This window comes from Melozone crissalis, unplaced genomic scaffold, assembly GCF_028551555.1.
Source record: "Melozone crissalis strain CALT ecotype California unplaced genomic scaffold, PUWL_Pcris_2 ptg000046l_1, whole genome shotgun sequence".
Taxonomy (NCBI): Eukaryota; Metazoa; Chordata; class Aves; order Passeriformes; family Passerellidae; genus Melozone; species Melozone crissalis.
The window spans coordinates 13,770,505-13,841,520 of record NW_026535824.1 but is presented as its reverse complement, the minus strand read 5'-3'; the positions used below and the strand labels follow the sequence as shown (position 1 = coordinate 13,841,520).

The window sequence follows — 71,016 nt, the reverse complement described above, 5'->3', positions numbered from 1 at the left end:
TTATCTTCTCCTCTCCTCTGCTCTGACATGCTACACCATCTGTCTCTGCTAATTTCCTCTCCATCGTGTGCAGTTGATATGCTGCTTTCCCTCGCTCTTGTTTTCTAATATTTTCTCTCTCACCTTCCCTCCCTATTTTCTTTCTCCTCCAATTCAAACCTGCTCCCTGAATAACTGCTGTCATATTTGCTCTTCTCCTATCCCTCCCCTCGCCTGCTTTGCCCGTGTACTTTACTCAAGAGCTCTTTTGATCTTTGGTTTTTCTTCTGTGGTGATTTCAGTGGACTGAAGTGAGGTAGAAGCTGCTGCCTTGCAGCATACACTGCTCCCCAGAGAGGTTAATACCTTCAAGTTGTTAAGTTTGGGGATTTTGTTAGTTTTAGAACTGGAGCTCTCACAACAGACTCTGGTTAAAAAAGATAAACACATCTTCAGAATAAGCTTTACAGCACAACAGCACAATTTACATTCTGCTGTTGTCGTGTCTCACTGACGCTGGGGCAGCACAAAGGACTCTGGTGCTGCTGAGGTTACAGCAGGGGATGGTTTTACTACTCCAGCTGCTGGATGCAAATTCCTGCCTGTCCATATATTCCCTCTCATGCAGAAGTCGATGTCTGATTCTAGCACTAAACCAGTTTTTACAGAGGCTGAGCAATAAAAGGACCCACTGGCAGATGAAATTGGGTTGCTGCATAGATTTCGTTGTAGATAAAGATGGGTCTGCAGAAAAGTGAGAGCTCTGGCAGGCCTGGTTTATAGGGACAGTTAAAAGAACAGCATCTGAAAGGATACAAAAGCTGCTGCAAATCCTGAATCAGCCCCAGCAGACCTGCAGAGAGCAGTTTTGCAGAGGGACAGGTGGGTATTGTCCCACTGGGGAGCAGAGATGAGCTGGAGCTCCCCAGGTCCTGCTTTGGTTGGTAACGACAGACCTGTAGGACACAAAGCTTCTTCTCCTGGGTACCTGAAATATCTGACTTAGGGCCAATTTTGATGAAGGTACATGGTTGAGATACAAATAACACTGAGCATGAAGTCATTGACTAGAAGAGGGTCCCACATGCCCTGCATGGCTTGTGGTCCTGTTCCACCTCATCAGGGGGTTGGCTTGCCCTGCTGATAACTCATTTTTATATTCTGTTTGCATCAGTCAACGATTGCTGTTGTGTCCCTGTCTTTCAGAGAGATATGTTGAATTTCTAAACCTGATTTTTCTGTGCAGGCAGAAACTGATTTTTCTGTGCAGGCAGTTCTGAGCATTCATCAGATCCTCTTTTAAACTGAAAAAAAAATCATTGAATACCAAAATGCATTGATTTGACTTTGGACTGAATTTTGTACTTGAAGTAGTTTGTGCTGTTTCTCTAAATTTTGTCTGTGAGCACTCAGAGCCTTTTCTGATCTCCTCTCAAAGAGCAGATGCCCGCTGGGACTGTGCCTGGCTAGCCCCTGATCCACTTAGAGCCAGAGGCTGATGAATTCCCACTAATGCGCAAAGTTTTCCCTACTGGCAGTTAATCCATTATTGTTTGCTTAGAAAAGTCATTGTGGGGCTGCTCCCTGGGGAAGCTCCTGGATGACCCCTCCAAGCTGGGACTGGCTTTTTCCTTCCTTGTCCATGGGAAGTTGTTGATGGAACTCATGGAGAACTCCCAGAAATGCCCATGCTACTCGCTCCCATGCCCCCTTTGCACCCTGTTGGTGCTGACAGGCTCCTAAACATCCCTGACTCCTGGTGCTACAATTACAGTATCAATTAATTAACTTCATTTGCAAAACATGCAATTCCCTGGATCCCTAGTAAAGGCTTGCTCAGGGGAGAGCAAAGAGCTGGAGTTTTTTGACATCAGCAGATATATTGAGTTTTTGACACCACCTGAATTGCCAAATACATGTCAAGAGCAGCTTTGATAGCTATAATCAAAGTATTTGAGTTTCCAGTGATGCCTTCTGAGTGTGACAATGTCCTCACACAAGGACACTGTGCCTGGGCAGCTGTGACATCTCTGCTCATGGGCAGGGCTGTGCTAAGCTCAGCCACAGCCATTCCCTCGGAATTTTTAATCCCTTATAAAACTCCCTGCTGGTCAAAGCAGGAGGGAAGGGATGCTGTGTGTGAAGGGAGGTGCTCTCCAGGGGCTGGGGCTTTGTGCTGATGGAAGCTGCTCTCTCCCAGGTGGACAATGCCAAGGATTTCCTGTCCATGGGTGGGCTCCGGTTGGTGATCGAGGGGTTGAACAGCAGCGAGGCCTCGCTGAAGGAACACGCTGCCTTTGTCCTGGGAGCTGCCCTGTCCAGGTGAGACCTGCCCTCACCTGGGCTCTGTGCCTCTCTCCACCTCCCTTGGTTTATTTTTGATAGCAGAGACCAAAAGCTGTGTTGTGACACACCACAAAACTGTCTTGTTCCCTTCCTCGCCCTTGCAACATCTGTTTCCCCTTCTCCTCAGTGTGTCCTTATCTTGCTCATTGGACACATCCAGAAGTAATGTGGTGTCGAATCTATGATTGTTTCTTGGTTTCCCTGGGCTCCCTGTTTCTACAAAGTCCAAGGAAGGAATAATTCTCCTTCTGTCCCACTGACAGCTCTCTCTGGGGGAAGATGTTACAGAGGGTACAGTTACAAGCACCCCAGTGAGCACCTTTGTCCTTCCTCATCCTTGCTCCTGGGCTGCCTCAGGATGGCAAAGTGCTGATTTGAGCAGCTCCCATGGTCTTTAGAGAGAGACTTGGGCCCCATGAACACATGCCTCTGACATCAAAGGCGTGTTGATTAGATGTGGGGTCAGGAATAAGGGTCAGCAGCCAGAATCCAGAGGAGACTGACCTGAAGAATGTTTGAGGTTCAGGGGAAGGAGCCTGCTCTTCCTTATGCTGGGGCATCCTGTGTAGCGCTGGCTACAGGAGGTATCCTGTGGGCTCCATGGGTTTTCCTGGTGCCCCTTTTTTGATTTATGGGTTTTGGGGCTTTGCAGGGGATGTGTTGCTCATTCAGAGGTGCAGAGGCTTTAGAAATTCATTGGATAGACTCAAATTCAGGATCAGAAGTGCAGAGTGAAAATTGAAGGTCAGGACTGTTTTATCTGCATATTTCTACACCTAAAAATACAGTCACCTTCTCCAGCATCATAAATTATTTATGGCCTAGTCTAACACATGGTGCATGCACAGACCTGAATTTACTTGGCAATCTCATATGCAATGCAGTTGGCCCTCAGCGTGTGTGGAGTGATGGGCCTCGTGGACAGGAGCAGGTACCCAGGTTTATACCAGGGAAGGATCCAGCTTCTAGTCTGAAACAGAGCCTGATTTAGGGATGACAGGAAGATACACGAGAAACAAAACCTGCTCTTCATATTCTGGTGTATCTTTGTCTCTGAAACAATACCAGAGTGGTTTGCTCAGGTTCTTTATGTAGACTTTTTCTGCATACAGAGAAGATCATGCAGAGGATCTGGAAACATTTGCAGGTAACTTATGAAATGACAGGGGCTGCTAAAGAGCTTCTTTCCAGATGTACCTGCCATGACATGGCCAGGACTCCAAAAATTCATTGTCTCATGGTACCTGACAGTGTAGCAGTGGCCACGAGAGTCACACTTTTGTGTAGTGTTTCTTACTCAAGTGCAAAAATCTTCTTTGGAGAGAGCCTCTCATCTGATATGACAATATTAAACTGCTGCTTTGCAAACTTGTGGACCTGTTTTCTTTGAAGGACATTCTGGCAGATGGTAATTTGGAGTGGTTTGGCTGATACATGGTCTGAGAGCTCTGCTCCAAAATGTGAGGGATATTATGCCTTGGTTTGAGTTTGCTTTTTCTCCCCTTGCTGTGCTTAAGCTTTCTCAGTAGACACCTACATGCCAACTTGTCTGCTGTGTGCTCACTTGTTTAATTCGTTTGTTCATACATTTTCTCAGCTTACTCCATGCTCTAGTTAAACTGTTGGGGGCATTTCAGGTACTTCACACAGCATTTTGTGTTTTTCTGAGGGCTTGTTTTTTATTTCCTTCCCTCATGGTTGTTCCTGAGAGCCTTAGAGAGGTGGTAGGGCTTTCCAGTAAATTCCCAGAGGTGTCACAGCTCGCTGGGCTGCAGGGACACGATCTGCTCTGTGCGTGTGTGCCTGGGGCTGGTGTCAGATCCTCTGCTGGATGCTGAGCCTGGGAAGAGGCAATGGTCTGCTGCTCACCAAATGGATCTGTGGCCACCTCCCAGGTCTCTTCAGGCAGGCTGGCTCAGGCCAGTGGTTTCAAGCCAGGCAAACATTCCCAGAGGGAAATCTGGGCATGATGAGAGCAGCTCCAGAGCCTGGCACAGGAGGTCAGTAACTCCTGGCACAGCTCAGTCTGGAAGAGGGAGTTTGGCCTTGACTGTAGACAAGTGTTTAACACAGGAGGAAACCACTGGAGACAGAGTGATTCCAGACATGCCTGGGACACATCCATAACTTTTCAGCTCTCAGAAATACCCAGATCTTCTCCAGATTTGCACTGTCCTTAACTCTGCTCAGGTAGTCAAGCAGGTAAGGGATGGAACAAACAGCTGCAGCCCCCAGATCCTGCCTGCACATGGCCCTGCCAGGACCTGGCTCAGAGCTCTGGCTGTGTTGGAAGCCCATTGGAACAAAAAGGTTTTCCAGGGGATCAGCATCTTGAGCCAACAGGCCAGGGGGGCTGGCCAAGACTTGGATCAGCAAAGGCAGCAGGAGGAGAAGGCACAACAGGGCCAGGTCAGGATTTCCCCTTCCTGATATTATCGCTCCTATTTATTTGGCTTAAAGCAGACTTGAAAAGCAGCCATAGCACAGCATGACTGGGACATGAACATACACTGCATGTGCAGCCAGGGTTGTCCTGCAGAGCAGCTCCTGCAGCCCTCGGGGCTCTTGGCCAGCCCAGGGCATGTGCCACCTGCCAGGGGCAGCTCTCAGCCTGCCTGGCAGCTTCCCATGGACGCTGCTGGGGAGAAGTTGGAGGTGGAAGGAGCCACCCCCATCAGGGCAGATTCCTCCTGCTCTGGAGATGGTGCTGCATGGCCAGGGCTGCTCTCAGCTTTCTCCTGAAGGGAAGGGAAAGGGGCTGTCAGCTTTGGCTGTGTCACTGAGACTCCTGCACTGTCAGCCTGGGCATCAGCAGATGGGCCCCAGATCTCCCTCAGAAAGCCTCCTTAGCCTCCTCTCCCTACAGACAGCAGCAGCAGCACCTTGGATTGCAGCATCTCTGTCTGGCCTGCCCTTAAGGCCCTGCTGCCATGGAGATGCCCCTGGGAAGTGCCCTGTGCTGGGAGGTGTCTGCAGGGCACAGCTGAGCCCCCAGGGCTTGGCTGGGCTCTGGCAGCACTGGCAGGGACAAGGCTTGGATAGAGAGGAACAGTTCCTAGTAGGCAAAGTTACAGGCAGCAGAGAGCCAGACCCATCCTTGGTATCCCTTTCTGTTCAGGTGCACTGGGAAAGAGAGATGGGCTTAGAGAAATTGACTTTGAAACTGGAGTCTTTAGAAACTCCACTTTTGTTTTTAAACATGTTTAAAATTTCATCACCCTGAAATAAGAGGAGATGTAATAGGCATAGGGCACCTTTGTGGGAACAGCAGGTCTGACTGCACTGGGGCACAGGGAGCCCTGTTTTCCCTTTTGGGCTTCCCTGGGGTTCAGGCTGAGAGCAATGCTGAAGATGAGGAAGGGACTCAAAAGCATAAACCCAATCAAAAATAAAAAAAGCTTAGTGAAATTCCCCCACAGATAGAAAAGTAGTTTTGAGGGAATTCCTAAAATAACCTCATAGGATTGACTCAAAGCGCTTGTCAATGTCTTCTTTCAACAGTCCACCATGGCCAGAGTGAAAAAATGTCCAACAGCAGCTCCATCAGGCACTTCCTCCTGCTGGCATTGGCAGACACGCGGCAGCTGCAGCTCCTGCACTTCTGCCTCTTGCGGGGCACCTCCCTGGCTGCCCTCCTGGGCAACGGCCTCATCATCAGCACCGTAGCCTGCAGCCACCACCTGCACACGCCCATGTTCTTCTTCCTGCTCAACCTGGCCCTCAGCGACCTGGGCTCCATCTGCACCACTGTCCCCAAAGCCATGCACAATTCCCTCTGGAACACCAGCACCATCTCCTACTCAGGATGTGCTGCACAGCTCTTTTTCATAATGTTCTTCCTCTCAGCACAGTATTTCCTCCTGACCATCATGTGCTACGACCGCTACGTGTCCATCTGCAAACCCCTGCACTACAGGACCCTCCTGGGCAGCAGAGCTTGTGCCCACATGGCAGCAGGTGCCTGGGCCAGTGCCTTTCTCAGTGCTGTCATGCACACAGCCAATACATTTTCCCTGCCCCTGTGCCATGGCAGTGCCCTGGGCCAGTTCTTCTGTGAAATGCCTCAGATCCTCAAGCTCTCCTTCTCCAAATCCTACCTCAGGGAAATTGAGGTTTCTCTTTTCTCTATCTCTATAGCTTTTGGTTGTTTTGTTTTCATTGCTTTCTCCTATGTGCAGATCTTCAGGGCTGTGCTGAGGATCCCCTCTGAGCAGGGACGGCACAAAGCCTTTTCCACCTGCCTCCCTCACCTGGCTGTGGTCTCCCTGTTCATCAGCACTGGCTTTTTTGCCTACTTGAAGCCCCCCTCCATGTCCTCCCCATCCCTGGATCTGGTGGTTTCAGTTCTGTACTCCAGTTTTGAACCCCCTCATCTACAGCCTGAGGAACCAGGAGCTCAAGGCTACAGAGTGGAGACTGACAACTGGATGGTTTCAGAAACATTAAACGGCTGGCCAGTTTCTGCAAATAATCTATAATAAAAGTCATCTTGGATAGTTCTGTTGATTTGGGGTTTTTTCCCCTCTGTTTTAGTTTGTATTATTGTCTCTAAATCTAGGCTTTTCTTTATTCCATTTCTCATTTTCTTTCTCTTAAATTGTCCTGTGGCCCCAGACTTGTCAAGGAGGAGCTGTGCTTTTAGTGGCTGTAAATGAACTAAAGGCTCTCCCAGCAAAGTTTTAACTACAGATTCCCCTTCTGTTGCCTTGTCTGGAGGTGCAGCAGCAATGTCTGTGTGCAGAGCTGGGGGCAGATCAGTGCTGGCCCAGCAGCTGTGCCCAGCAGCAGCAGCACTTGGTGTTGCCAGTGCTGCTGCCATGGCCCTGCCCCGCTGCCCTGGTGGCCCTGGTGTTGCTGTAGGGCCTGAGTGCTCTCGGGGTCAGGCACAGCCCTGGGTGTGGCAGTGCCGGGGCTGCAGCAGGGACAGGCCATGGGCACTGCTGGGGCAGCGCTGACGCCTCAGCCCAGGGCCTGGGGGCTCCAGGCTCCTTGCCCAGGCTCTCTCAAGAACATGGCCAGGCCAATGCTCAGCACAGAAAAGCCCCGTGAGCAGCCCCAGGCTGGCCGTGGGCAGGCTAGGGGCAAACAGCATGGCTGGGGCTCTGCAAGGGCCCTGGGGGAGATGGGAAGGAGCAGCAGAGCAGGGGCTGATCCATCCCCAGTGCGCTGCACAGCCCAGGGCAGGGTCCCAGAGCATCCTCATGGAGCTGTCAACAACATCCCCCCTCTGCAGCCCTGGCCTCTCCCCCAGCTCACACAGGTGCCCCATCCTTGCAGGCACAGACACGGCAGCACTGGCTCAGCAGCCCCTGTTTGCATTGCACACAGCAGCGGGAGCACCCCCATGCTGTTGGTGTGGGGACATGAACCTGAGGGAGCACAAATGCCATCAGCCCCTGGGGCCAGCAAGGGCTGGGAAACACCAGGGAAACCACTCAGCTTTGTCCTGGCCTCTGCAGTCAGCCAGAAAGTTTGTTCCCATCAGGTGGGAGTTTCATGTCCCACTGCAGACGCTGTTGCTCAGAGCCAGGGCTGCCTGGCAGCCAAGCCCAAACTGCCCTGAGCATTTCCTTGGCTTCACCTTTGCTTTCTTTCCTCTTCCTGCTGCAAATTTCTTCCTATTGCCCACCCCTCTTCCCTCCTCTGCAAACAGCCCATCCCTTTTTCCCCTTTCCTCTCTGGCCCCACTCCCCATTGCAGTTCCTGACTTGGCCCCATGGGAACGTCCCTTTGGGCAGCAGGATCATCCTACAAGTGCTGCAGGAATTGTCTGCAGGCTCCTGCAGTGCCTGGTGCTGCTCCCTTGCCAGAGGCACCCCAGGCCAGAGAGGCACATCTGGGCTGCTGTGTCTGGCTCTGGGGCTCCCTGTTCTGGGCAGTGGAGGAGGAGCTGCAGAGGCTCTGCAGGACTGACAGGATGGGCTTTGGGGCTGGCAGGAGAAGCTGAGGGACCTGGGCTGCTGGAGCTTCTGAAGAAGAGGCCCAGGGCTCATCCTGCAACTGCTCCAAGGGTGGTTCCAGAGAATCCCAGAATCAGCAAGGCTGGAACAGGCCATGGAGAACATGAAAACCACCCTGTGCCCTGACACCGCCTTGTCTGCCCTGAGCCTCCACTTCTCCAGGATAAACAACCCCAGCTACCTCAGCTGCTCCTCACAGGACTTGTGCTCCCTCCCCAGCCTTGCTACCCTTCTCTGGACATGCTCCAGCCCCTCCATGTTCTTCCTAAATATGGGGGACCCAGAACTGCAAACAGCACTTGAGGTTCTGCCCAAGCAGTGCTGAGCACAGGGGAAGAATCCCTGCCCTGCTCCTGCTGGCCACACCATTCCTGATCCAGGCCAGGAGCCATTGGCCTTCTTGGCCACTTGGGCACACTGCTGCCTCATGCCCAGCCAGCTCTCCATCAGTCCCTGCAGGTCCCTTTCTGCCTGACTGCTCTCCAGCCACTCTGTCCCCAGCTTGTAGTGCTGCAGGGGTTGTTGTGGCCAAAGTGCAGGACCCGGTACTTGGACTTGTGAAACGTCACCTTCTTGGATCTGGGCCCTGGATCCAGCCTGTCCAGGGCCCTGTGCAGAGCCCTCCTACCCTGCAGCAGATCAACATTCCCAGACAACTTGGTGTCACCAGAGTTCCATGAGGCCCCCGAGTGTCCCAATGCTCTCCATGATTCCATGAGGCCACCCAGTGTCACAATGTCCCTTTGGTTTCAAGGGACCCCTTGATGTCACAAAGTCACTTGGATCCTTGCACCCTGCAGTGTCACAATGGATCCTTGGCCCCCAAGGCCTTCCGTGTCACAGTGTATCCTTGGTTCCATGAGGTCTGGCAGTGCAGCAATGCTCTCCTTGGTTCCACAGTGTCACAATGGTCTCTTGGTCCCAAGGGCCACCACCTTGTCAAACATGTTTCCTTTATTCCAGGAGTACCTGAGGTGTGGTGGTTTTCACAGGGGTCACAGAACAAAGGAAGAGATAAGAAACTTGAATCCATGTTTCAGAAAGCTGATTTATAAATTTATGATATATATTATATATATTAAAATAAAATTATATACTAAAACTATCGTAAAAGAATAGAAGAAGGGATTTCATCAGAAGGCTAGCAAGCAATAGAAAAGAATGGAATGATAATAAAATCTTGTGACTGACCAGAGAGTCCGAGAAAGCCAAACTGTGATTGGACATTAAAAACCACCACATGAGACCAATCAAGGTCCCCCTTTGCATTCCAAAGCAGCAGATAATTATTGCTTACATTTCATTTCTGAGGCCTCTCTGCTTCTCAGGAGAAAAATACCTAGCAAAAGGATTTTTCATAAAATATGTCCACATAAAATATGTGACACTGAGGAGCAGCACTGTCCCCTTGGTTCCATGGGGCCCTGCAGTGTCACAATGGCCCCATCATGACACCAGGTCCTGCTCTGTCACAATGCCCTGCATGGTTCCACAAGGCCCTGCAGGGTCACAGTGGCCTCTTGGTTCCCTGAGGTCTCAGAGGGCCACCATGAATTCCTTGGTGCTGCAGTGTCACAATGGAGCCCTGGTGACACAAGATCCTGCAGTGTCACCAGGGACCCTTGGTTCCATGGGGCACCACAGGGTCACAATTGTTCCCTCAGTTCCCAGAGTCCTTGCAATGGAGCAATGGCCCCTTGATTCCATTGTGCCCATGCTCTCCCAACGGTCTCCTTGGTTCTGCAATGGCACAATGGCCCCTTGGTTCCACAAGGCCCTGCAGTGTCACAGTGACCTCTGTGGTTCCACCAGGACCCAGACTGTTACAATGGACTCCTTGCTTCCATTCAGTCCCACAGTGTCACAATGGCCCCTTGGCTCTGTGCTGCCATGTCGTACACAATGTCACCATGGTCCTCTTAGTGCCACCAGGCCCCGCAGTGTCACAATGGCCCCTTGCTTCCCCAGGCACCTGCAGGGTCACAATCATGAGAGAATCAGCCAGGCTGGAAAAGACCTTGGAGAGCATCAGGTCCAACCTGGAACCCAACACCACCTTGTCACCCAGACCATGCACTGAGTGCCACATCCAGTCTTTCCATAAACATTTCCAGGGACAGTGACTCACCCACTGCCCTGGGCAGCCAGTTCCTGTGACCTAACAGTGTGCTGCCCAACCAGTACTGAGCACAGGGGAAGAATCACTGCCCTGCTCCTGCTGGGAACACAATTCCTGATCCATAGGAGTGCCAGGGGTTGGATAAGGGAAATGGTGGGGAGAAATTGTGATTGATTGATTGATTGTCAGCCATAAAGGGTCTTGATTTTCATATGTATTCATGCTGCATTAGGAGCTGCTGGGGGTCAATATCAACTGGACACTGCATTGCTGATATCAATCTATGAACAGGAAAAAAATAGGACAAAACAGTTCTCTCTGCATTTTTTTCAGTACAGTATATTCACTTTGAATATATTTCTGAAATGTAGGTAATTAATCACAGAAGAACTGAAAACTTATATTATTCCCAAGGGCTTGTCTTGTTTGGGTGATTTGAAGAAATGTTTAACAGCCTTTTCCAGTGAATTCCTGAACTGAAGAGCTCAAGAAAGAAGAGGCCTCTGGAGTAGTAAAATTCATCAGCAACCTCCAAGTGCCAGCAGATCCATCCCCATCAGAGCAACAATGAACAGAAATGGGCACAGCTTTGTGGCTGCCCCAGCTTTGGCATGGGCCCTGGGCCTGGAGCAGGAGCAACTCTTGAGGGCCCCAAGGCTGGGGCTCTTGTGCTGCCCTGGACAGATGGGATGGCAGCAGGGGCTGCAGAGCTCTCAGCACCTCAGCCCAAGGGGAGCAGGGAAGCCAGGGAGCCTCCTTTGGCCTTGGCCAAGCACCTTCCCCCATGGCTGGGGCTTAGTCCTGTGGCAGCTGCAGCTGCTGCTGTGCCCTTGCCAGGGGCTGAGGCCGGGGGGCAGTGCCCAGAGCAGCCTGGCCTGAGCAGAGCTGTGGGGCCAGAGCCGGCTGGGCTGGGCTGGGGAGAGGCCCTTGGTGCTGCCCAGAGCTCAGGGCAGCTGGCAGAGCTTGCAGGGAGCTGGGCTGGGCTCAGACAGCCTGGCCCAGAAACCATCAGTGTCCACCTCAGCCTGACTGAGCGTGCAGGGACAGGACTCCGGCCAGGCCTTGTGGGGAAGGGCCAGTGCCTGTGCAAGGCATTGCAAACAGGCATGTGGCCCAGAGAGGAGGCTGCTCTGTGCCCTTGGTGGCATGGGCAGAGCAGGGAGGGGGCCCAGGACATTTGTCAGTGCCAGCCTCTGTGCCCGTGTGTTGGCAGCCCTGGCTGCTGAGCCCAGCTTTGGCCTGGGCTGAGTTTGGCTGTGGCCCAGCTTCATCCTCCTGCGGGGCTCAGGGCCTATTCACAGCCATGGCCAGCCCTGGCTGCCTCTCTGCTGGCCCAGAGGCTGGCAGAGCCCAGCGCAGGGCTGTCTGTGCAGTCCCACAGGTGCCAGGGGCTCTGCAGGAGCTGGCAGAGGCTGCCCAGCAGGGAGGCCATGGGGCACAGAGCCCCAAGGCTGCTGTGGGCACCACGGCACAGGGGCCGTTCCCAGCCGCAATGCTCCTGGCCTGGGCTGGGCCTGCACAGGGGCTGGGCCACCATGGCTGGGCCAGCACAGGGCCACAAAGGGGCCACGCAGCTGCTGCCGGGGCTGACAGCAAGGCCAGGCACACACAAGCAATTGCTGAGCATGGCCTGCGCTGGCCAGGCCTGGCTGTGCCAAAGGCAGAGCTCAGCTGCCCTTGGGGCTGCAGGAACAGTCCAGAGCCCAAAGAGCCTCCATGGCTGTGCTGGAGGCCAAGGCTGCAGGAGGGAAATGCAGGGCTGCTGAGGGATGGGGAGGGCATTGAATTCCAGCACACACCTCAGCTCTCTGATGATCCTGACACCATGCTGGGCCCTGTTTCAGACTGGAGCAGAGCAGATGTTAATGGGCCAGGAGCCCTGTGGGGCTGTCAGGGACCTGCAGCTTGCAAGGTGCTCTACTCTCTCTCAGGTGCTCTCAGAGAGATCCAATCCCAGCTGGGCACCTCAGGGCACAAGTGGCACTGCCTGTTCATGGGCACACAACTGATGTCTGCCTGGATAGGGGCACAGGTTTAAATACTTGTTAGTTTCTAATATACAAACAAATCTTTATTATCTGGGTAATCTGAGTACTTTGAAGTTATAGCAAAGTTTTCCCATCAAAAACAGGGATTTCCTGGAAGCATACTGATGGCAGAAGGAGAAAAAATACTGATCTTCCCCTCTGCTTGTGTCAGCAATATTCATTCTATGATTTAATCTTTCTTTTCCATCAGGTGTTTCCAGCCCTCCTGGTTAAATGGCCATGTCTAAGGACATCTCTTCTTTTAAAGCAGGTGGATCTATGTACTTCCTGCTGCCCCCAGATTTACTCCTCTAGGTCCTCTCTGGTCATTGAAGTACCTCTCAAAGGACTGATTTCATACTTTGATCTGCAAGAATTTGCCCAATATTTCTGAAGTTCAAATAAATATATAATTAAACATCATCTCATTTCTGTTTATATTTATCACAGCATTGTGTTTTCTTATGTCCTTTTTTTAGAATTCTTCCTGTACAGAAATCCCTTGGGGATTGGGGGTATGTCAGATGCTTCTGGGACATCCCAGAGAGCTGAGGGAAGAGCTGTGATGGTTCTTAAACTGTTCAAATGTTCAACTTGTGTTTGTTGGCAAGAAACCTTTCTGTGCCTCTGGATGCCACCAGTCCCTGACCACAAAGGACACAACCCTGATGAGTTGTGGTTCCCACTGCAGGGGCTGCACTTGGACCTTGGCTCTGCACAGGAGAGCTCTTCATCCCCTTTCCCTATGTTCCTCCCTCTGGTCATGGAGGGAGCTCCTGACTTCAGTGTATGACTGCTGTGTGCAAAGAGCAAATCTGGGCAGAATCAGAGTATGGAGGGTTTGCACGGGAGGATCTGTTGAGATCTGTGCTGTGCACAGAAGGTGTTTTCCATTGCTCTGAGACTGTCTGCTGTGGAAAGTGGATTCAATATCCAGCAGAGGAATGACTTTTGCATTTGATGGAGCTGTGCCTTCCCTTGGCTTTGTTGGCTGACAAGAAATGAACATCCCTCTGTGTCTCGGGCAGCTCCTTCTCCAAGAAAAGCAGGTGGGAGTTGGAGCCAAGGAGCTGAAAGCTGCAGGTGCAGCCTGGGCTGGAGGGAGCTCAGATTTGCACAAGGCTGCTCTGAGTGCCAGGGCTTGGATGGGGGAAATGGTGGGGTGGGGGTAGTGACAGAGTCTGATTGATTGTCAGCCATGAAGGGTCTTGATTTTCATCTTTATTCAAATTGCATGAGGAGGTACTTGGATTCAATGTCAATTGGAGACTGCACAGACTGATTTATGAACAGGAAAAAACTGAAGAAGGACCTAAAAAAAGTTTTCTCATTATCTTTGTAAATAGAATATATTCCGTTTGAACACACTACTGAAATCGGTCAAGTTAACCACAGATGATTTGAAAACTGAAATCAAATTATTCCCAGAGGCTTGGCTTGTTAAGGTGTTCTCAATGTCAATGAGCCCTGGGACACCGAATTCCTGCACTGAAGAGCTGAAGGCTGAACAAGCCTCTGGAACAGGAAAATTCAGCAGCAACCTCCAAGTTGCTGAGAATGTCAGCAGCCCCCACTGAGGCCATCCCTGCCCAGAGACCGTGGGGGAATGGGCAGACAAGGAGAGCGTCCCTGGGGCTGGGGCAGCACAACTCAGAGGCACCAGGGGCTCCAGCTGGGAAATGGAGTGTGGAATGTGGCTGGGAAAGCCCTGCCTGGGCTGTGCCCAGCAGGACAGACAAGCCCTGACTCCCATCCACTAAAAAACTTTCTCAATGAGAGATTTAAAAGAAATTGCAATTGTTTGTTTCCTCTGAGTTGGACGCAGTGCAGAAATTCTGACAAGAGATCATCAGGAGCTCGAAAGAACAAGACAGCTTTTACTAGTTATATTAGAAAATTATGGAAACTTGGCAAATGGTTTAATATGACATTCAATGAAATAAAAAACCCCACTTATCAAAGCTTTAAATTGGACCATTCACCTTCACAAACTCTAAGCCTGTGCAGTTTTAAGTTACTCAAGATTTGCAAGAGAAGAGAAATGGAAGAAATATACACAGAAAGAGAAAAACAAAAAACATGTACAGAAGCACCCACACAGCTACCAAGTCCTGGATTCCAGGAGTGTTCAGATGGAAATTCCAAGTGGAGGTAGGGTCAAGATGTGTGCTTGCCTTGTGGTCAGCTTGGTTTCCCTGGGCCCTTCCCCCAGGTGGGACTTGGGCTCATTTGGTCCCTCAGGAGCTGGGCTGGGGGCTGCAGAGGTGGCTGTGGAGCATTGCCTGTGCTGTGCCAGGGACTGGCAGACACTGCTGGGCTGGGAGAGAGGCTCTGGGGGGATTGGGGTTCCAGGGCACAGCAGCATTGGAGTTCCAGGGCAGGGCAAGGCTGGACCTGCCCCTTCCTCCCCTGTGCAAAAATGTTTTGAGCCAACAATCTCCTCCAGTCTCTCACAACAGGGAATGTTGGAGGTGAAATCCCAATTCTGTCCATGGGTGCCTGGAGGAGAAGGACAGTTCTATTCCACAGGAAGGAAAACACAGGGCTCCAGTGTTTGGAAGGCAGCTGAGAGCCTCACAAGGCCAAGGCCTGGCAGACTTGTCAATAAGGGCAGATTTTGTCTGGGAGCATTTTTGAACTGAAGGAATTTTGGAGGTGGAAGGCCAGTCTTGGCCATGGGCACCTGGAAAAGCAGGACAGTTCTTTCCACAGGAAGGAAAGCATGGAGCCTTCCCCAGTATTTTGGGGACAGATGGGAAGTGACCCTCATGAAACCACTGGCAACTAGACTTGTCCTGGCAATATTCCTACTGGAACAATCTCTGGATATAGGGAAATTTGGAGGTGAAATCCCAATTCTGGCCATGGGTGCCTGGCGGAAAAGAACAGTTCTTTTCCATTGGGAAGGAAAGCACAGAGGACCAGTGTTTCAGAAGCAGATGACAAGAGAGTCTTAATGTTCCAAGGTCAGCTGGACCAGTTAGGTGGCCCCTGGGAGGCCAAACCAGCAAGACCTGTTCCATCTTCCCTTGGTTTTATGGGGCCCCATAGTGTCACAATGGTGCCTTGGATCCATGAGGCCCCACAGTGCCATAATGGTGTTACATGGCTTTGCAAGGGTTCCTCAGGGGTAAAGAGATAGATGAGAATCTTGGCTTCATGATCAGAAGGCTGGATTTATTAATTCATTATATATAATACATTATGACTATACTAAAAGGAATAGAGAGAAAACTTCAGAAGCTGCTAAGCTAAGAAAAGAATAGGAATAGCAATAAACAAGAGAGCTCTCTGTGAACCTGTCCCAGAGAGCTTGGTCCTGATTGGCCCTTAATTGTAAACATGGATAATGGGCCAATCATAGGTGCACCTGCTACATTCCACAGCAGCAGATAACAATTGTTTACATTCTTCTTCTGGGGCCTCAGCTTCCCAGAAGAGGAAAAATCCCAAAGAAAGGATTTTTATGAAAAAATATCAGTGACATATTGGTGTCTTGTTTCCATGGGGTCCAGCAGTGTCACAATGTCCCCTCGGCTCCACAAGGCCCTGAAGTCTCACAATGGTCCCACTGATTCCATGAGGCCTTGCAGTGTCACAGTGGTCTCCATGGTTCCCCAGCCCCCACAATGTCACGTGACTCCTCTGTTCCACGAGGTCTGCAATGTCACAATGGACCTTAGGACCCTGAGGGTTTGCCGTGCCACAATGGTCTCCTTTGGCTCCACAGTGTCACAATGGACCATTGATGACATGAGGGCCTGCAATGTCACACTGGACCTTTGGTTCCAGGCAGCCCTGCAATGTCACAAAGGCCTCTTGGTTTCACGAGGCCTTACAGTATCACAATGGTCCTCTTGGTTTCTGTGGGGACCTCCAGGGTCCCAGTGGTCTCACTGGTTCCATGAGGCCTCACAGTGACATAATGCTTTGGTTATTCCATGGGGCCTCGTAATGTCACAATGGTCTCCATGATTCCATGGTGCCCCTCAGTGTCACAATGGTCTCCTTCATTCCATGAGGCTGTGAAGTGTCCTAATGGTCTCTCCACGGTTCCATGAGGCCCTGCAATGTCACAGTTTGGACCCTTGGTTCCATGGAGTCTTGCAGTGTCACAATGGCCCCTTGGTTCCATGACACCCCAAAGTGTCATAATGGTCTCCACAGTTTGAGGACTCCCGGCAGTGTCACAATGCACCCTTGGTTTGATGGCGCCTCTCAGTGTCACAATGATCCCTACATTTCATGGAGCCACACAGTGTCAGGACAGTCCCCTTGGTTCCATGAGGCTCAGCAATGTCACAGTGGTCTCCATGATTGCATGAGGTCCCACAGTGTCACAGTGGTCCCTTGGTCTCACAAGGCCCCACAGTGTCACAGTTGTCCCTTGGTTCCATGGGCCCTGTACTGCTGCATTCCCCCCTCCCCTTCTCAGGCCGCCCTGCCAGCTGAGAAATGCTCCTTGGGCCTGGGCCTTGGCCAACAGCCCCTGGGCTCAGCTCCTCTGCAGCTCATCACAAACACTGTCTGCTCCAGGCACTGCTGCTGCCCAGCCAGCTCCTGGTTCCTGTAGGAGCAGCCCTGGGAGCTGTTTTTGTTCCCTCAGCGACACAACATCCCTGTTCTCACACTGCCAAAGAAAGCTGTTGATGCCAAGTGTGGCCAGGATGAACCATTGCTGGGACTGAAGCCCCTCTCTTGGGGCCCTACAAACAGTGCTACAAAAGGAGCCCTTGGAGCTCTCCTGGGCCAGCGACTCCCTCTGAGTGGGGCCTCTCCCAGCCGGGAACTCTCCCGTTTGCTGCACTCGGGGATCCCCAACAACGACGGAGCCTGGGCCGATCCCCCCACTCCTCCAGGCTCAACCCTTCACCCACTGGGGAGGTGCCAAAGGATCCACAGTGAGCATTTCCTGCCCACAGGGGAATTTCTCACAGGTGCCTTGCACTGACTCTTGGTGTCTGTGTGCACACAGGAGTGCCTGTGCTGGGGAAATGTGGCAGAAATGCTACTCTCTGAGGGGCTGGAGTGCTTGGGATAGCTGAGTCAGTCAGGCCTGTAGGGAAGGTTAAATCACAAGGCCTAAATGAAGTTAAATGCTGCTGAGAGGTTTTCTTTTGCTAAGCGGTTACCTTTAGTATAAATTATATGTTAAGTTCAGTATTGTTAAGTGTTATTCCTCTGTTAAATTGCGTAGTCATAGGTTTAAGTTAGGTTTCATGCTGTTATACTCTGCTCTTTTGCTAAACTGTGAGGTTGAAAGTATCAGTTAAGGTTAATGTATTAGTAAAGTCCTGTTAAGTTTGAGCTCTGTTAAGCTTTCAGGCCATGTTCCTTTTATCCTTGCCCTTGCTGTCCTTGTGTCACACACACACACAGAGGGACAGTTCTAGGTTCATTTCTGGTTTGATTGCCTGGATTCTGTTTGGTTTTGTTGTTGCTTTGTTTCCTTGGTGTGCCTGAAGTGCCCAGTCAAAAGCAAAGTGACTCTTGCCAAGGAACTTTGTGCTGCTGTCCCTTAATATTCAATCTGGTTTTTGCCGATCCCTTACTGGAGAGCACTTTTCAGTGCTCTCAAGCCCTCGTTCGTAACAGGGTGAAGGAGCCCTGGCCCAGGCTCTGGCCCTAGGGGACACGGGGATGCTGCCAGGGGGTCCCTGTCCCCCTGTGCCACCCCCAGGGCCCAGTCCCCCGTCCCCATGTCAAGCTCTGGGGTCGATCTCGTGGAACATCCTCTGGGGGAGGCTGCGGGGCCGGGGGCGGGGGGACCTGGGGGGACAGGGGACCCTGCTGTGCACGAGCAGGTTTGAACTGCTCTGGGGGGAGCTGTGAGGGGGGCCGGGGTAGAGTGACCTCCCCAGTGACCTCACACAGCCCCCTGTGATGTCACTCAGCCCCTCTAAAGTCACACTGACCCTGTGATATCACACTGACCCTGTGATGTCACAGACCCAACTCTATGTCACCCTGTGATTTCATAGAGCAGTGCTGTGACATCGCAGAAGACTGATGTCACAAAGTCACCCTGTGATGTCACAATCTGGTCTGTGATGTCACAGCCTCCTCTATGATGTTACACAGCCACCAGGTGATGTCACAACCCACTCTCTGATGCCTCAGAGCCAACCTCTATGATGGCAGACACTGCTCTATGGCCTCACACCCTGCTCTGTGATGTCACGGCCAGCTCTGTGATGTCACAGAACCCTTAAGAACTCAGTTCTATTGAAACACTGAAGTTTCTTGTACTTTGAAGAGATCCCACTGAGGGACATGACTGAGAAAGTGTCCCCAGGCCCCAGGCAGAGCAGAGAACTGCAGGCACTGATGGCAGCTGCGGACAATGAGAAGCCAGTTCTTGGTGCCCTGGAGCACAGCAGGGTCTGTGCCACCAAGGGCTGTGAGGAGACACCTTGTCCTGAGGCCCTGGGGCCTCCTGGCACAGCCCCAGCCAGGCTGGGCACTGTCAGCCCCTTGTCCTGCCCTCAGCATCCCCCCCTAGCCCACATCCCAGTGGCCTCAAGGATCTGCTGGAAGGAGTCCCTGGGGAGCCTTGCTCAGCAATGGCCCTGGGGGCTCCTGAATGCTCCCTGCAGGGACTGCAGGTGTTTCAAAGGACTTTGGGTTTTGCTTTTGCCTTGGCGTCTCTGAGACCTTTGTGCAGTCATGGCCTCCAATTATGTGTTGTAATTAGTCCCTGCAGAGGCTTTCTCAGTAACACCACTCAGTGGGGCACATTAATGCTTCAAGGTACTTCAGTTCTTTTAAGGTACTTGGTGTTTCCCTTTGGATACAGACTCTGGGAGAGGTTTGTGAAATCATGGCCCCAATTATCTGTGTTAATTAGTCCCTGGAGAGCTTTGTACTGACACGAAATGGGGCTCATTATTGCTTTGAGACTCAAGGTGTTGAAGGTACTTTGGATTTTCCTTTCCACACTGTCTGAGAGGTTTTTGTGCCATCCTGGCCACCAATTTTGTCCTCCAAGGAGTCCATGAGGAGCCTGTGTTGGAGAGGGACCTCAGTGGGAGCCATGAATGCCTGGAGACACTTGGGGTGTTTCCTCTGCCTTTGACTCCTGGCAAGGTTTGTGCAATCTCCTCCCAGGCCCTGAGGTTCAAGGGCTCAGCTCCAAATGCACAGTGAGGCTCATGAGGATCAAGCAAGTCCTGACAAACCCTGGCTCTGCCTTGATTTCCCTCTGCTCCAGTGCAGTTCATAGGATGGTTTCCTTTGACAGTTATGGAGAAATAGTTCCAAGACCTTCCAGGAAATATGTAGTCCTATTTTAAAGGGTGTCTTTTATTGCTGTTCCTATTACACAAGAGATGATTGCAGCATTCAGTGACTGATATTGATCCAGGGACTCTCCTAAGGAGCCCTGGCCTGCTCAGAGAAGCTGTGCCTTGAGCTCTGAGCCAGTGTAGACAACCTTGCTCCACATTCCCCAAGCCCATTGTGTCTCTCCTCACTCACCTGGGACCTGCTTTGCTTGGAGAAGTGGCTGCACACAGCCAAAGAGGGATTTTCCTTCTTTGATTTTTGAAGCAATCTAAAACTCCTGAGTTTCCCCATTGCAAACAGACATCCTCCTCAAGTGTGTGCCAAGCCCAAGCTGCCACCAGGAGGACTCCAGACCTGCCCTGGGCCAGCTATGAGGGTGGATCATCATCCCAACATGCAGTGGTGCCATTGCAAGGGACTGTTGCCATGGACACTGCAATGACCCCCACTGCTGGGTTTGGGTGCCATGGCAACCCCCATCAGTTCAGGTTTCCTTGGAAACCAGCCCAAGGAGCCATTTTTGAAGCCAGGTTCCATGGCCACTTGCCTGCAGAGCTGTTGCTGTCCTCGGCTGCCATGGCAACCCTGGGACAAAGCGGTGCCAGGGCTGTTCCAGGTACAATTGCAGTGACACTCGTTGGTGCCACCAGGTGCCATGGCAACGGCCACGGGGACCCGTTCCTTGGTTAGGTGCCGTAGCAGCCGATGCCTGGAGCCGTTGTGATGTTGGTGGCCATGGAAAGCTGCCCTGACCCCTTGCTCAGGGCTGGTGTCAGTGCCCAGAGCCAGAGGGGATCCCTTGCTGGGGGCTGTGCCATGGCCACCTGCCCTGTGCCGACGGCACTGCCAGGGACAAAGGCCAGGTCAGCCAGACAGAAAGGGGCAGGGCTGGGCACTGTTGCCATGGCAACTGGCACTGGGGGGGACACCTGGGTCACCTGGCCTGGCAGTTGCCATGGAAAGCCCTGGCAGGGACTGAGGGCACAGCCCCTGGCACTGAGACACTGCTGGGCCGGGTGCTGAGCACAGGGCTGAGCACGCAGAGATGGTTTTGTTCTTGCTGAGCTGCAGCACAGCCAAGGCCTGTCCTGCCCCTCGTCCAGCCACGCTGGGGAGGGGCTGGGGCTGTGGGGGAGCTGGGCAGGGGACACAGCCAGGACAGGGGAGCCCAACTGACCCCGGGGTACCCAGACCAGAGCACATCATGCTCAGGGTATGAAGGGGGGAACAGAGAGGAAGGGGGGAATTTGGGAGTGAGGGCTTTTGCCTTCCCAGGGAACACAGGCAAGAGGGAGCCCTGTTTCACCAGTGGGCAGGGTCACGACCAAAGACACAGACACCAACTGAAGGAATTGTGTCATTTATATCATCCACAGATGCAAAGATTTACAAAAGGATAAGCTCAACAAAGCACATCATCATTAGCAAAGAATTACAAAAGAAGCTCAGCAATCCATCATAAGCCATCATTACATTTTGATGACTGACCTCTTGGTGAAACACTAGAGGTGTTTGTGGCAGACAAAGATTCTGGCTGACTATCAAGGTATACCTTACAGACTTCAGTAGTACTTTAGTGAAACCATTCTTCATTCTTTTTTCTCAATCTCATTCGAGTTAGGAACAAGAATTCTGTTGTGCATGGAGCTGGCACCTTTTTAATTCCAGAATAATGCCCCCAGGCCCTTTGCTGTTCAGCTTTCCCATGCTGTCTGTGGCTAACAAGGCTTGGGGGGCCCTTTCCCCTCTGGCTGGAAGGGGCTGGGTCCCAGTCCCTGAGGGGCATCCAGGCTCCTGGATGGAATTCCTGTGCAAGTCCCTCAGTGTCACAGCAGCCTTCACAGGGAGCCCCATGGATCAGAGCATTTCCCAAAGGGTCCCTTGGGGCAAACAGGGAGATCTGGTTTGGCAGGATGTGTAAAACAATATCCTGGCAGATCTCCTTGTTCTCACACAGAATCCTTGGCTGCAGGGACACATTCCCATTGTTCCTGCCCAGGGTTCAGGACTCAGAGTTGTCTTTCCTAGGAGCTGCTCCTTCAGCTGCCTCGGGAGGGCCATTTGGCCTCTGGACCAACACTCTGGCTCCATTATTAGGGCTGCTGGATCCAAACCCTTTATCTCCACAAATGGTGGTGACTGGAGCTGGATCTCCTTTTTTCACAATTGTTCTTAAAACTGCAATATCGATAATCGTGCTACCCTGTCATGGGGTTGAATAATCCAATCCTGGTCACTATTCTTTAACACAATTACTGTAATTTCTCCTGGATATTCTGCATCAATTCCTCCTGCCATGACAGGAACACTTTGAACGGCCAAGCTCCAAGGGAGCAGTTACCAAAGCAAAGTGTCCTGGAGGAATCTGAATTCCTGTTTCAGTACTGATAGCTCTCATTTGCTTTGAATTTATCCTCATTAATTCCAATGCATGAAGGCCCAGCCCTGCAGCCTCTGGGCTGGCCCTGCCAGGGGCCATCACAGCCAGAACAATTTCCCAGGCAGCCCAAGTCTCACTGCCAATGGTTGGATTTGCAAATTGGGGGCAGCCGTGCACAGCCAGGGGGTTTCCATTTCCCCCGTGGGCCATTGTGAAGGGCATGGAGCACATCTGGCAGATGGGTTCTCCATGGTTCCCATCTCCTCATTTTTTCAACTGCTCTTTTAACAACCCCTTCACCCATGCAACCAATCCGGCAGCTTGTGGATTGTCTGGTACATGAAAAACCCTGCAGGCAAAATCACAGTATTTTTCACAGCAACAGACAAAGCACTCTGCATCACAGTATCAGCACACCCTGTAAAAATCACCAATTTCCTCCCTTCCTCCTTTTTCCATTGTATACAATCTCACAAAGTTGACCACTGACTTTAAGGTCATGGCCAGTCCTCTTCTGTAGGGTATTTAGTGTTACATCCCTGAGCAGCCAAAGCTACCAAATTAGCATTGTCAGAACTATTTCACATTATTATTGTTTTATATGTACATATTGATATAGAAATATAGATATAGATATGTAGATATAGCCATATATATAAATATATAAACATATATTAAGGTCTTATCATACTATAAATCTGTATATAGTTATTTATTATATTGATATTTCACTTGCTCAAGTCCATCTGAGCATAAGATTAAAACCTTCTTCTGTTGCTCCATGTGGGAGCATTCCAACAATCATTGTTCCTTCTGAAGGTGCTGTTTCCTATGTACTCTCAACAAATTCACCCTCGTCTGCCCAAATCCACAAGGTCTTTTCCTTTTTCATGTGCAATTTTTGGATGCATTTGAAGACATCCAGGGGTTCAACCTCTTTTACCCGACTGCCCCACTGCTCCCACAGGGCTCTGACCTCAGCCCACTCCAGAGCCAGAGAACTCCAGGGAAGGGCTTCCCAGCTGGGAATTTCTGATGGCACTGATTCCTCACATTAATATTGAACAAGTGACATTTTGTTGGGATCTGGCCAGACTGTGCCAGTTTTGTTTTACCAGTGGGCAGGGTCAGCACCAAAGGCACAGACTCCAACTGAAGGAATCAGTGTCATTTCCTGCAGTTCAGAGCAGCAAAGAATCACAAAAGGAGCAGCTCAGCAATGCACCCAACCATCCTCACCAAAGATTGCCTGCAGTGATTAAGAAAGATCCAGCAGCATTTACCCTCAGCCTTTACCATCCCCCAGACCCACACAGCAGCTGGGCAAGCTGTCACAGCCAAGGGCTGCAGAGCCACTCCGGGGCACTGGGAATTCCTGCAGGTGTCTCCAGCCCCAGGTGAGGCTCCAACCCCGCTGGGAGAGGGCCCAGCTCTGACAGTGCTGAACGAACAAACTGACAGCACTGCTAGTGTGGCAACATCTGCTTTCATCCTCCTCTTGGGTCCCTCCCAAAGCCTGGCCAGAGCTCGAGGAGGAACCAAGGGAGGTGACATTGATCCTTCAGCCCCAAACAAGGCCAGATGTCAGATTTCATGGCCTTGTCTGGCTTCTAAATACACAAAGGTCAATACATGTTTCACTAATGAGTGGCTACATCTATTACAGGGCTAATGACCATGCATATTTCATCAGGGAGCAGATACAAAGATAACCTTTGCTTGGAAGGTTCATCCAGAGGCCACCTTTGGCTCAGGGCACGCTGTCCAGGCCTCACTCAGGGCTGGTGTCCAGGCCTTGGCACTTCAGGGATGTGTTTTAGTGCTGGGCTTGGCACTGCCCGGTGAGCGGCTGCACTGGGTGAGCTCAGAGGGCTTTTCCAACAAAAAGGATTCTGTGATTCCATGATTCTATCCATTGCATTGAGCTGGGGCTATTTTAGCAGCATTACTTGGCTCCAAAAGTTCCCTCTTGCCCAGCTCCTGTGGCCTGAGGCTTCAGCTCCTTCAGCTCCTGGTGCTGAGCTGCTCATGCTGAACAAGACAAATCAGAGAGAAGAACACAGTCCATGCAATTCCTTCTGGGACATGGAGAGGGGAGGCTGTGCAAACAGGAGCATTGTTTGCTGTGGCCTCCTCTCTGCCCTACACGCCTTTCAGCGCTTTGAACCAGCCAAGAGCTTTCTCCAAGAGTGCAATGGAGCAGCTGTTCCTGCTCCCAGGCCTGGCTCTCTCCAGTCTCTGCCCTTGCCTGGTTCTGTCCCTCTTGCTGTGCCCTCTGTTTCCCCAGGGCTCGCTGGCTGCTGCCCAGGACTGTGGCACTGGCACAGATCCAGTGCTCCAGAGCCTCCTTTCTGTGCCCTTGGAGCTGCCTGGGCACAGCAGCCTTTTCCATCTGGAAGCTCCCCATAGACAGGGAGTGCCCAGCTCCGTTTCCTGCACAGCCTCCAGGAGCCCAGGGCTGCCATCTCCAGTCCCTGCTGGCACTGGGGGCTCCCAGGTGCCTCAGGCTGCTCTGACACCGCTGCACACGGGAGGGAAGAGGGGCAGGGGCTGTGCTCAAAGTCAGCTCTATCTGCTGCTGCTGCTGCTGCTGTTGCTGTGGGGTCATTTGTGCAGCCCCAGCCCAGAGTCAGGGATCAGATCCTGCCAGTCTCTTCCAGCCCTGGCTGCTCAGAGTTTGGGCCTTGGAGCCTCAGGTGGCCAAAGGCAGCTGCTGCTGATCCCTCTGTGTGCCCGTGTTCAGAAGTGCTGCTCCATCAGTCTGTGCCCAGCAACGGGGAAAAGCCTCAGCCCTGCAGGGCCAGGAGCTGCCGGGCTCTGCCTGAGCAGCTCAGCCAGCAGGAAGGGAGCTGCTCCACACGGGAATCAGGAGCAAAGGACATTCCTTTGATAGGACATGTTTTCTATTGAAAGGAAAAAAAAGGAAAAAGGAAAAAAAATAGGTAAATTGTAAAAGATAGGAATAAAATCCAGGAGTTAGTGAAAAAACAAAACATAAAGGCAAAGTTAAATTCTTTGCATTAAGAGGTAAATGATCTTTTTAAAAAGAGAACTCAGGTATTTACATTGTAAATGTGCTGATGGCATGCATCCATTTTACTGACCTCAGCAGCCTTTTAAAAGATTTTGGGCTTTGTTTCCAAACATTTGAAATTTGTATTTGAAATTGTGCTCGAAGCAAGAAGAAATTGCTTTGTGCCCTTCCAGCTCCAAGCAGGACTGGGAATGGAAACTCTGTCAAACCCCAAATCCTTCAGAAGATGACCTTCCTTCTCAGCCTGGGAATGAGCTGCACATTCCCTTTGAAACTGTCAGGGATTTCTTAGAGACACAAAGTCCCACTTACGGCTTTTTGCTCTGGTTTGGAAGTGCAGAAGGGCAATTCTCCATCCACCAGCTCCAGACTGCACTGCCTCAGGAGCACGGCCCACTTGCCAGCTTTGGCCCACTTGTGGCACTTCTAGAGGAGGAAGAAAGTGCAATTGCACAATTCCAGCCAATCAAGAAGGAAGAATGGGACAGACAAAACACCCTGTGCAGATCCAGGCATTCAGCTGGGACTGTGGAGAGTTTGGGTCCTTGCCAGTTGGATGTGTGTCCCCAGCTGCAATCTCTGGGCCTGCAGCAGAGTCTCACTCACCTGCCAAAGCAGAAAGCTCAGGCACTGTGCTCGCAACGGGCTCGTCTGATGCAGAGCTGTCAGAGCAATGTGAGGGCAGAGCCAGCCCAGCTGGGCCCAGGGCTGAGCCCAGCAGAGCCCTGGCAGAGCCCAGAGCAGCCTCAGCACCCGCAGAGCCCGGCTGCAAGGAGAGAAAGCAGAAAGTGCCCGTCAGCTGAGGGCTCCTGTGCCCTTGTGCCAAGGCCTGCGGTGCCCAGGCCATGCTGGCTGTGCCCAGAGCTGTGCCCAGAGCTGCCCATCCCTGCTGCCAAAGGCACAGAGCAGGAGGGCAGGACATGTGCCCAGCCTGCAGCCAGCCACGGCACATCCAGCCCTCAGCAGCTGCCCAGAGCAGGATGCTCCTGTGCTCGCTGCCAGCTCCCAAAAGCTCTGATCCCACCCTGCCAAGCACACAGGGACCCACCTCACACCAGCCACGGCTGCAAGAAAAGCTGCTCCCAAACCACGGCCTCAGCCTTCTCCAAGGGCATGGCCCATCCACACCACAGCTGCTCCCAAGCTCTTCCCCATCCACACTGGACCACCTTGAATGCTTCCTCTGGAAAAATAAACAACACATTCTTGAAAAGATATTAGATGCAAAAAGGGAAAACAAGAAAAACGGTAAAAACTCTTATCTGTGTCAGGGCCTTGAGGAAGGCCCAACCCCCACATGCCAGGGAAAAACCCAGCCATGGGTGAGGGAAGCCCACACTTTCTCTCTTCCCCCCTGCACTGCCGCCAAAAATCACAGTGACCCCAAAGCAAACAAGGGCAGTGAAGCAGCCCAAGCCCTTCCTTGCCTGCACAGCAAAGCAGCTGTGCTCAGGTTCTGGAGTCCCACCTCTGCTCCCACCATAGGGGTTTGTTTGTGTTGGCCTGGCTGCCCCAGCCCCAGCCCCAGCCCGGGGCACGGTGGGTGCTGGGGGCTTTTGAGAGGGCCAGGAGCCCACTCCCATTTCATACCCACCCCAGCCCATGCCCCAGCCCTGCCAAAAGCAGCTGGGCAGCCACTGAAGAATGAGTTGCATCTGCCCCAGCAAAGGGGAAACCTTTGGTTCCCAGCCAGGCTGGGCAATGCCCAAATCTGAGAGCATCCCCCTGCATGTGGACTCATCTGCAAATTCACTGTGGAGCCTGGCTTTGAAGAAGGTGCCAGAATCAAAGTCCATCATCTTCAGCTGGCCAGGCTGAGGAAGAGCTTGTCATCCTTGGTGTCCTCCTCACTCTCTCCAGCAGCAGCCCCACCCGGTACAGCTTCTCCAGGGGCTCCTTCTCCTTCCCTGGGGGCAGACCAGGCTCTCAGGGCTCTGCCCAGGGCCCCAGCTGTCAGGAAACCAGGACAAGCAAAACCAGCTTGGATGGCGGCCACCAGTGCTGGGCAGAGCAGCTCAGCCCCAGCACAAGGGCTGCGTGTTCCCATCCCATGACCCCGGTGCAGTGACACTGGCAGCACAAAAAGGGCTGGGTTCCTTTGCTTCTCATTGCCAAGGCATGTGTGGAGCTGGAACTTACCAGGGCCCTGGATCAAAGTATGCCTGTGGCTCTCTCCCTTCTTCTAGGGCAGATGAATATCCTGCATCCAAGGATGACAGAACAGCTCTTCTAATGAGGGCCTTTCCAAGTCCAGCATGGATAAACACCGCCTGATCAGATCTTGGCACTCTGGGCAGAGAAACCAGAAACCACCACTTAGTTGGAGAAGGCTCCTATTGGCTTTGCCCCACCATTCCCATGCACAGGCCATGCTGGATGTGCTCAAAGCTGGGCCTAAACTTTCCCATCCATTCCCTGTTTTGGAGGAGAGCAGGACATTTGCCACCTCCTCAGCAGCTGCCAGTGCAGGATGCCCACGAGCCTGCTGCTGTCTCCCAGCACTGGGATTCCCCCCGTGCCCAGAGATGAGGATCCACCTTGAGAGAGCCGTTCTGGCAGCGAGAGCTGATGGTCCCAGCTGATGTTCTGGCACCTCCTGAAAGGGTGCTCCCCACAGACCATCTGGTGCAGCAGGATGCCCAGGGACCAGATGGTAGCTGGCTTGCCATAGTACCAGCCAAAGTGGGTCCATTCCGGGGGGCTGTATGACCGTGTTCCTATGGAATACAGATGGAGTTCATCAGGGGGATGAGGCTGTTCCCAGAGCCTGGCCCCAGCATCCCTAGGCATGTGGGGGCTGCCCCAGTGGCAAACAGGGTGAGCATTGCCCTCTCACCAGCACCTGGGACTTGTGTACAGACTTGGGGTTGGAAAAGAAGCCACTGGTGTTTCAAGAGGGCAGTGGAAGCCCTGGCAAGGCCTGACCATAACAAGGAAGAACCCACCCAGTGCTGGGAAAAACCATGCTCTCATCCTCCCGGCCTGCATTGCCCCAAAAACCATTATGAACCCCAACAGACCAGGTGAGTGGAGCAGTCCAAGCCCTTTCTCACCTGCACACCAAACCGGCTGGGCACAGGTTCTGGTTCTCCCTCTCTGCTACCCCCACCCACGGGTATTTTTGTTGGGCTGGCTGCCCCAGCACCAGTTCTGGGCAGAGTGGGGGGCAAAGGCTGCCAGCAGGGCTGGAAGATGGCTACCCACTCAGCCCTGAGTTTCAAAAGAAACTCGCTGAAGACTCAGTGACATGAAGGGCCGCAAAAGAGAGAATCCCTGCTGCCACAGTCAGCTTGGGCTGGGAGATGTTGGGTCATGAGATGCTGGGCCCAGGAGCCCTGCGTGGGCTCACCTGCAAAGTGCGTGTAGGCTGTGTCCTGCAGGTAGGTGCCACAGCCAAAGTCAATCAATTTGGCCTGCCCGGTGGCCAGATCAACCAGGATGTTCCCTGGTTTGATGTCACGGTGCAGGACCCCGCAGCTGGTGCAGTGCCGCACGGCCTCCAGCACCTGGCGGAACAGCTCCTGTGCCTCCTCCTCGGGCAGGAACCGCCGTGCCCGAATGAAACGATGCAGGTCCTGACACCGCTCTGGCCGCTCCAGCACCATCAAGATGTCCTTGGGGAGCTCAAGCCACTCCAGCAGCTGGACCACACCGGGGAAGCCAGTGGACACCTTGGCCAGCAGCACAATCTCCAGGGGTGCGCTGGTGCCGTCAGGCTGCGGGAGGAGCACAATGCCGTCAGTGGAGCCGATGCCGTGCCGGGGCTCGTGAAGCCCTCAGCCAGCCCGGGATGCTCTGCGCCCTGCGCTGGCCCCACGCCCGCTCTCCCTCGGGGCGCCCTGGCGGCTCCCACCGTGCCGGGCCTCGGCTCATTCCCGCCCGGCACGGTCCGGCTGCTGCCGCTGGCCCTGCTCACTCACCAGCTTGCCCCAGTGCAGGACGCGGTTCCGTGGCACCCTTTTGATGGCCACCTGCAAGTCAAGGGGAGCAGAGGGCTCAGCTCACCGCCTTCCCTGCCCAGCCCCATTCTCTGCCCTCCTCCTCCTCCTCCTCCGCCCCCTCCCCTCGTCCGCCGCTCACCGGGGCGCCGTCCGAGAGCCGCGTGGCCGCGAAGACGCTGCCGAAGCCGCCGCGCCCCAGCAGCGAACCCAGCCTGTACTGCTCCTGCAGGCCCTGCTGAGTCTGCCCTGCGGACGGGACGCGGCGGTCAGCGCTCGGCCCGGGGCCAGCAACGACCCCCGAGCGCCTCTCAAGCGCCCCGGGCCGGCCATGCCCAGGCGTTCGCTCCCGGGAACGCGGCACGGGAGGCTCGGGGCTGGCGGCCGCGCTGCCGAGCGACGGAGCTCGGGCCGGGGAAGCCGCAGCGGAAGCGGCGGGAGCGGCCGCGCCGCCTGTGTCCTCCGCGGGCCCCGGGAGGAGCCGGGGCCGGGGCCGCGGTCGGGACCGGAGCCTGCCTCGGATCCGGGGCCGGGCTCGGGCCAGGCGGAGCCGAAGGGCGGCGATGCCGCCCCCGCACCAGGCACTGATGCCCGCCCAGCAGCGCCACCGCCAGTACGGCCAGAGCCAAGCGGAGGCGAGACCGCGGCGGGACGGCCGGGGCCGGGCACGGGGCAGCCCCGCCCGGGGCCGGGGGCGGGCCGGGAGCATGGCCCGGCCCGGCAGGGGACAGGGAGGCGGGGAGAGGAGAGGGACGCCGGGCAAGGGACCCCGAGAGAAGGGCGCCCGACAGCGGGAGAGAGAGAGAAGAATGAGAATGAGAGTGAGAATGAGAATGAGAATGAGAATGAGAATGAGAATGAGAATGAGAATGAGAATGAGAATGAGAAGCAGTGTTTAGGGTCTGTGCTCTTTTTGCTGCCGACGCTTTTGCTGCTGCTGCCGCTGCTGCCGCCGCTGCCGCCGCTGCAACTGAGGCACCGGGGCCGTTCGTCCCCGTGTCCGTTCCCCGCTCGCCCCACGAGCCCCACGTTCGAGCCCCGCGCGCCCCGGGGACAGCCCCTCCGTCTGCCCAAACACGGGAACTTTGCAGCCTTGAGCCCGGATGCAGAGCCCTGACTCCTGCGCACTGGCACAGCGATCCCCTCGCTTGCTGCTGTGCATTGTCCTTGCTGAGGGTCAAACACTGTCGGGCCACCTTCCCTTGGGGTAGGATTCCTACCTGAGCCCAGCACTGCACTTACATGTCCAGTGTTGCTTTCCAGTAAAAAGAGGAGAAGGAAAACTGTGTGTGGCTCATGGTATTTTAGAACGCCTAAAAATCCCTCAGTCACTGATCTTAGAGGTGAGGTACATCTGGAATTACTGGGATGCAGCATGGAAAAGGGGAGCATAGAAATAAATAGGGGAAAACATCTTGGATTGTTTCTTTCATTTTCATTTCACTTCTGGAAAGCTGTTTCAGTTTTACAGGAATCTTCTCCTGTCTGCTCTTCCCAAGAATCTCTCATGGAGAACAAGGTCAAGCTTCTGTCGCAAGATTTGCCACCAGGAAATTATGCCACTGGTGAAGTTTTCATTGTGACTGTTAGTGCTGGTTTAGGGCAAATTTTGGGAGGAAATCTCCAAAAGGGGACCATCTAGAAAGCAAGTTCAAGCGTCCCCTCCCCCTACTAGTTCAGGGAAAGACTTCCCTTGAGAAAAGTGAAAAAACCCCAGTTTATTTAACAAGTAAAGTATTCACAAGCATGAAAAATGAATAATATTAAATCAAACCTCTGACAGTGCTGAAGAGATGTCACATTCAGAAAGTCCTTGTTGTGGGTTGTAGTTGGGTCACTCGGTCTCTTCTAAGTCCCTCTGGTTCTGGAATGCAGCGTCCCAGAGCTCAGGGGGCCACAGGTGTGAGCTGCAGGTGTTTTCCTGGGTTTTCAGTCCAGAGCAGGTTTAAACACTTCCAAGAAAAAGGAAAGTCACAGCCCGAGGAACTTCTCTGCCCCAGCTAGCTAAAAAACAATTGCTAGACCTGGACTGTGAAGGCATCAGGAATTTTCCAAATCTGGGCACTGGCGGTTCCAGCAAACACCAGAGTTGGATGGTGCTGGAGCCAGAACCTGCACATTTCCAAACTTTGGCTTTCTGTGCCAGCAAATCACTGGACTTGGGCTGTGCCAGCACCAGGAAGTTTTCAGATCTGGGCGCCGGCACTGCCAGCAAACACCAGATCTGGGTGGTGTCATTGCCAGCAACAGAAATCTGCCAGATTTGGGCTCTGCTGGCACCAGGAAATTTCCAAATCTGGGTTCTGGTGCAGCAAACACAAGATGTGGGCGGTGCCAGACCCAGTAGCAGGAAGCTGCCACGGGCTTTGGATTTCTGTGCCAGCAAATTGCTGCACTTGGGCTGTGCCAGAATAGGAAAATTTCCAGATCTGGGCACTGGCAGTGCCAGCAAACAGCCCATTTCAGGCACCAGGCTCCAGGCAGGACTGGATCTGGATGCCTTCCTCTTTTCTTTTCTTCTTTCCTTCCTTCTTTCTTGGGATCCTGCTGCCAGCAAACTCCAGATTGGGCAGTGCTGGCAAGGGGAAATTGCCAGGTTTTAGCTTTCTTTGCCAGCAAATTCTGGACATGGGCGGTGCCAGAAGAGGGAAATTGCCAGATGTGGGCACTGGTAGTGCCAGCGCACACCAGATCTGGGTGGGGAATGTGCCAGCACCAGGAAATTGCCAGATGTTAACTTTCAGTGCCAGCATATTGCTGGAATTATGCTGTGCAGGAACCTGAAAAATTCTGTATCTGGGCACTTGTGGTGTCAGCAAACACAAGATTGGGTTGCTGTAGGTACCAGGTATTTGCAAGGTTTTGGCTTTCTTTGCCAGAAAATTCCTGGACTTGGGCTGTGCTGGCACTGGGAAATTCCCGCATCTGGGCACTGGTGGTGCCAGCAAACACCGGATCTTGGCATTGCCAATGACGGTAGCAGGGAATTGCCAGATTGTGGCTTTCTTTACCAGAAAATTGCTGGACTTGGCTCTGCCAGAACAGGGAAATATCCAGATCTGAGCACTGGCAGTGGCAGCAAACACCAGATCTGGGCACCTGTACTGGCATCAGGAGACTGCCGGATTTTGGCTTTCTGTGCCAGCAAATTGCTGGACTTGACTGTGCCAGCACTGAGAAATTTCTAGATCTGGGCACTTGCGCAGCAAACACCAGACCTGGGTGGTGCTGGTGGCAGCACTGGGAAGCTGCTGGGTTCTGGCTTTCTTTGCCAGAAAATTGCTGCATTTCGGTTTTGCTGGCACTGAGAAATTTCCAGATGCTAATTTTGCAGTGCCAGCAAACTGCTGGAATTAGGCTGTGCAGGCATCTGAGACATTCCCGATCTGGGAACTGGCGGTGTCAGCAAACATGAGATCGGGTTGCTGTAGGTACCAGGTCTTTGCTTGGTTTTGACTTTCTTTGCCAGCAAATTGCTGCACTTGGGCTGTGCCAGAATAGGGAAATACCAAGAACTGGGAACTGGCAGTGCCCGCAAACATCACATTTCAGGAAGGACTGGATCTGGACCCGTTCCCTCCCTGCCTCCCACCCTCAGCAAGGTGCCAGAGGGGCTGGAGAGCAGCCAGGCACAAAGGGACCTGCAGAGACTGATGGACAGCAGGCTGGACATGAGCCAGCAGTGTGCCCGGGTGGCCAAGAAGGCCAATGGCTCCTGGCCTGGCTCAGGAATGGTGTGGCCAGCAGGAGCAGGGCAGGGATTCTTCCCCTGCGCTCAGCACTACTTGGGCAGCACCTCAAGTGCTGTGTCCAGTTCTGGGCCCCCAATTTAGGAAGGACATGGAGGGGCTGGAGCATGTCCAGAGAAGGGCAACAAGGCTGGGGGGGGATCTGGAACACAAGAGCTGTGGGGAGTGGCTGAGAGAGCTGGGGTTGTTTATCCTGGCGAAGAGGAGGCTCAGGGGAGACAAGGCGGTGTCAGGGCACAGGTTGGACTTGATGATCTCTATGGCCTGTTCCACCCTTGCTGATTCTGGCATTCTCTGAAAGCACCCTTGGAGCAGTCACAGGATGAGCCCTGGGCCTCCTCTTCAGGAGCTCCAGCAGCCCAGGTCCCTCAGCTTCTCCTGCCAGCCCCAAAGCCCATCCTGTCAGTCCTGCAGAGCCTCTGCAGCTCCTCCTCACTGCCCAGAACAGGGAGCCCCAGAGCCAGACACAGCAGCCCAGATGTGCCCCCCTGGCCTGGGGTGCCTCTGGCAAGGGAGCAGCACCAGGCACTGCAGGAGCCTGCAGACAATTGATCTGAAGGCCAAAGCTCCTTAGCTCCTTCTGGAAGAGCAGGAACAGTTCCTCATTCGAGTGTGGTGGAATGCTGGGCACCACAGCTCCAGGTGAGGACTGGACACAAGTTTGCTCCCACTGAGTGCTGTGATGGGTTCTGCAGGAGCTCTGGACTCCTGTGCTTGCCAGGCACAATGAGGAGAGAAGGAGCCAAGTGCAATGATGTGGGAAATGGATTTGTAGAAAGTTTTTAGAGCCTAATAGAAGGCCCACAAAGTAGGAATCTGTATATAAATCTTGAGACAAGAAATGCTAACTTAAAAATGCCATGGAACAGGACAGATATTGTTGAGAGAAAAATGGAGCTGGAAAAAAAGTTTCAAAAGACGGCCTTGCAAATAAGATTTTGGAAAAACAGAGCTATGAAAGATGCATTGTAGTGGGACCCACGAGGGGCAGTTTTAAATAATTGGCTTTAAGGCATCTACAACGTGGCATGGCAAAAGGCTGATAGACCAAGAAACGCTTATAATGTATTATAATTAGGAAATAGTTGGCTTCTGATTGTGATGGCTTGAATTATAACATCTGTATTGTCTCACCCTTCTCATGAGACTGAAAATGGAATAAAACTTATTAAAACACCTCTCAGTTTCCCCATCTCTAGGTCAAGAAAAGTGTATTATCCAACACACTGACACACCTTTGCCTCGAGCATAACCCAGCCTGGACCAAAGACACTGAAAGGTTTCCCCTGTGGCCCATGTCTCGAAACATCAGGTCTGCTGTTTGACAACTCGGGTTGGGTTGGTGTCAAGGAGTTTCCCTCAGAAATACTGGGTTTGTCTTCCTCTGTGCCTTCCCCTCAGCAGCCTTGGGGATGCTCCTGTGTGAAGCCATCTGTCTCACACAGTTTGAGACAACTTCAAACAGGATATTGTGCAATAAGTCGTCTCCTCTAAAGTGTTCCAACAATCCCTTTCCAGCAATAGGAAATTATTACTAATAGATGAAAGTGGAAAACCCCCAACAGTTTATTAACAAACAGAATCCCCCCATGACACGCGTTACAAGAAGGCGCCGGGGTCTCTCTCGGCAGAACAGGAGCTGTCACGGAGCAGTTCCAGCAGCTGATGGAAGCTCGGGGGCTCGTCCAGCGTCGGCTTTCTCCCATGGCAGAGCTCCATGGAGCGGGCAGGGCAGTGAAGCAGCTGGGCTGGAGCCCCTCGCTGCCTTTTCTCCCCGCCGTGGCTCAGCTCACAGACTCGGGCTGGGAGCGGGGCCGCTCCGCTCCTGCCGGCACCGTGTCCCTGGGCTTGGACAAACAGTTTCCTGCCAGGAGAGCCCTGCACACTGCTCCACAGATCTTTCATAAAGGCCCAAACCAACTCCAAACACTCTGTCTGCAGCAGCTTTTCACAAAGGGCTGCAGAAATCCAGGACAGCTGCAGGTGAATGTTGGAAGGCTCTTGTCTTGTTCCTGACAGCAGAATTCTTGATGATCTTGTGCAATTTTTTTCAGTCGTAACATGAGAGCTGAGGTTTTTTTGTTATAGTACTTTATGATGAATAACAAGCCTTGGGAGCATGAGGTACAGGACTGACATGCAAAAGCATGAGCATATCCTCCAAAGTGACCAGTTTAATTGTCCATTTTATTACTCTTATATTTACTCCACACTAATAAGGAAAACCCAGCTTTGCTTGGAGGCAAAACAGGCATGGGATACACTACAGTCCCTCGTAGGCTCAGCAGGGCTGGTAGTGACACAGCAGGCAGTCTGCTTAATTCTGAACCACTACAGAGATATATCCCAATCTGGTTTAAGTAGCTTGCTATTATTAAGAGCTCCTTTTCTGCATGAGATACAAAAAGGAGATTCCAAATGATCTTCATGCAAGCATGCAGTAAAGAACTGCTCCTGCTATCCTAACAAAGCGTTTGCTTTGGCAATTACACTCTTCCCATTCATCTGTTGATACAGAAACCTCAGGTTTTCCCCCACACCCCTGCAAGGCTGGCAGTTGCTGTTTCCCATTTCCTGTTCTTCCCTAGAGATGGTGCAGTGGCTGCTTTGAAACAAAAAAGCCCTGAGATCTGGACAGCTTGAAGGAGCATGAAATGCTGATTATGTGCTCATATTGGTAACACCCAGGTCTGCACTGCCCAGTCCTCTGAAGCAGCAGCAGCAGCAGGACCATGCATCATTCCTGTTGGTGGATGTTCATGTTTCTCATGTGCAAGAGCAATGACTTTGAGGAGGGACAAAAATGCCCCTCTTCAAAAAGTGGGTGTGCAAGGAGGTGTGAAGTTTCACAGCCTTTTCTAGGATATTTTAGAAAGATCTAAGAGAATATTGTGGCATGGAGTAGGTCCCTAATTTTGCCTCCAGAGAAATCCCCAAAGGGCACATTCACTCTGCTGCTGATGGCAACCCCATAAGCTCATGGACCAGTTTTCCCTGCAACGTGCCACCCTGCCTGGGCTTTACTAGGCCGGGACTAGACCCAGAGCTAAGCAAACACAGGCAGCCAGGTGACATTGTGTAACATCAGAAGCTTGCAATCATGAGGACTTTGCTGTCAAAAGGTTACAGCTTGCACTGGGCCCAGAAGTGTTTTTCCCTAAGGCAAAGCAAATTGAAATGTGAAGTTTCAAAGCTTCAAATGACTATGAAAGGAAACTGCAGAATAATTTCTGGATGGGCAGCATTGTCAATGATCATGCAGCCCACCAACAGCTGGAGCTGAATCCAGAATTGCTTCTTCCAGCTGTGCAGGAATTCATCCCACTGGCAAGCACTGGTCCATGGGAACAAATGATCCCCTAGCTCTGGGCTGAATGGCGCCCAGGCTGCAGTGCAGATTTGAGGAACCCTTGTCACTTGTTATTGGCCTCCCAGTGCACTCATCCTTCTTCAAACAAGGGGCAAAGTGAACAGAGCTGGACTGCTGTCCCCAGTAAATATACATACAGGTGACTTTGCCAAAGCAGTGCATCATTTCCCAGTGAAATACATGACCTCTTCTTACCAATGAAATTGTGATTGAAGACACCTGTGAGCCAGATCTGTGGGAGATTGCAAAGGAGCAAAGCTTTGGGATTTGGGCACACTTCTCTTGGTTTCTTTGCTCAGGCCTTTGGTGAGCACAGAACACACCTAGGTAGAAAACCTTTGACTAGACAGGATCTTTTGGATCCATTGTCCCCCAAATGTGTGGCCCTCTTACAATGACAAGTTGAAAACAGCAGCACAAATGACACAAAGAAACCATGGCCAAAGAGGAAGAGGAGAGGCCCAATGAGGAAAGGATGTGGTGAGACGCTGGCACACTGAGTGAGCTGCACTCCTATAATCTCTAGGCTAGCAGGTCCTGGTCTCACATTCTCCTTTTGGTTTTTTCAATTTTGTTTTTTTACTTACTTTTTTTCATCATCAAACTAAAATATATAGAATTAAAAATATGTCATCAAAACTTAAAGACAGAATCAAAACACATTAATTCATAACTACATCTAAAGATCAGAACATACGTACAGCTGTAACTATGAAGCCTAATGCATCAATCCTATTCTTCAAACACTCTCCATACAGGCGGCAGCTTCTTCCTGAGCTTGGAGGAAAGAGAGCTCTTCTGGACAGGAGGCGAGGACTTTGTGGGTAAGGGAACATGGGAAGTGTCTGAGAAAACTTCTCGGTAAGACTGTAACCAGCCAGGTCTGCAAAATGGAGACCCAAAGTTTAACAGAGGCCACCATGCAAACCTAAAGCAGCTGAAGCTCCATATTTCCTGGGACACATTTCCTGGAAATGTCTATACAGCTGCACAGGGAAACATGCTCCTGCTGGCAGACACTGAGGCAGGCCGGGGCACAACCCTGAGCCACTTGCCCAGAGCTGGCACAGGCACAGCCTGGCCTCTGGGCTGCCCTGGGACAGCAGGGAGCCCAGAGCCCTGTGCTCTCCAGGAATGGCTCAGCTGCACACGCACCCTCCTGCTCCTCTGCCTGCCCCACAGCTCAGCAGCCCTACAGCTCCAGGGGCACTGGCAGCAGCACAGCTCATTGCAGGGGCACATGCAGGCACAGCTGTTCCCTGGCAATGTGCACAGCCTCTCTGGGCTGCCACAAGACCCTTCCTCCCAGCAGGGATTGGCCCAGCTCCCCCCTCACCTCTGTGTGAGGCTGAGCCATGACTGCCTTCACCTTGTCCTCCATCTGGAGCTGCTCCAGGCCCCCCATGCCATGACTAGGAAGGGCAATGGAGAGAGCGGGGCCAGATGCACACCCTTCCTTAGGATTTCATCATTTTTGGCACAGCCGAAAAGGCAAATCCAGAGGTGTCCAACTCAGCACTTCCTCAGCCTTCTGGAGAACATCTGGCCTTCACCAGCCCAACATTCTGGAGAGGTTTTCCTGCACATGTGGAGGCTTGCTGGCAGCACATTTCTTCAACTGGGTGCCCATCACCTTGCAGAGGGCAGAGGTGAGCTTGGTGGCCACGGTGCGGACGTTGGCGCTCCGCACAGGCAGCGCCTTGTTCTCCAGGCAGGACCAGAGCACGGGCAGGGCGTCGCGCTGGGCGACTTCAGGGCTCCTGGCACGAACCCCCTGCACAAGCACTGCCAGGACAGAGACACAGCTCCTTACCCACCAGCCTCACTGCAAACAAGGATCTGCCTCTGCTGCTTCTGCTTCTTGCCAGCCTCTCTGGCCAAGAGCAGCAAAATAGCACCCAGAGCCCCTTGATCCAGAAACGGGCAAAGCAGCTGAGCATCCTGGAAACAGAACCACCAACCCCTCAGCACTAATTGCTCCAACCAGAGCCTTGGCCCTGTGGAAGACTTCCTACCTTTCCTAAATTATTTCACAATCTCCGCATGAACAATGAATGCAATGTCCAATTGCCTTTGATTTCCATTAAGAAGTTGTCTAAACCCACACTGAAGATTTGGAAATGCACCATAGAGAGGAAATGGAGAGATTTCTAATAAAAGGGATGATTCCATTTTTGTAACTTTGATGCCAAGTGCCAAATGTCTGTTCTGGCTCTTCCCTGTGCTCAGTGGCACACAGCAAAGGGCAGGGTTAGAACACACCTCAAAACTCCAGCCCACCAGAGATGGCTGCTGCCTGACAGCTGGATGAGAAACATCAGTGACCAGCTGGTGTCTTTGGCAGAATGCTTTTGGGGCTTCCAGCAAAGAGCTGTTTCAAACCTCAGGGTGTCTTTGATAATTACCCAGACCCCATTGCCCTGGCATTTGGGCATCTTCACATTTTAATGGCACTTCCCCTCCCAATGGTAATGGCATTTTTTCTTATAATGTTCACTGAAATAGGGGCATGGAGAAAGAAAAATGCTACACAGGGGACTGAAATGTAACCAAAATACGAGTGTTTTCTCACATTGTCCCTGAAATATCTGTGCTCATTTTCTGAACTGAACTGTATCAAACACAGACAAATATTTACTACCAACAGGCTTCTTGCATGGCAGATTTGGCTGAGAGAAAAAACCTGAAATGCTCTGGAGACCATTCTTATTTTCTGATCAGACAAAATGTTATCTTGCAGCCATTTAATATTCTGTGGTGGAAGAGACTTCATTTTCTCTATGCTGTTAATCCACCAGCAGTCATCAACATTGAAACATTGAAGGAGCTCCTGCAAGTAACCAAAACGAATTCTGCTAAGCAGGAAGGGGTATGGTACCCATTTTAAGATGGGAATTCATTTGAGTTTAAATATAATTAAAGACATCGGTGACTACTGAACGTGAGGAACAGCTGTCTGTTCCTACTAAATCTCAGAGAGAACATGTGCTTTTTCTAAAGTAGTCCTAATTTATGGTTTATTCCTTTATTTCAAAAAGAGATAAAAAGAACTGCTAAACTAAATTCCCTATTGCTGGAGATCTACTTTATTCAAATGCTCTTTAAAGGGCCTTTGACATTCCCAATTGCTGAACATGCCCTTTTGAGATTCCTAATGAAGACACAAAGTGTATTAAACCTTGCATTTAAAGATGTTGGCATAATTAGCGGTGGATTTAGCCCCAGTTAAAGCAAGGCTATCAATCATCTTCTCTGCTATATATTGAGATTATCCTTTTTCCATTCCTTGGCTTTTGCTGACACAGCAAGCTCCTCTGAGGAATCAATTATCAGCTGCATTTGTAGCATTTTGCACAGCGCTGACCCAGGCAGACACTGTTTGCACACCCTGAAAGGCTCAGTCCAAGGCCACTCTGGCAGCACAGGCAGGGAGCCTCAGCACTCTGCTTCTGTCCCTGTGCCCCAGAGGCTGCCTTGCACTAAACCTGTGCCTCTGATACCTCTGTTGAGTTCTGGCCTAAGCTGTGACCCCCAGGCTCTGCACGGTTCAGCCTCAAAACTTTCCAAGAGAACAACAAGAATTCTGTGAGGACAAAACAAACTGATGCCCTGAGACAGCATTTGTCATCATTTCCCCTCAAAGATCACAGATGTCCCTGAGCTCCCCAGAGAGGAGCCAGCTGGGGCATTTTTAGCCCTCCCTTTGCTGGAGGTGGTTCTGAGATGCCCCAGTGAGAGCTCAGCCCCAGGCCGAGCGCTGCCCCCATTTCAGATGCTGCCCAGCTCTGCAGCAGCCAGGGAAAACCTGCCAAACCCACCTGCCTTGGCTATGGGGCAGCAGGGACACGCTCAGCACCTCCTGGTTTGGAGGAGCTGCTCTGCTGTCTGCTCACAGGCATTCCCTGTAAATGCTCCCTGGGAAGAGCTCTTGGCTCAGAAGGGAGGCCATACCTGTGATACGCTCGGTGACATCCAGCAGGGCTTGGCCACTCAGGTGATTCCATTGGTAGCTGAACTCTTTCAGCAGTGACACTTTATCTACAAGGGAAACACACGTTTCTGCTCACTTTGCTCAGGTCATAGGAGAAAGGACAGTGGGGAGGGAAAGGGCAGGGCCAACCCCATTTTATAAAATTAAGTACATTTCTGTGGATTTTTGAATCCTTTTCTTCTTTCCTTCTAGCCTGCTTGGCAGGGTTTTAAATTCCAAAAGAAAAGCTCTCCTTTCACATTTGTAAATCCAAACTTGTCTGCTGCAGCAGGAGCTGTGTTAAAACATTTCACATCAGGGACCTCAAGAGTTCAGTCACATGGAAGCAGTGAAAGGTTTTGCATCCCAGAGCAAAAAGGAAGAGCCCCATACTTGGGTCACAGAAAGGCACTGAGTCAGGCAGTTCCTGAGTTCACAGAGCAGCTGGGGAGGAGAAAGTGGAAGCTCCTCTTGAAGACCTGCCTCTTCAACACTCCTTTTTTCGGGCATATTTCCCCAGGTCAGCATTCTCAGAGCTGACATAAATGTGTGTGGCAAAGGAATTTAGAGCAGCCCTTGCCTATGTAGTTGATTGCTGTGGCCATCTTGCCCCATGCAAAACAACATGTAGAACAAGGCATCATTGAGAGCTGGGTTTATACCTGTTTGTTCTAAAGAAATGAACTTGGTGAATCATCAGTTCCCCTTTGAAAACAGAAGACAAAGAAGAAAAGTGGAAAATAGGCAGCTAATGCCTCTAATGTAGAGCCTCCCAGGTGGCTGCTCTGCAGAAGCTCTGATGGGTCAGTGTCCCTTCATGCCAACAGCAAAGCTGTTCATTTGGGAAGTCAGACAGGGCCCAAGCAAACTCCAAACCCCCTTTGCCTCTGAACTGTAGCAGAGCTGTAGCCCAGGACTTGCTCTTCAGACAAGCAGCACAGAGCCAAGGGCTCCTGGGACTGTTGGGAAATGCCGATCCCATTCCAGCCTGTTGGGGATGGTGCACAAGGACTGCACCTGCACAGCCTCTGGTGGGTGTCAGCTGCAGTGTTCCACAGACAAGAGCAGCTGTCAAGGCACTCAGCGCTCTCTTGTGCAGGAGAGACAGAGACGAAGCTGAGGAGAGTCCCTGCCAGGGCTCAGCCTTACCCAAATGAGCAATGGATTCTTCCAGTGCTTTCACAGCTGCCCCACGAACCCTGGGATCCTTTGAGTTCAGGTTCTTTATTATTCCCTCCACCAAACCAATGATCACTGGGTTCAGGGCATCTTTCAGGGCCCCTGTGATTTCAGCCAGCACGTCCAGCGCCCTCTGCTTCACTTTCCTGTGGCTGTCAGATATTCTCAGGACAAAATAGTCAAAAATCTGTGAAGAGAACAAGCAACGTGACAGCTGGATTCAAATGTCCTTGTTTGAAGAGTGGCTGTAGCAGTCAGCAATGTCAAAGATGAAAGTGATTCTTTCTGTCAGGTCAGCACTCACTTGCACAATTTCACTGTTTTCCTGTGGGCCACTCACTGGAATGGTGGCACAGCCTCATGCTGGTTGAAAGATTTTCTTCTGTTTTTAGGAGGTTTGGCTGGGGACAGAATAGTTCCTATGGTATCTCTCTCCATCTATAAATCATTAAATCAATTCCATTTATAATGCTAAAGAGTACCTTTGCTTTGAATGGAAGCAGATGTTTACAATGCCCGGTTTTCTATACAGTTGCCTCAAGTACTGAGGGCAGTTATGATTTTGCCAAAACTATGGCTGGAATAGATCTAAGTTTTCTTTTGTTTGTCTCAGAGCCAGTGTCTGGAGAAGTGTGGGGCTCTGATCAACTCTTCCAGGATCCAGACCATTTCTCTAAGTAAAAGGTGGACTTCTGAAATGTCATGTGCTGTACAGCTCTCATTAGAGCAGGTTCAGTCCCTTGACAGCCACATTATCAGGCACCTTTCCCTGGAAAAAGGGAAAAAGCAGCTACTGGGAGGAGAAGGCAGAGATGAGTCCTTAGCTGTTTTCCTCCTTTTCCAAAGAGAAAAAAAGATCCTGAGTCTAGGGATGCAGCTAAACCCAGCCAAAAGTAATTTCTTTTGGCTCCAGAAAGTCAAGCCTGGTTTACATTTTCTTGAGTTTGGCTATGCCAACTTAACCAGTCATTTATAAAAAAGCAAATAAAAAGCTCAAACCAAAACAGACAAAAACCCAAATAAACAAACCCACACAAACCAATCAAAAAAATAAAAAATCCCAAATAAAACCAAAGGGAATGAGGAGTTAGTGTTAGTTTTGAGGATATCACAGCAGGCAAATGGCTGCTTCCCACAGGATCACCATAAAAAGCCACATAAAACAGCTGCTCCAAAATATACCCAACAGGAGAAAAATAAAAAGTGATACATGGCAACTTTGAGGGCAGCTCCACATTAAGGTGAAGGATGAGCAGTGGTTCAGCTGAAGGAGAAGCTTCATGCACTGCTCCAGCTTCATCCCCCATGGGAGGACCCACATTGGTCAGAGCCCTGGCGATCCACATTCCCTGTGATCCATGTTGGGGAGACACTGGGCTGGTTATTCTTTTGTTTTGGCCCTAATTTTTTTTTTATTCATCTTCATCCCTTTAAAACAGAGAAAATTGGGGTAAAAATCAATAAATTCATCAAGGGCATCTAAAGCCTCACTTTTTACTTGTGTTTCAGGGGAATCTGGGATTCAGGGAGATAACTGGGAGAATTTGGGGGTTTTGGGGGTATTTGGTGTACTTGTTTCCCTTTCTTGGCACTGAAAGAGACAAGAGACAAGGTGCTTTGGTTTTTTTAAATCAAGAGTCTCTTATATGATGTGGTAGAAATACAGAAAAATAAAGGTCAGGAGAAGCATAGTTGATTGGGAACATTCCTGCATAGCAGACAAGATGTATCCTTGTGCAAATTATTCCATGCAGCACTCACATATTTAATTACTTCTTTTCCTCTTCCTGGGGAAGCAGAGTTGTTTTATTTACTCCAAGCAATGTTTTCTCCCTGCTCCCTGGCTAAGAACAAGCTCCCACCTTGGCAAGGGCTCGCTGGTTTACTTAATGCTCATCACAGCCATGCTAAGGAGAGTGGAGCAGGTTAATTTATCACTTGTTACAATGATTAACTTGCCCAGCTGCCGGGTCCAAGAGCCCCAGAGTGCCTCAGGTTATACAGGATCACAGAAGGAAAAGCTCCATTGCACTAAGCTGCTGCCACACTGGCCCTCTCTGCCTGTCAAACACACTCAGATAGTCTTGCACTGCCCTCTGAAAATCCCCCATAAAATACAAGTGAGAATCCCTCATCACCTGTGAGAAAGCACAGCTGGGTTCTGCTCAGAGCATTTCAAACTATGGGGTATTTGTGAGCTCCCCTTGCAAGGGCATCACCTGAGGAAAACCAAAAGTTTCTTTCCATGGACTCACCATACTCAGGACACTTCCCCTAGACCAGGTTGCTCCAAGCCCCATCCAACCTGGCCTTGAACACTTCCAAGGGGGACACAAGCACAGCTTCTCTGGAACCTGTTCTGCTCCACCCAGATCTAAAATCATACCAAATTTAGCAGCCTCAGACACAGATTTCTATTAAATATCTACATTTTTCTAGGAAAGAAATACAGCAAACCTTGTTTGCATCCAACTTTGCAAAATCAACACAAGTTCTTCAGAAAGGGCTGCCGCCCACTTTTCTTATTTTTCCCCATTTGGTGGAACATTTTCATTCTGTTGTTGTTTGGAGCAATATTTTAATATATCTGGCTGAGCTGCTTAAAATAGTACAGCAAGACACTTGTGTGAGGGGTGGAAAACTGAGCTCTTGCACATCTAGTGTTTCTGTTGTTGGAAGTCTTCAATCCCACCGCTCTGGTGGGATGAAATAGGTGCTACTAATCCAATATCTAAAGGATCATGCATCAAGCTGACACTATTTTAAGATTTTAAAAACCCCAGCCAATTTAAACAAACCTCTGCTCCTTTCCATTTTCTCTGTTCCACAGTTTATGATAGAAGACAGGAGAGAAAGATTGTTTCGGGAACAATGTTTTCAGCACTCTCAAAATAATATAAAAACTGCTGTGCCACACTCTCAGCTGTTACAGCCCCAAAAAGCACAGGCTGTCTTTGCTCACAGAGTCACAATTGTGGTGGGATTTCTACCACACCAGAGGACAATCAATTTTTTGTTTTCTCCTGGAAATAACTACAGCACTTCTGGGTAGCAAGGCAAACATGAGCCTCTTTCAATGGCCCTTGAAACTGGCCATGTGAAATGAGGGACACAAAGCCAAAGGCCAGCTGAACCTGTGATCTCTGAATGTCTCCAACAATCTTCCCAGGAAGATGAATGGCAATCACTGTTCTGCCAAGGAAACTGCATCTGCTGAGAATGGGGTGTAGAAAATGTGCTTTCTGCTCCTCTCAGAGCCAAAATTCCTACACATTTCTTGTAAGTCCCTCTTAGAAAAGGACCATGTTCAGCTGAGTGACAGTGAAGCAAAATGGCAATCCAGGAATAAATGTTCCTGTGCAAAACATCCTCCATTCACATGGATGCTTCCTCACTGGCACACAGGAGCAAGGAAGGAACTAAAATGCATCATTGTACATAAAGTCAGATATGTTGAGGGATGAACCGATCCCACAGGCATATGGAAACCTCCCCTGAAAACCCAGTCCAGGGAGAGCCTGAGCTGTTTTGTGGTTCCAGGCATGAAGATGCTCAGGATCTTCCACAGATGCTCAGGATTGTGCCTGGATCTTGCTCTGGAAATGCCAGTGGCTCAGCTGAGAGCTGTGGGGATGATTTACACTGCACTGAGAGGGGCCACAGTCCTGCAAGGGTCTTTCATCAGGAGCAAACAGCAGCCTGGAGGGTGGGGAATGCTGGGTCTGAACCACTGCTCATCCTTCACCTTAATGTGGAGCTGCCCTCAAAGTTGCCATGTATCACTTTTTATTTTTTCTCCTGTTGGGTATATTTTGGAGCAGCTGTTTTATGTGGCTTTTTATGGTGATCCTGTGGGAAGCAGCCATTTGCCTGCTGTGATATCCTCAAAACTAACACTAACTCCTCATTCCCTTTGGTTTTATTTGGGGTTTTTTATTTGTTTGATTGGTTTGCATGGGTTTGTTTATTTGGGTTTTTGTCTGTTTTGGTTTGAGCTTTTTATTTGCTTTTTTATAAATGACTGGTTAAGTTGGCATAGCCAAACTCAAGAAAATGTAAACCAGGCTTGACTTTCCAGAAATTACTTTTGGCTGGGTTTAGCTGCATCCCTAGACTCAGGATCACCAGTATATTTGCAGGTTTTGCTCTGCATCATCAGCCTGCCCAGACTCTGCTTGGTGTTTCACAAATGGAGAAGACAGTGGACATTGTGCCAAGCTTCCTTTCAAACAGAAAAACCATCAGCATGACAGAAAAGAAGAAAAAAATAAAATTCACCAGTTAGACCAAGTGTCCCACCATCTTTCCCTCCACTGTTATTAATTTTGTATATTTAGAGGCAAATCTGGGTCTAAAACTTCCATCTCTCAGTTCCTGATGCTATTTGCTACCCTTCAGCCTTGACATCCCCTGATCTGACTGACTGCTGTCCAAGTGGGACTGGGGATGCTCAGTCTGAAAAGAGGAGACACTGGGAGGCCCCACTGTGGCTGTGCAGGACTGGGAGGGTCCCACAGGAAAGAAGGGGACAGAGAGTTCAACAGGGCCTGTGGTGACAGGGCAAGGGGGATGGCTTTCAACTGCCGATTGATTGAAGCTGGATCTAAGGAAGCTGCTGTTTTACACTGAGGACAGCGAGGCACTGGCCCAGGCTGGGCACAGAGGCTGTGCATGCCCCATCCTTGGGAACAGGGCTCCCCCAAGGTCTGGGGGAAGATTGCTCAGCTTGGAACAAGATGATCTTCAGGGTCCGTTTCAAGCCCAACCATTCAGGGATCCCCAGTGACCACTTCTGTTGACCCTGGAATCTTGGGATCTGTGTGATGTCACTTCCCACGTTCCAACTGGAACTGCCACCACCCAACACAGAGAACAACTCAACACTGGCCCTTGTGTCAGCCCACCGTTCAGTCTGCGCCTGCTCACCCTCGTCACCGTTCTTGCCGCCCTTCTTGTCACCTGCCCGCTGCTAATCCCATCAGTGCTGAGAGCTCCCTAGTGCCTGGATTTTGTCATCCATCACTTCAGGATGCTCACGTTTATCCTTTGTCTCATTTGTCAACTGAGGGAGGTACGGTGCCATTCCATGGAGGTGGACACCTCCAGCTGCCCGAGTGGGCTGCAGCTCTGTGGGGATGGTGTGGGACAGGGACCCCACTCTGAGGTTTTGCCACCTCTGCAGGCTGTCATGGACAGAGAGGAAGAGATGGAGGACATCCAGACTCCTACAGTGGAGGACGTGGAAATGAAGGAAGAAGAGACTGAAGAGGAAGAGATGGAGGTGGATATGGATATGGAAGAAGAGATGGAGGTGGATGTGGAAGAGGAAACGGAAGTGGATGTTTATGAGGAAGAGGAGGAGATGGAAGTGGAAATGGAAGAATACATTGAGGACATGGACATTGATATAAAAGATGAGGAAGAGGATATGATTTTGGGATGAAGACCAATGCCAGCAGCAGGACAGGCACGTGATCCCCACAGGCAGAGTGGGTCCCCTGCTGCCAGACTGGAGCTAGGCTGGTCCCTGTGCAGAGACAGGGCACCTCGCGAACTGGAGTCTGGTGGCCACACACTGCCTGTCCTGCGCTCACTTTGGGCCACTCAAGCTCCATCCCACAGCCAGCCAGGCTCAGCTCTGGTAGCAGAGTCCTGCTTTGCCCCCATGTGCCTACCTGGGGACACATGGAAGAGCCCTCTGTGCCTGACTGCAGTGACCATGGCACCTGCTTTTCTTCCAGCACTGATGAGCATTCTGGACAGAGATGCCACCCTTTTGTACATATGTTCTACAGTTTTTTGTCTTTAGGAATAGGATTTAGGACTTAAGACTTTTAGAATTTTTTTATCTTCTACAAATGAATTTCATATATTTTAGCTAGATAGGTTCTTATGTATATACGTTCTACGGATTGTTGTTGTTACAAGTGTTCTTACATTGTTCAAGTGTTCTGTATTGTTGTTGATGTTCTTCTGTAATAAACAATTTTTTTTTCACACCCCCATTCTCTTACCATTTGCATTGGGCCCAGGCAGCATTTGCAAAGTTGTGGTTTCCACTTGCTCCAGGTTCTCAGGGCTGGAGGTCCCTGGGGGAGCTGGCACAGCCACCCCAGGAGTGGGGGCACCTGTGCACAGAGGGGTCCCACTGACAGAGGTCACCCCCTCCCTGCAGTTTCTCTGGACACACCTGGTAGCTGCAGGGGCAAATCCCAGCGTGCCCTGTCCCATGGGATCCCATGTTGGAGCAGGGCTGAGCCTGCCTGCTCCTGCAGAGCCTCAGCCACGGCTCTGCCCTTGGGAGCCCCAGGGCTAAGGAGGGTGCACTGGGCTGTGGGGAACCCCTGTTCCTGAGCACCCTGAGGGGCTGGACCAGCCTGGAGGGAGCCCCAGCCCTACATGGACCAAGATTTCCCTTGGAAACCCTGTCTGTGCTCAGACTCTGGTACAAGCACAACAGGAATTGATCCTCCTAGTTAAAGGTGTTAATTGGCACAAATTTTTCCCTTGGACTTTCTAGTACAGTAAATGTCAGCACTTGTAATCCTTGTTCTGCACTCCCTGGTCAGGCACCAAAACATCTGAACCTGACAGAACATCTTTAATTAGCACCAACCTGCAGAGAGCTATGGGGGAGAACCTACCCCCAACAGCCAGAGAAACACTTGACATTGATAGTCTGGGGCAGAGCTGAAACTAAAGCATTTTAATGCCAAGAGAGAGGATTTTTTTATTGAACAATAATGAAAGCTTTTGGTCTCCTCACCTGCCACAGATGTGTATTGCCAAGGTTTGCTTCTGGGTTATGACTGATTGTTATTAATCTGTTCAGAACTCTGCTGCTGTTCCTGGCTAAGGTGCAGAGATGATATTTCAGAGCCAGATAAGCTCAGCACAGCTTGTGCAACACACAGTTTCCACACCCAGACATTCAGGCCATGCAAACTGATACTTTTTCATCTCTGTGCAAAGATGAGTGTTAGGACATCACTGACGTACCACACACTTCTCAGAGCTGTCCCTTTCATCCAGCTCTCCCCAGTCACTTCACAGACTTCACTTCAAGCAGTTTATCTCTGATAGAGTTCAGTGGCACATGGGATTTAATCCTGGTTTTTCTTCATCTTCTCCTGAGCTGTCTCCAGACACAGTGTGTGGGCACTGTCTGACAGCAGCAGCATTAACATGTCACCTCCGTGACACTGAGGTTCATGTCACAACTTTTCACCAAAAACAGCAAATAAATGATTCCCACTGCGGCCCACACAGCTCCATGGGGAGTTTATGTGACTGCAGTTCCTGCACCAGCCCTGGTGCACAGGAATTTCAGGAGGAGATACAGAAGGAATCAGCCATTCACAGAGAAAAACATCACTTTGCACAGCCCAGATCCCCACGACACTGCAGACTCTGGTGACCCAGACTCTGCATTTACACTTTGGCCTCTGTGCCTTCCTTTCCTTCTCACTAAACTCCTCCCAGTTTCCCTCATGCTCAGGTTCCCAAGATAATTAAAAGCAGCATTAGGAGCAGACATAGATGACGGAAACTGTCCCAAGCCTTGATAAAATTTATCTTTTCAGAGAATGCCAGCCAAGGAGAGAGGAAAAGCCTGCGTGAAAGAGGTGTGAAATCAAAGCAGTAATCAAATTTAGGTATAATGAGAGAAGCTGAAGAGGTTTTCAATGTTCAGAACAAGATTAGCAGCTCCAGGCACAGGAGGGATGGGACAATTTCCCTGCTGTAATAACTCTGTGATGCAAATTGCATCTCAAACCCTTCTCCCCAGCTCTGGGACCTGTTCAGCCACAAACGTGGTGCTGAATTTTTTAAAGCAAAGTGGAAGCAGGGAGGTGGTTTGCAAATAAAAACCACCAAGGACAGCTGGGAAGCACCAGCTGGAGCAGAGAGGGGCAGAGCCTGGCCCTGAGGTGCAGCACAGCCTGAAACTCTAACAAATTAAAGAACTTACCACTTGTTTTTTTTTCCCTCAGGAGCTACAGAAGCTGCTTTATGGAATCCCTGCCTCCTTCACACCGCATCAGCCTGCAGGAGAGCCCAAGGATGAAGAATACAGCCCCTTCAGCTGCTGCTTCCATCTCTTGACTCAAATCTCACCAAAATCTGTCACCACTGGGCCTTCCCAAAGCCTCAGATTCACTCGGTCTGTGCAGGATTTCAGTTCTGAGGAGCACGAAGGGAGATAAAGGCACTTGCAGACACCAGAGAAGCAATTGCTGCCTGAGGTGCATTTCACTGCCCAGGTTAGTGCCTCTAAAACCATCAAAATCAGCCCCTTTGACAGCACCAAGCCAACAGCAGGACATCAGGGCCTGCACATGGTTGGAAATGCCATTTTTTAATATTCTTCTCTCCATCTCTCATTTCATGGTGCCATTGCAGGAGTTAATCCCATCACTTGGCAATCAGCTTCAGATGGATTTTTAGTGCTGAGCAAATAAGAGGCAATTTTACTTTGTCTCCAATGAATGAAATTTCACCTAAATCAGATAAACTCGGTGTTCTGAGGCTGGCCAGGCACTAACCACTGCTAGGTCCCCAACCTGGATGTCAAACTGCTCTAATACTGAAAAGTTAAATTTATTTGGCTTTGTATACAAGATTATTCTCTCTCAAAAGAATTGGAATCCATATAATTGCATTTCCAAGCACTAAACTCAGACCAGCCACAAAGAGCACAAGAGACAAGAAAAGAAACAGAGATTTCTAAGGAGATGGAAATTGAATGCTGAGTTTTTTCCCATTATAGAAAGTTTCATAAATTATCACCTGCCAGCTCCTTGCCTTCACTTGTGTGGCCACCACTGAATACACTCACAGATAATGTGAAAATGTTTGTCCTACTGAAAAGTGGGACTAGAAGTAGAAAAAGGCTCAGATATCTGAATTAAGACAACATAATGAAAAGAGCTGCCTTATAATAGCAAGATATGATGGACAGCAGGAATGGCTGAAGCCAGCAGAGATAAGTCCATGAACTATTCATGCTACAAAGATTTCTGACAAAACCCCCAATAACCCAAATACAACGTTTTGTCTGGCAGAGCTGATAGGAACCCTGTGCATTTAATTCAGTCATTGGCAGCAAACAGAGATCAGCTTGAAGCTCCTTTGGTCCACTACTACTTATTTTTGCACCCAAAAAATGTAATTACATCTACTCTTTGGGAAGAAATTACTGCTTTGAGTGGTTCAATGCAAAGAGTTTCTTCCCATACCCACTCATAATCAGTCACCAAGAGAAATATTTTCTAAAAAGATCTCTTCAAAATTTTGGAGTGACTTTCAACATAAATAACTGGGTTATTTTGCTCAAAATGATAAGGGAATTGAATTGGGCTCCCTCATCTTAAAAAGAAGTGTTTCTTCCTGGTTCTTCACAAAGAGGAACAAAACACTTTGTTGCAGCAGACTGAAGGGAGGAAGAGGTTTTTTTCTCCCTGAGCTGCACAATAGGAGACAATTTTGTTGCCAAGAGGCAACAAAACCCAACCGATTTCCAGTTCTTTTAGTGTAAGGGAAAAGCTCTGAGGATCTCAGCTGTGGGAGACACAGAGTGGCAGGAGAAGGGGATCTGCTGGGGGGTTTTGGGGTGGGGGACAGATTAAAGAAATACTCAAGTGAAACCTGTGAGAGGTCAAGACTCCATCCCTCAGAGGAGAAACTCGATTTGACCCAAATGCCATTCAAATCCAACCAACACTGAGGCATTTCCCCAAGCTCTGCTGGGCCATCAGGTACAACCCAAATCACTCTGTGGGACCAGGGCAGCAGATCCCAGGCATGGGACAGGGATGCTCCCCTGGGAAGTCACCTCCATTGCCCATGGGACTCACAAAATCTGCTTCTAAAGACCCCAACATCCAAAAAACTCCACATTAAAAGTCTTTAATTTGGGGTTTCCCTTCTCCATCGGTCTGCTGTCACTAGGCAGCTGCTCCACTTCAACACCCTTCTGATGAGTATAAATTTTCTCCTGATTCCCAGCCTAAAGAGGAAGTTATTTCCATTTATTCTTCTGCAAGTACTGGGAGCTTGTACCTGCTTTGCTCTTTCACTCCTGGTGTGCACATAAAATGCCAAAGCCAAGAGCATTTCCTTGTTTAAATCATGTCATTTGTCCTTATTATTTCTTTCCCATAAAATTGCATGGATTCGGTGCTGGCTCAACACTCAGAATATTGACAGCACAAAGTCCAGTTCTTACACTGACCTCTCCAAGTTTTGGACCAAGCCTGCAAAGAAGGAAATACAGCAAAGAAATTCTAAACAGGGGCCCTAATAAAGGTAATAAAATGCCACCTGTGTTTGCTGCATGGAAGAATAGTGCTGCTTAATAAATCATTACAAACAATTAAAGCAGCAGAGGGGAGGACGACAGCGCTATCGTTTCCAGCTCCCCAGCCCTCTGCCACTGGCAGGAATTTCATAAAGCAAAAATCTCCCAGCAGAAATCCCTCAGCAATTGATTTGCTGCTCGTGGAACACAGCAGGCACACACTCTGGTTTTCCTGACCAGAAAAGGAGAATTTGCCTCGATGTTTTTCCCTCGATGTTTTGTGATGTTAAATCCCCCTCCCTGCCCTGAAGTGACATGTTTCTGTAGGGTGACAGCCCTCTGGAGAGGCACAGAGAGCTTTGTGTCAGTGTAAGGGATCCCCACAAGGGCAGATCCCTAATTCAGGCTCCATCTCTGCTTACATGCAGTTCCTAGCAGAAAATTCATTGCATTTCCCCAGAACAGGTAATTTCAAGCACAGAGCTGTTCTGCCTTCCACAAAAGCAGCATGCCAGGGATTGCTTTGGAGACCAGCATCAGGAAACACAGCAACACCTAACAGCCAGGACCATCCAAACCCACTTATCAGCTCACCCCCACATCTCCTGGACTCACTTGAATGCCCAGGAGAGTCTGAAGAGCCAACTGTTTTCTAAGAAATGGTTGTGCAATCAAAAGGTAAATGACAGGGACAACCAACCCCACACAGGTGCCCCAGGCAGGAGAAAGAGCAGGAGGGATCCACCCCTTACTGACAGAGGTGCAGCTCAAGTGATGCTCTCTCACTGTTTGGGTTGTCTTTGTTACTTTTACATTAAAAACACATCCTCTCAGGAGACAGTCTCATTTAAATCTTCTACCTCTTTAGCTTTGTACACTCAGCCCATTACATTGAAAGATTTTATCTTAATTTCTTCTCCAGGAAAGAAGTAATTGATCTTTTATTTGTGGCACTTTAAATTGGCATGTTGACTACAAAAATCCACTGCTCATCACATCAAAAGTTGATCCAATAGTGCCAATTACTCCAGTAATGGGGATCTTTAGAGGGATGGGTGGAAAGGAACAGGATCAAAATGGATGGGTCTTCTCAGAGGAAGAAGCAGCATCTGGGAAGACAGCACAGCTTTAAATTAGGATATCTGCTGTGCATGGCAAGACAACACACAGCCCATTCCTCATCCTGGCTCTGGATGTGGTTCAACCCACTCATCCCCAGCTCTGGAGGTGTGGTGGAGTCTGATCCTGACTCCCCTGGCAAATGACAGAGCTGAGCTGATCTCAGCCTGGAATCCCTGAGGGTTGACAGCAAGGACTCCTACCAGATGTAACTTGTGTTTGCAACAAGCACAGCATCCACTGGCAGGGAATGATTTGCTCTTCATCCTTCCCACTTTCCAGGTATTTCTCTAGGAAAATCCACTCTCTAATGGGGACAAAGCAGTAGATATGGAAGGCTCTGTGTGCCCCAAAAAGCCACCAGCCTGTTCACCCCACAGCTCTGCCACTCACAGCCACCAGCTCTGCACAGAGCAGGCAGCAAACTGGTCACTACTGGCACTGCCTGTGGTCTGAACTGGGAATGGTGGATCACCATCAAGCTGCAAGTGTTTTCTGGTGGGAAGTATTTTACCCAGTTCCATACAGATTCTGGTTCTGGGTCAGCCCCACAGCAGCTTTGGGGAGTGTTTAGGTCAACAGGATCTCCCCAGGCTGCAGCTGGAGCTTGAGGCCTCCTTCCAAACTACAGCACAGTAAAAAAGATATACGAAGGTCACAATGAAAAATCCTCTGCTTAGCCTTCTTTAGTGTCTCTCAACTCCTAATTCTGATTGTAAAATGCTATTTAGGAAGATCAGACTGATCAAAATCAGGACACCTTTGTGAATTTTTGTAAAAATGTGTTTTGAAGCTTTAAGATGACGGATTTTCACTGAAGTCGTTATTCCTCTTACAAGTTTTTCAGCATCCTGTTGTTTTGACTTTCCACTCTTATCTCCTGCCAACTTTTACCTGCCCAGAGCCAATTGTTTTGCTGACAGCTGCCATGCCCATGTGCCATTTTCTGAGCATCACCTGCATGAAGCCTCAGGGGCTCACTAAGGAAAACTCACTCCTTCATATTCTTTGCAGAACCAGGGAAGATCTTGCTTGGAAGATCTCTTGCTCAATAGAAAAAAGAGTTTTTTATTCAAACCTACTCTATGTGCCATCACTGATGTATTTTTGACTCAAAGAAATTTGTTTATTTTCTGTTCTTAAATCAGGAGTGAGCAGCTCCATGAGCAGCACCACAGCAGAGGAAACACAAACAGGCTGTTACTCAAATGCCATCTCTGAAGAGGTTGTGCTCTGCTTTTCAGATGAGATTAAGAGCTCAATTACAGTAGAGAAAAAGGCTTTCATTAAATCACACATAGAACATAATAAGGACAAATTACAAAGCTCTTCAGAAGCAAATCTGTGTCAGACTGCTGGGTAAGGAGGCCCTTTAGGGGAGGCCTTCAGAGGTTTCTCCTGCCCTTCTGAAGAAATGAGTCCTGCACACCTCATCTCACCATGTTTTTGAGGAAAGCTCACAACCAGATTCCTATGGGGCATCCAGTGTGCAAATCCCATGGACAGAAATATCCACTGGCCTCTGGATTTGCAGATGTGAACCTGGAGGTGAGGGACTGGATGCTTTTCCCTCCCCAGAAACCCAAGGCACTGCATGGCAGAGCTCAAAGTGGCCAGCAAAGGGTTACCCAGAATCCTGCACCTGAGAAAGGGGAAGCCCAGGTTCAGTCACAGAGTCGTCACCACTTGATTTTGTTCCCTTGTTATTTTGCTCTCCTGGAATGTATTATGGTTAATTAAAGGCAGTTAGCTAATTGGATGGTAAGCAGATGCTGGTTAAAAAAAACCAAACCACTGTTCCCCTTTGAAATGTCAGATAGGAGATTAATTGAAATTCCCTTTGAAAAGATATCCCCAAACCTCCTAATCTGTTGATGGAAACAGTCAAGGAAAAGTCAAGGAGAAAAGAAAGAACAATGTTTTTCAGGAGGTTTCACAACTGAGGCAACTGCAACCGCCATCAAGCATTAGGATTGAGGATTGTCATTGCCACACCAGGAAACCTTTCAAAGTCTCAAAATCTTCCACTGAACAGCAGTGCCAGAATGCCCCAAAGCTGAGCAACAATCCCATGAAGGCATAATATTTCCACCAAGACCAGGATGAGATGAGTAGGAGAGGATGACTGGGGCTCTTCAAAAGCCAGACCTCAGAGCTGAGACAGGATTTAATCCTGATATCCCTCTGGTTATCCAGAAAAGGATCAAGACATGTGAGGGAGCTCAGAAAGTCAGAGTGCTCAAAAAAGCAGCATGTACACAGAAGGAAGAAGAGAAATGATACAGCTGGATGCTTCCTAATGCTCTTCTTTGGACCGACCTGGTGCAGTGAGTCACAGAAAACTTGCTCTAAACATGAGTGACAGAACTGAAAATGCTCACTGGTAAGTGTGCAGAAATGGCTACATGACAGAGGTCATGTAGACATTCGCTTGTTAGCCGACCAGGGGCTGGGAAAGTACCGAACACAGCTAGCTTGAGTTTTTGCGCCTGCAAGATAGCGTGTCCTTGGGCCTAGCTGGGTATGATAACAAGTAGACAGAGAGACATGGGAAATAGGGAATGTAGGCCCAAATGAATGAGGAAGAGTTGATGGTATAGTTTAACCAATAGTTTGCTTGGCTTACAGAATATTCATAAGCCTATTATTTGCTGTATAAGTGTCTGATGCTCTCTTCAATAAACGGAACTTGCTTATCACTCATATTGAGTGTCCGAGTCTCCCCTCACCAACAAATGGCCCATCCCCGACAAAGGCCTCATTCTGCAACAAATGGTGCCTGAACAGCGACCCTATGGACCCTACAGACTCTACAGACCCTACAGACCCTACAGACCCTACGGACTTTACAGAAGATTTGGGCCTGCGAGCCACGGTCGGTGCAGTATTTGGGTGTCAGTCCCGACGCAGCCCGGGAGGCACAAAAAGCGGGCCCTGCCTTAGGGAACCCTACAGAGGAGTCTTGGAAAAAGGCGAAAGGGTGGGCTTCAGTGCCCTCGCAACCTCACAGGAGAGTCCAGCTGACTGAATGCCTGGCGACCTCACAGGAAAGTCCAGCTGATTGAATGCCATCAACGTTTTGCAAAGGGTTGCAGCAGCGCTGACTATCAGGTTAGAAGGTAATGGAAAGGCAAGAGGCTAATCACCTTTTTAGATGCTTTTTAGAGAAACGAGGATTACAGGGTATAGATTTGCTTTTTAGAAAAGCGGGGACTATAGACTGTTGACTTGGGAAGAGAATTCCAGAGATTGCTGCATATACACTTGCAAAAATGTGCGTTATGGTGCTGGCACTGCAAGTATATGCACAGTGGGTCAGCGACCCTGCTGTGATGGCGGCAGCAGCCACGGCTCGGGGCACCTGCGGGGCTGTGCCACTCTGAACTCGGCATGGGCGCTGTGCCGTGGGGAGCAGCCACGGCGGGCAGCTCACCTGAGATGCTGCGCTGCAGCGGCGGTAGCGGCGGCAGCCGCAGGGGGAGCGGAGCCGCCACTGGGGGAGCGACCCGCGCCGCCATGGGTGCAGTGCTGGGTGCGGCGCACGCAGTGAGTCAGCCTGCCGGCGAGTCTCGCGAAACAAGGAGCCCAGCGCGGGGGGTTCGCCCGCTCCGACACAAGCGGCGCAAGACCAGAGCGCTTTTCCAGTGCGAGCGCTTCTCCCTCCGCCCCGCAGCCAGCAGGGGCCTTAGTTTCGACTTGGCAACCTAAACAAACTGTACCTTAACAGACTCCAAGTATAGCTGCGCAGCTCAGCCAGCGCCGCCATGGACAGTGTCTCCGGGGCGCAAAACTTGGTGCGGCCAGCCGGCGCTCAGCGAGCAGCAATACGAACAGCCACAGAGCCCGAGCGAGGCGGGTGGTGCCGTGCCCGCGGTGCGGTGCGATACGCACCGGCAAGGCTGGGTGTGCGGAACTCAGTGGCAGGCGGGCAGCCTGTGGTGGGGGCCGCCGTGCCCTGCTGGCAGCCTGAAGCGGCGGCGGCGATGGCGCAAAGAGGGCGCAGCGCGGTGGGGGGGGCCCACTGCCGTGGGGCTGCGACTCGCGCCGCCGAAATGCTGCGCTGCGTCCAGCAGCAACTCCGTTAACCCACTGCACCACAGTGACACGAGCAGCAGCGACCCAATCCCAGGGCCTTCCAAGCGTGACTACTTTCCCACCTCCGCCCCGCGGCCGGCAGAAGCTTCAGTTTTAGACCTAACAGCCGTAATAAATGTGACTCTTGTCAAAAAAAGAAAAGATCCCTACTGCAATTAAGAAACCAGTGATAATAAATAAGCGACACCAAGGAGCATTACTATCAAGACGTTCCTCACCTAAGTTTTGTTCTTCCTGTCAGAGACTGTGAAATAGAATGAGTAGTGAATGCGTGGGCCAAATTTCGGCCGATTTGGCTTAGCATCCATTATTGCTGCCTTAAAATCACCTGTATTAACATAGACTTTAACATCAGAAGCCCAGATAACTCAGTCGGTGGACTATCAAACTCTGAAATTGTATTTTGAAAAATTTAAAAATGTTAAAGACATGTTAAAGCGATTGTATAAGCAAGATGTAATAAGTGTACTTTTTGTATTCTTTGAGCTTTGCTTGGATGTAGTAGATGTAAAAGCAAGCACTGAATTCAAAAGAATTTTTCCACAGCTATACCTTGGACAAACTCCTTATGTTTAGGTGCATTCAAGTGTAAAAATGCTGTAGCAAACACATGAAAGAAGTTGTTTTAGCTTAGTATTTTAGAGTCAGGCCTGTAAGTAAGTTATAGTAAATTCTACATTCTATTCTATTTCTATAGTAGGTTCTATCTGTTGCTAATAGTTTAAGTTAAATTATCTATTTAGTGCCAATAAATGTTAAATACTGTTAAGCTTGTTTTGTTAAGTTTATGTCCTGTTAGGTTTAAGTGCTGTTCAGTTTAGTTTCTGTTAAATTTAGGTGTTATTAGGTTTAAGTGAAGTTAGATTCTGTTACATTTAAATTATATTAAGTTTAAGTTATGTAGAATTTAAAGTCAGTTGATTTCTGTTAAAATTAAGTTCTGTTAAATTTAAGTGATTTTACATGTAAGTTCTGTTGATTTGAAAATCTGTTAAGTTTAAGTTCTGTTAAGGCTAAGTTTTGTTAAGGTTAAGGTCTGTTAAACTTAAGTCATGGTAAGTTAAAGTTCGTTGAGATTAATTTCTGTTAAGTTTAAGTAAAGATAAGTTTAAGTGATGTTAAGTTCTGTTAAGTTTAAATATTTTAAGTATTTTAAGTCTAAGTGCTATTAAGTTTAAGTGATGTTATACAGATTTATGCTTTTATGCTAGGCATTTATTTTATGACTTTTGTGCAAGGTGTTGTCGTGAACATCAGAGAAACTCTAGTTAGAAGAGACAATCAGAAGCATTTGTGAGTAGAGCCACTCCTGTTTGAAGTATATCTGCTGTTTGAGAATGGAAAGCAAACTTACCAGACAATCGACGCAGATGAAACCTGCGCACATGTTGCTCCTGTAGCTTATTTTTGTAGGTTGTATTGGCACACCTGAGTTTTGTTTGAGCCTTGTAGCAGCATAGAATCCTTTTTGTATCTGTCTTATGGCATATCCTATAAATAGTGATAGCCTTTTCGGTTTGTCTCCCTGGCTTAGATCCCTTGTAAGAGAGAAACCTTGCTAGTGGAGAACACTGCTTGTAATGTAATAGTTGTTAGAATTGCCTATTCTTGTATTGCAAAGAGTATGACACAGTTAACCCATCAAACCTTGCCTGTGCAACAAGAAAACAGGGGAATTTTGGAGAAATGGCTACATGACAGAGGTCAAGTAGACATTTGCTTGTTAGCCAACCAGGAGCTGAGAAAGTACCGAACACAGCTAGTTTGAGTTCTGCACCTGCAAGATAGCGTGTCCTTGGGCCTAGCTGGGTATGATAACAAGTAGACAGAGAGACGTGGGAAATAGGGAATGTAGGCCCAAACGAATGAGGAAGAGTTGATGGTATAGTTTAACCAATAGTTTGCTTGGCTTACAGAATATTCATAAGCTTATTACTTGCTGTATAAGTGTCTGATGCTCTCTTCAATAAACGGAACTTGCTTATCACTCATATTGAGTGTCCGAGTTTTCCCTTACCGACAAATGCCTCATCCCCGACAGAGGCCTCATTCTGCTACAGAGACCTATTCTACAAAGTTCCCTTAGCCAAGGTGCAAAGCTCTGTCCTTGGAACAAATCATCTAACCATGACCCACCATCTTCCTTAATTGGAGCTGTCAAATCTTTCATCTTTTGTATGCTTTTTGTGGATGGATTCAGATTGATCAGAAAGGTTCATGCAACACAATCCTTAAAATTCCTCACAACCATGTCCATGTGCCTGTAAAAGAAAATCAATTGCTGCTCTGTTCTGTAAAGTTGCATGTCTGACAGCACTAACATCAGTCATCATGTCACTAATTGCAATGGAAGTAGCACTGTCTTCTTTCTTCAGACAACACCCCAATCGGTATAGTGGTTTCATGCCTCGCCCGAGGCAAGTTGATGGAGAAATCAAGTTGATGTACCTCATTTTGCAGGGCCCTAGGGTCTGAAATTGCTATTACAGTTTTCTTTTTAATGATGGGCACATATTTTTTCTCTGTGTTTTCTCTTGATGGCTTACTTAACACTAGGTGCTATCACAGTGAGTTGTCTGATGCTACATGGGCCACCTTTAATTTTTGAGGGAATGTCCTGCCAGGCTCTATCTACACAAATAAGCCAATATTCTGTTGTTCTGCTTATTGTCATGGGGACTCATCTAGGTCATCTACTCGTCAGCAGTTTCACCCTTAGGGGGCACTGGGGTAGTACAATTGCACCACAAACTTGAGTATCTGTCCTCAGGATGATGGGGAGTAACATTTAACTGTGGATCTCCCTGGTATTGAAACTCAGCACAAAATTCCATCACCAATGAACCAGGAATTCCAATTCTTGAGGTTCAGAAGGTGCTTTAAGAGGATCAGGGGCCCAGTGATGTCAGCTGGTTATGGGATTGGTCTCGTTGGCAGCCTCACACCAATATTTGTCATGATTGGGTATTGGCTACTCCTTGGCTGGCACAGGCACACCGACCAAACAGGTTGCAAAGGATTTGTCTGGGCTCAAATTGGTCAAACACATGGTGTCTGAGCCTGCTGACTTGGCTAAAGCAAGGCAAACATTCATTTTTGGTTGATCTACAGGCATGTATGCACAGCAAAAGCAAGCAAGAAAAACCAACAAGTGCCAGTATATAATTTGATCAAACTCGGTGTTCCTGTTCAGCTGTTTTTTGGCAAAAGCTTCCCCATCTATTTCAGTTCTCAAGCAAATCTTTTAGCACTTGTTCAGGGACTGGCCAACTATAGGGCACTAACCTTCAATTTTTACAAATTTGGATATCTTAGAATTCTTTTGAACACAATGGACACCACGCTTTTGCTGAGGAGCTCTATGATACAAACCATTTTCACAGTCCAAAAATCAACATCAAACTCAAGATTTGTAGCTTTCACAGGTTGAACAGGGAACGTCTGACATGAACCGTAGCTTCTCCGTGCAGCTCACGTCTGCGTGCTCATTTCCCTGCTGGTGGAATTGTCGCTGTGCTCTTTCACATCCTTCGTGGGGACCCACTTAGGTCCAGCACCTGTGCAAATACAAGCATACCCTTTGCCCCAAGCGATTAGTGCAAATGGTCCTTCAATTTGTCCTAACTGAAGGTTTCTGATCAAAACTGAAGGATTTTCTTTCAATTTTGCCTGTGTGCTGTTTGAAAAGTGCCTAAAAATTGGAGGATTAGGTCGTGCAAATGAGCTATTCGAAACATAAAGACGTCTAAAGCTTTGCTCAACCTCATCTGGGGTATTGCTTCGGCCATTCCCCCTTTTGTTGATCTAGAATGGGTTTTAGAGTGGTGCATCCTTTCAACAATTTCCTGACCTGTATGGGAATAGGGAATTCCAAAAGTGTGGCAAACACCCCAGTCCATCAAAGATGTGGCCAATTTTTGAGCTGTGTATGTGGGACCATTTGTCAGTTTTCATCTCGTGGGGGATCAGCTTGGCGAGCTCTGGGCCCAGTGACACTGACAAGGACAAAAGCAAAAGACGAGAGGCGCTCTCTCTTCCCGGGACCAAAATCCCACAGCTTTAATGGAGAACAGCTCCAGGAGAGAAAAGGAGTGTCCAAGGGAGGAAAGAGGATGTCCAGGGGAGGAAAGAGAGCGTCCACCTCATGGCAGAAGACTTTCAACCCTCGGGGAAGGGGGTGGTAGAAAGGAAATGCCATAGTTCAACATGATAGATCACCACACTGTAGTTTTCTGCATAAATTGCTGCACTTGTTGCAAACAAAATCCTAAAATCTCCCCAAACACAACCGTGCAGTCCCAAATGACCACAGTGTGGGAGAAAAACCACTAAACCCCCCTGTATACCTAAGCACCAGGTGTCACAGGGGGCACCAACCCCTGCAATTAGAAAGTCCACACACACAGGCTCACGGGAAAAGGAGTATCTCTTTACGAGGGGACAGAGTGCTCACTTTTCTCAACACAACACACACCATCCACCACATCAGCATCCACCCACATCATCTTCCTCAAACATTCACACACTGAAAACACAACCACAATTACAACACACAGGAAAAATTGAGGCAATAAAAGAGGAATTGCTCAATTCACCCCCAGAATTGCTAGCAGGTCCTTACTGACACAGCAAATCCTTTCTGCCAGCAGCCAGACCCAAACCCAAACGGTACAGGTGTACGTTGTGCACAGGACATCTCTGTGTGACTTGTGAACAGCCCTTCCCCTGTGTATGCCTTACAGGTTACTTTATACAGAGTTAAACGTTCCCTTTCTCTTCAGTCCCAGCAGTCTTGTCTGTCCCCCATGAGGAACAGCCGAGAGCGGAGGTGCCTCCAGGAAAGGAATGTCCTGGCAGCACCCAGAGACATCCAGAGCCCGGTTGTTCTCGCTGGAGCAGAGAAGCGTTCCTGCCGCGGTCACCAAATGAGGTGTGGAATAGAACTCACCACAGTTAAAGGTAGAAGGTGGTGTGTTTATTACAGCCAGGCACAGGAGGAGTTGTCTCCTAAAGACATGTGTGAAGAATCACTGCCTCTCTACTATCTAAAAAAGTCTTACATATTAATATAATTCCCAAAATTATTAATCCATATTCATTAGGTAACCCCACCTGCTCCCTTTGTATTCAAATGTATTATAACTGAGTCCAAAGTTCCTTCACATTTGCAGATTCTTTCACTTCAAATGGGTTGGTGGCTTTTAAAGTGGGGAATGGTCTCCTTCTGATGAAGGCCAAGACGTCTTCCTCAATTTGACCTCTTTCCTTATGACCTGTTTGCAGGCTTTCGAACCCCTTGGCTATAGCTGAAGTTTCGGGGCCCAGGTGCAGGCTACAGTCCTCTTCTTTGTCACAAAGAAATCCGCATCCCATCCCGCTTCTTTAAACATAGTAAAGACAGGCAAGTGATATATTACCCTAGCCTTAACTACCTTATCTGCTAAAAATTAACCATCCCTTATTGTTTCTACTCTTCTTGCTATACTCTTTCCCCCAAACTAAATCTTACTAAAATGTTAACTCTTCCAGTTCTTTTAAATCTTTGATTCATTGGCCTCATCTCACATGTCAGCCATGTGTGAGCCGATGCCATAACTGGGAAATTCCACTCTTGAGCAGGAGATGTAAGGCCTGGTTCTGAGCTGGAAGGGTGAGAAGGATGACATGCACAGTGTTTTGATCCAGGGGATGTCCTGAAAGTGCACTGCTTACCTGCCCCTGCTGCTGAGCACCACGCTCCATCTCCTTCTCCTGCTCAGCACATTTTTAGGAATCCAGGTCTTGGTATGTATTATTTGCTACTGCAACAAATAGAATGAATTTGCTTTGCAATCCCAGTTTTGTCCTGGGTTATTTTGTGCATGGGTCTCCTCCTGAACCCGTGTCAAAGACCGGCAGGGACCTACAGGACGCTCCTATTTTCATGAGAGTAAATTCGGAGAAGTGATTTAAGTATCAATAAGTCAATAAGTATCAATGAGTAAATCAAATAATTTGGGGGAATATTTAGCCTGTGAGTTTCAGCAAAGTATTGAATATGTCTTAGATCCATGGATACAAACTAGTAACTGAGATTGCTGGGGGTGCATGTGTTAGGGAAGTGATTCCCCACACACCCAGTGCTGAGATCAAGGATTGCCTCTCTTCTAACCCTGAGCTGACAGCAGGGATCGGGCCCTGCTTGGTAACATTCATTTTGAAGACTTATGTTGAGCAGGTAAGAATGGTCAAAATGAAATCTTTTCTAGCTGTTTCCCTTTGGTTCACCTGTTTGAGGGTTAAAATTCTGTGCTGCAGGTGTGCTGGGTGTGTGCAGAGCAGTGCAGCCCCAGAAACCCCTTGGCTTGCCCACAAGTTGTCATGCCTTGTTGCCAGGTGTGCCCAGCTGTGGCAGGAGAAGGAGCCCGCAGCGCAGTGGGCAACGTGCCCTGCCCAGCCGGGGCTCTCTGGCACAGAGCAGCAGCAGCGCCAGCACCGTTCAACCCGCTCCTGCCTTGGCTTCCCCTGGCACACAGAAGCCTCTGGAAATCAGCACCACCAGTGGCGTTCCCAGCTTGGAGCAGCTGCTGGCAGGCAGATGCTGCCAGTTCGACTGCTGCCAAAGGGGAAGAAAGGCAGAGATGTACATGCACTGGAGCCCTGGGCATGTCCAATAAAGGTGCAAATATGTGGGGAGATTTGTTAGGAAGGATTTCAGCTGTGATGCCAACAGTGGCTTCTCTCCTGGTTCTGTGTGTTCTAGACAAGTAATGCAATGGTTGGTTCTGACAATTAAAGAAGCAGATGTTATGTGGATGTTCAAATGTGTAGTGATGGTATTGTAATATATCCTCCCATAGTCCTCTTTCCCCTCCCCCTTGTAACAGCCTTGGTAGTCAGGGCATTTGGGGAGGGCTGGCTTGTGACCAGCAGGCAGGGTGTAACAACACCTGACCTCCAGTCAGGATGCAAGAAAGTAATCTCCACCAATGGACAGCAGAGAAAGAGTTGACTGACAAAACTTTTGGAGGGGCTAAGGGCATAAAAGGCAGAGCATCCTTTTTGTAGATGAGCACATGGCTGCTAGTCACAGAGACTCCCAATGCTGCAATTTTTCCTTAGTCAGTCCTTTGTTAAGGTTTACTAAACCTTTGAAATTTTAAAAGTGAGAGTCATTTCTCACATGTGCAATGCTGTGGGCCATTGTCTTGGTCTGGTTTCCTTTGCTTGTGTCCCATCTCAGTGATCAGCTGGGGTACAGGCTGTAGGTGCTTGGGGCACCCTTGGAGTTCCTCTTGGATCCCCTGAACAACAGGGTTTGGCCCATGAGGGGAATTTTTGCTGCTTTGTGACAGAGAAGAATTTCCCAGGCTCTTTTGTGTTTGCTGTAGGAAATGTTGGTTATTGCTTTGCACAAACTCACAGACCAACAGAGAGCTGTCCCTTTGTGATGTCAGGGCACGGTTGCCACCTTGTCGTAGTGACATCAGAAGGTTGCCTTGGTGCATGGAAGGCCTGAGTGTCAGAGCAGCCCTAGGCCTTGCTCACATCAGGAGAACTTTCCTGGTTGGCGCCTTTGTCAGTGGGTAGCTGCCCACTGACAAGAGTCTTGTGTTTTCCTTTGTTGTGGCGAACTCCCACAACACTGCTACCATGTTTCACCATCTGGCCACGGCAGCTTTTGCTGCTTATGGTGTTTGTCTTTCCACGTATTATGTGACACACTTCTTTCATAAGTACAGGTTTCCATTCTACTTAGGTTAGGGTGTATCCTAACCTGGCTTTTGTATGTCTTCCTGCTCTTTCTTGGTGGCTGAGTTTCTGATTTTGAAAGAGAAAGAGCATTAGAGTGCCAGTGGTTTGGTAAAGCTCCTGTCAAGAGGTTCAGCTAAAAAGGGGGTGTCTGTAGCCACAGGGGCAGCATTTGCAGGGGAACCTGCAGGGCTCCGTTCCCTCCACGGGAGAGTCTGTGGCAGCAGAGTCTGTCATTTACTCAGTATGCTGGGTCAAGCAGGACACCTTTGAAAATGTAGACTGGCAGAGCTTCTTGGAAGGCCTTCTAAAAACTCTGCAGTTGTTCCCAGAATTCAGAGAAAGCTTCTTTCTTTTTAAATTTTGTCATGAAAGGATTTGACTGTCTAAGTTAATAACCTTTTACTGAGTGCTAAAATAGTTACTCCCTTTGAAAGGAAGTGCAAACTCTAAAGCAGTCAGTGTCTGCTCCTGAACCCTAGAGGTGCTGCTGTGCTCTTCCAAAATCGAACTGCTGCTGCTCAGGGGGATTTTGGAAAGCTTTTCTGGGCAACTGTTTCCTGCAAGTTAATGAGAATTAGTGCATGTAAGTGAAAAAAACAAAAAAGGACCTGAAAGAGAGGATTTCAGAAGCTGTTTTATGTCTTTGGTAGAACAGGAGCATTGAGTGTTAAAGAAGAATTTGCATTTTCTTGGTCAAATTTGTATTCATTTACTGGCAAAACAGGCCAAAGTGTAGGCACAAGCAAGAAGATTGTCCTGATCCCTTGCTGGCTGTGTGAATAAAATGTGTCTCCTGGAGGCATGTTGTGAAATGGGAAATCATTCCTGTTTGGGATGACTTGTTCTGTGGGATTCAGCAGCCCAGGCAGTTTTATGAGAGCATCTGGTTCATTTTCCCTTCCCACTACAGGACACCTGAAGCGTGTATTCAGCAGTGCTGAAGAACCGTGAGGTGAGTGAGAAAGGGACATTTCATGTTCCTGGTGCTTAAGAATTGTAGAGGAAGATGTGAGCTTGGCCACTAGCAGTAGAGTGTAGAGGGCCAGCTAGGAAGGCCAAAAGAAAATCCATTTTCATGCCTGCAAGAAAAATAACAAAGGCAGAAATGGGTATTTTTTGATTTCTATATCAGAGCTTTGAAGAACTACAAACCTAATTTTGCAGAGAGAACCTTGCTTGCTGATGGCAGATAGGGTGGAATATATACATAGGAGTGACTTCCTGTACAGTTGAATTTGGCCATTTTAATTTAAACAGAGTCCCTTAGAATTCTGTTCCTATCAAACTTTATGATGTCTACTTAGAAGATGTGGTTATAGAACAGGAAGGCCATCTTGCCATGGTGCCTGCAGTATCTGAAGTGAAATGGGCACCTTTGTGGCTGGGGAGCTGCGTGGGCCAAAAGGACGCAGGGCTGGCGGCCGTGAGCAGCTGAAGATGAGGCAGCGTGTGGCCAGGGGGCCAAGAAGGCCAAGGGCACGGTGGCTGTGCCGGCAGCAGTGGGGCAGCAGGAGCAGGGCAGTGAGCGTGGCCTGTGCTGGGCAGCGCTGCGGCCACAGCTGGAGTGCTGTGTGCAGCTGTGGGCCCTGGGAAGCAGAAAGTCATGGAGGGGCTGCAGCGTGTGCACAGAAGGACAGGGGAGCTGGGCAAGGGGGGGCAGCACAAGGCCAGTGAGGAGGTGCTGAGGGAGCTTTAGCTTGGACAATGGGAGTCTCCTGAGAATCTCCTCAGTGCTTTCAAATATTTAGCCACTTTTGGACTTGACTTTCCCTCTCCTTTTTTTATTGTTATTTTTGCTTTACTTGGAGGAGGAAGCTTATTCATTTTCTTTTTCTCCCAGCTAAGGTTCTTTTTGCAATTATTTCCTGCCCTTATACAGCACTGGGACTGGTTCTGCTCCAATTTTCTATTCCAAGGTGTCACTTCTGGGGAATGCAGTATTTTTGCATGAGAACTCATCATTTGGTGCAGGGACATTGATGCGGAAGGAGCTTTTGTGGTTCTAGGCCAGCCCCTATGGCCTTACAGATCATCTAGAGCTTAACAATGCCAGTGAGTTTCTGCAGCCCAGGCAATCAGTGTGTGTTGTGTTTGGGAATTGAGCAGGAAATCAATGCCCTTGCATTCCAGCTGGTGCTCAGAGATCAGAGGAGCTGGGGTGGGCTGGGCTGCATTTCTGATTCCAGCCACTTCAGCACCATCAGTGTGGTCGAGTCCAAGAGAAGAACTTTCCCGACCACAGATGCACAAAGAGTGCAGTTCCCAGCAATGCTCTGGGTGTGGTTGCATTCCATAAGGACCTACATGCTCCAGATTCCCCAAGAGTGTGCTTTTTTGAAGCAACAGGAGAGCAATCTCAGGATTGTAGTTGAGTGGGGCACTGGCTACCAAGTTCTGATGTGTGTAGCAACAGAGAGGACAGTAAAGAGAGATTTCAGTAATGAGATCTATCTATCTATCTATCTATCTATCTATCTATCTATGTAACATTTACATAATTGAATCTTCCTGGCTCTGGTCCAAGGCAGTTGGAGGTGCAAAGCTCACCTAAAGCATCCCTTTCAGGAGAGGATTAGAGACATGCTCCCTCGACCAATTCTGAGCAGGCGGAGATGTTTTCCCCTCCAGATATGGTGGGGTTTTTTCCCCTCAGAGTTGTTTTCCTCCTCCGGCCTCTTCTGCCCTCAAGTCCCCAGTTAATTCTTTCAATTTCTGCCTGTCCTAGAGAGGGGCAACAATTCCATGTTTAGGTGGTGTTTGGTGACTCTGGTCACACATGCATTATGTGACACATGGTTTCCTTCACTGGCATTCCCAGGGTTGCGTAAGTGCATTTGTTCATGGGGCCTTAGGAGAGTCTTCTCTTTCCCTCAGCAGCAGCAGCAGCAGCAGGGAGCGGTGGCAGGGTCAGGACGAGGAGGAGGTGGCTGTCCTGGCCCTTTGCTCCCGGGCCCCAGGCCAGGAGGGCTCTGGCTGCAGCAGGGCGCTCTTCGGGCAGCCCCTGGCAGCCTCTGCACGGAGCACGGCACGCTGCCCCGTCCTGCTGGTGCCACTTTTCTTCAGCAATACCCTAGACCCTAGCTCCTCTTCACAAGGAAAAAACTCCAGCAATCTAAAAAGTGATCATTCAAGCACAGTTCTACCTGCCTTTGCATTGTAGTTCAGGGGATGTATTTTTTTGTCTATAATTTCATGATTTTTATGAAAACATGCATTCATATCTGCACATTTTTGTGGTTTTAATTATTTATATACCTAAACACTGCATTTTAAACTCTTGATTTATTGCAGTTGGTAATTTTCAGGTAGTATATTCTAAAATGTCACAAAACAACACCTTTTGCACCTTTTGGGTAGTTTTTCTCACTCTTAAAAAAAAAACCCATAAGCCATTTTAGTCTCTGTCTCTCCAAATTGGTTCATATCGGCCTATTTTAAATCAGGGCTACAATACTTTTATAGGATTGAGAGAGCTCCAATTAAATGCACACCAGTGATTCCTCTTGTGCAATGTCATGGCCCCACCGTAAAGCCTCTATTTACTTTTTTTTTCTCTCATTACCTCAACTGCAAACACGTTTAGTTGCAAACTTACACAAGATGAGCAAAATCAAAATGATGTGATGGGCCTTTGGGAGCTCCTTGCTGATCTTTATGCTTCTTCAGCTGAGCAAGGCTCTGATCCAGGCAAAGAGATTGCACTTAGTGCTACACAACCATTTGGCTGGAACTCTGCTGATTTCTAGGAACAGCTGGAGGCCTCTATCTCCCCAGGATGTTTTGGCTGAGCCAAGCTTTGCTGGGTTTTGGCTGCAAATACCATTGCCCTTGCTTTTCTATATCCACAAGTACCATGGCTGGGCAAAAACTGCCATGTGGGCCATCTTCCAAAGGCACTTTGGTCTGGAGTTTGTGAATGAACGAGAGCCTCATCCACTTCCAAACCACATGAAAAAAATCATGAAAGAAAACTTCCCATCCTTAACAAACAACTGACAATTCACAAGTGGATCTAGAGCTTCTTTACGCAATGAAAAGGAAGGCAATCTTCCAATGGAGTTGTGCTTTTGGGAGTTTTTCTTCTGACTCCCACTCCCAGCTGGCACTGGAAAAGCCACGTCTCTGCAAGTGTCAGTGTCTTCTGTCTGCCATCAGTTGTTTTGCTGCAACAATCAGAACAGGCATCAGGCTGGAGAGAGGCTCAGCTGATGCTAGGAACAGGAGCTGCCCCAAGGAGAAAAAGGACATGAACTTTTACCTCCCAAACCCATCTCCCCAGAGGCTCAAGCAGGATTCCTCTGGTTCCCAGAAATACAAAGAAATAGGGCTGAGAAGACCCTTTGTAGCTACGTGTTCATGCCCAAGACTTTTGACTGATGCCATTTGGGTTTTGCCTTTTTTCTTTTCTGTCTTTTCTGTATTCCTTGCACATCAATTTAGAGCTCTGTAGGCTACTCGATTTGTGACTACTTTGCCCAGTCCTTTTCCATGGCCTTTGCTAAAGCAGAAAAAAAAACTTCCAGAGCTCCAAGCGCCAGGGGGTAGAAGGCCCCAGTGTTATCTTGGTTCTTCCTGGGACAGACCCCTCCAGGGAGCTGGTGGACTCACCATCCCTGCAAGCCTTTGAAAGAAGACTGGATGTGGCACTCGGTGCTGTGCTTTAGTTGAGGTATTAGGCCACAGATTGAACTCGATCATCTTGAAAGTGTCTGTCTTCCAAGCCAGGGATTCTGTGATTCTGTGACTGAGGCAGCTTTTCCTGCAGCCCTGCAGAGGGCTGCAGGGGCCCTTGGCCAAGGATGGGGATCAGGGCTCATGGAAAAGAAGCAAAGGGCTCAAGGCGAAGGCTGACAGGGCAGAGCCGCCCCAGCACGGCCCAGAGTGAGCCTCATGTCCTCCTCCTTACCCTGCGCCCTCTGCGCTGCCCTTTGCGCCGCCGGCGGCTCCTCTCGCTGCGGGGCTCCAGGGCGTGCTGGGGGCCGGGCCCCTCGTCTTCGGGAAGCGCCGGAGCCTCGGAGGCGAGCGGCTGCTGCCGTGGCCGGCAGGGGAGAGCTGCGGCTGCGGCCCCGGGCACGGCGAGCTGCCGCTATGGCCGGCTCCTGCCGCGGCTCCTGCCTCTGCTGCGGGCTCTGCTCCTGCCCTGTGCGCACAGACACGGCCGAGGGCTGCCCGGCAGCTCCGTGCCGCTCTGCAGCGGGCCCGGCCGGGCTGCTGCTCTCTGCGGCCTCTGCCCGCCGCTGCCGGCCCCGCTGCGCTCCCGCCTGCCTCTGCCGCAGCCGGGCCCACACGGGAGGCAGCACATTGCGGCCGGCTCGGAAAAGCCCTGCCCGCAAACCGCCCGCCACGGGCCCGGCCTCAGGGCACAGGCTGCCGGCGTCCTCGCAGCTGCGAGCCGGCACGGGCCGCCTGCCGGCCTCGGCCACAGCTCCCGCCTGTGTCTCCATGGCCGTGGCTGCTCGGCACAGCGGGCTGAGCACAGCCAGTGCCAGAAGCAGCTCCTCACGGGCCCAGGCCCTGGGCGCTCCGAGCCCACCCAACCCCGAATTCCAGCCCTGAGGGGCTTTGCGTCCCAATGCATCCCCTGGGGACAGCAGAGTCGGCCGCTGAGCTCAGCCCATGGTGACACCACCAAGTGACCAATGGAAAATTCACCAAATCCTCATCAGAGACAAGAGAAAACTCCCATGGTGCCTGACAGCCTGAAGCAACTGCCAATTCCAGATCATTCCATCCATGTATGAAAAGAGGCTTTTGCATTAAAGCAGAAAAGACTTATCGAAAAAGAGGGCAGGAACAAACAACAAAGTTATTTGGACTCATGCTTCTTGTGTCTGTTAGAAAGGCCAAGAAAATGCACTCCTTGCTCTTCTGACACAGCTCTCTCTGTTCATGATGTGGGACAGCGAGTGCTGATGACGTGCAGGAGCTGATGTGAGGGACAGGGACGAGGATGCAGCAGGCACAGTGCCAAGCTGACAGAGGGATGATCTCTGGCAGTGGAACTGAAGGAGAAGAGTTTGCAGGCAGGACAGAAAATGGCTCTTTGTTTCACCTCTTCTTTCAGTGCTGCTAAGAATGTAGCCTGGAGCAAGCTGGGAACACCAGAGCCTGGAGCCCTTTCCAGGCAGGGCTGCATCAGACACAAACCAGCAGGGGACTGAGGAGCCCCTGGGGTGGCAGTGAGCAACCTCGGGCTCTGCTCACTGCTGCTGGCATTTTCTATTGAACCATCTCCAAGGACTTCTGTTGTGCTCTGTATTTCTAAGGGTTTTCCCCCTTGTTTTTTTTTTTTGTTGTCTCCTGCACCTGTTTTTCTCCACGTTTTCCTATCCTGTCAGCAGCAGCCCTTGTCCAGAACTGGCTCTAAAATATCAGCAAAGTAGCTAGGAACAACAATGGGTGGAATCCTGCGGCTCAGGAATTCGTATGCCAG

The 71,016-nt window shown here is 50.0% G+C and overlaps 1 protein-coding gene across 1 annotated transcript; it reads right to left on the bottom strand.

Annotated features, from left to right (window-relative positions):
* Nucleotides 1-27,733: 27,733 nt before the first annotated feature.
* LOC128943498 (serine/threonine-protein kinase pim-1-like) lies at nucleotides 27,734-64,493 on the bottom strand (the record flags this gene model as incomplete). Its single annotated transcript, XM_054286424.1, has 5 exons — nucleotides 64,431-64,493; nucleotides 29,210-29,311; nucleotides 29,071-29,100; nucleotides 28,479-28,821; nucleotides 27,734-27,846 (listed from the first exon to the last, which is right to left on the bottom strand). Coding segments are annotated over exons 1-5 (651 nt in total), but the record flags the coding sequence as incomplete, so codon positions are not given.
* Nucleotides 64,494-71,016: the final 6,523 nt, after the last annotated feature.